We start from the raw sequence: 70,845 nt of genomic DNA, 5'->3' as shown, positions 1-70,845 counted from the left end.
AAGGTCATAGCCATTGCCACCATTTGATGTCCTGCCCAGGTGAGGTATTAAATATTCCCCATACTTGTTTCTCTCTTTATAAAACAAGGGCTTTGATAGCATTTACTTCACAAGGCTAGTGATGGGCCAAATGGATCGAAGGAAACAACCAACAATAGAGACTTTGTCCTGGAGCAAGGCAGGGTAAGTGCTTGCTTTATTGTTGCTGCGTCCTCCAGTCCTTTTGCAAGCTGCTATTTGAGGCAGGTGTCTTTAGTGGCAAACTCCTACATCAGCACTCCGTTAGGGTGTTCTTTCCTCTTGTAATGAAACCAAGCATGCCCAGAGGTGTTCCTGCCCTCCATCTTCATGATTGCAAGCGTGCCCAAACATGCTCCCACCGGCCATTTTCTTTGTGAACACAAACTCCTTGACCTTGAGTTAAGCACGCTCTACACTGTGTCCTTCAGCTATGATCTTAGCACTCACACTGTTCTGTTTGTGGTTGTTTTGGGAATAACTCTGTCCTTGGCCACTACAGCTAACAGATCTTTCTGTACTCTCTCTAAAAAAAAAAAAAAAAAAAAAAAAAAAAAAAAAAAAAAAAAAAAAAACTTTTTTTTCTGGTACCCTTTTGTTTCTTAGAGATCTATTTTTGGCTTTTCATTCAAAATGTCAATCTATTGGATTCAGTTATATCCTCTTTGGCCTTTATTACTGTGGCTAATTGTCCCCAACTCCTTTAGTCTCTCCTCGTGTTAGCTGAGCTGTCTTTTCTTCAACCACACCGCAATCTGAAAGTGGAGACTTAGAAATGCCTCACCACGCTCTGACCTTTGGAGACTCTTTCTCTCCTTCCCTCACCACGCCCTCCTCCTTTCACCTCCTTTGATCGACTCTCTTTTTCCTTTTCTCTCTCCCTCTCCCTCCGTTCCCTTCTCCAAAAAGCCTCAAAGGTGCTGTCCTTGGTTCTGACCTATATTTCTCTCCTTCAGCTGAGGGAGACAATAGTTTAGGATGGAAAGACCTGGAGTGCCAAGGGGCTCAGTGTTGAATCCAGGAACATTCTGTAAAACAAGTTCTCTGCCTTTGATGCAGCCAGGGCAGCTGCAGTACCCAACAGACAGTGGCTTGGATCAGAAATGCCAGCTGGTCACTGCCCCTCCCCCAGACTTTGATTTCAGAGCTCCAGTGTTGAGACAGTGCCTTATCTAGGTGCCTCAGGGAATGCTATGGTTTAGTGACCGTCCCATAGGGGCCAGAATGTGGAACCCAAGCAGGATACTGGGGCCGGAGATAAGGCCAAGAACAGAGTCCCTTTGGCGCTCAGGTGCTGTTCATCAGGCATCAACAGTCCCACAGCCCTGGCGATGACAGGCAGGAGAGATAACATGCCATGTGATCAGCAGCCTTAGAGGACAGACTGTCACTGGCTCCCAGAGATAAGAGAACAAAGAGCAGCCCCTCTATCTAGGGAAAGAGGAGCAGAAAAAGTTAAGATGGTCTCTGACCTCATATAGTTGCCAGGACCCCATCCCCTCTGAGATCCCCCAGAGCTGCCTCTTGCCACCCTGGGGCCCTTTGACCAAATATTCTGGTCTCTATTCTTAAGGACTAATCATGTTATCTCTAGAGCACAGGTATTAATGAGTGACAGCAGACAAGAGGTTTCCTCCCCAAACCTCTGCCCTACAGAACCTGCTCAGGAAATAGAGTAGGGTGAGCAGGATGAAGTGAGTGGTCCATCCAAGCTATGGACTCAGCCTCAACAGCTTCTCCAGGGTCACGGGCAGGCAGAGGAGTGCAAGAGAGGGGCTGCAACCAACACCCTACATCTTCCTTCCTTCCTTTTCCTCCCTTCTCCTTCCTTCCTCCTCTTTCTTCCTTCCTCTTTCTTTCTTTCTTTCTTTCTTTCTTTCTTTCTTTCTTCCTTCTTCTTTCTCCTCCCCTTCCTTCTCCCCCTCTATGATCTCATACCCTATGTCCTGGAGCTTACTATATACATCCAAGGCTGACCTCAAACTTTCAGCAACCTCTGAGTACTTCAAATTGTTTTTCCAGGTACTAAGGATTGAACCCAGGTGCCTACATATGCTAGGCAAGTGCCCTGTGCTGGCTAGTGTTGTGTAAACTTGACACAAGCTAGAGTAGTTTTAAAAGAGGGAACCTCAATTGAAAACAATAAAACAAACAAACAAAAAAAAAACGTTCTCACCAGACTGACTGTGGTGCATCTTCATGATTAATGGCTGATGTAGAAGGGATGGCTCCCCTGGACTGGTTGCCTTGGGAACTATAGGAAAGCAGGCTAAGAAAGCCACAAGAGCAAGCCATTAAACAGCACTCTTCCATGACTTCTAAATCAGCTCCTACCTCCAGGTCCCGCCCTGTTTGGGTTCCTGTCCTGATTTTCTTCAGTGATGAACTGTGAAGTGAAAGCAGAAGTGGATATGACAGAAACCTTTGCTCCCCAAGTTGTTTATGGTCATGGTGTTCTGTCACAATAGAAACTCTAACTGGGGAATACCCTGACACTCGGCCATGTCTCCAGCTCTTGCAATCTGCATTTTCTGGATTCTTCCCACCATCACTTTCTCCACTGGCAAAGCTTCTGACCCCACACTAGAGCCCTAGTTTTGAGGTGAGTTCTGTTGCCCTTCCCTACACCGATGCCCTCTCCTGATTCTGTAGTTCCAAGAGTCATGAAGCAGGGTATCAATATTCTGGTCTTCTAGTCTTTTCCTCAGCTCAAGCTTGATGAATGGTGTTTCAGTCTGGAGGGTGTGTGTTGAAACTGAAGAGAAGCTCAGGAAGAGATGGGAGAGGCAGAAAAAGCAACAGGAGCTGGTCCACACAGGCAGTCAGAGGGGAAAGAATTTAGTCACAAGCAGAAAAGACCAGGAAGTGAAGGGAATGGCAGTGACGTCAGAGGTCCATCGTGAAGCAACTTGGGAGGATGGAGTGGCAGTTACATTACAGAGGGCTGTGAGCTGGGGTGGGAGTGGCCATGAGTATAGACCATTCTTTAAAGAAGCAGGCTATGAACAAAGAGGCAGTGCAGTGGGGGAGAGAGAGAGAGCAGCCATCCCAGGAGTACATGAACGGTGCAGGACAGACCCCAGTTAGGATCCTGGCATCTCTCCCAGGTCAAGCCAAGCGGAATCTGCCTGGCAAAGGCTTGTTGTCAGTCCCAGCAGAAAACTCTAACCCAGCAAGTGCCAAGTGAGGCCTGAAGACTCAAATGTTTGCTCGGCTCTGCCCTTCTTGTTCAAACAGGGCATCTCTTTGGGGATGGAGGCTGCTGCTACTGTCAGGAAGTAAGAAATCAGTGAGGGTGGAAGCAACTGCTCTTGGGGCCACTAATGAAACCTCCAGACTCCTGAGCTCTGGAAGCCATTAGCTCAGTAAAGCAGCTAAATAATACCAGGCTCTTTTATGAGACATCTGTTCAAACAAAACCACCCTTTCCCTTACATTAGACTCTATCCACTCCTGTTCCTACTCTGCTTTGGCTGTGTTAGTGAGTAGGGCTGTGAGTTACTGCCTCTCTCTACCCTAGGCCATAAGACAGCATGCCACGAAAGAGGGTGTTGTTATGTCATGACCTTGACTATGACTGTATACTCTATAGAGGCTATATGATCAGGGTGGGTTTCTTTTTGTCAGTATGTAGGAGTCTGTGCAAGCTCCCGTGGGCTTAGCTACTGTGTGTGTGTGTGTGTGGGGGGGTGTGTACTCATGTGAAGATGCAAGAAACATTGTCCTACTATGTAAATGTATTAGTGTTAACAGGGCACCAGATCTTAGCCCAACTGACTCCATGATGGAAGTACCATTCGGGCCATAAAACTCAGCACAAAGACTGTCCTATACGCAAAAATGAAAAACAAAGACTTTACCCATCAAAGTCCACAGTTCTAGAAGTCTCTAAATATGCTGTGTTCCTTTTTCTTTTCTTCTATAGTTCCTCTTCTGGCTAGCTGTTCTTGTTAACTGAAGTATCCAATCCCGAGGACATGGTTTTTGTGCCTAAAATCTCACCTTGAGAAAGGCTTAGGGCTACACTGGGATCCTGGATACCCAGTGTAGTCGCTGGCTGTTTAACAAATGCTTTCTATTGGCTTAAACCCATGTCTGAGCAGTCTTCCCTGGTGGCTATCCCACCAGTTACAACATTGTCATGTGTAACTGTGTCATTTTAAGATCACAGGTAGAGACCCATGTACTTTTCTAACAGAATTTATTTCCATGTTGTATTAAACTGCGAACCTTTGTGTTATGTGAAACAGTGCATTGTTGGGTATGATTTGGTGGTTCACGGTGGGACACCTGTGTGTGTGTGTGTGTGTGTGTGTGTGTGTGTGTGTGTGTGTGTGTGTGTGCGCGCGCTTGAATTTCACATGCTGTGAAATGACCACTTCATTTGCAAGGCTGAGCTGTATAGTCTGGTCCTGCACAAATGCCCCCTTCCAACAATAAGATAATGCGATGCTGTGAGCTGTGCACCGTACACACTGAAATCAGGGAAAACTGTGCTCAGTTAGGAGTCCTTGCTGTCACCGCTCTTGTGAATAGAAGGACCTGAGTCTCTGTCCTTCCCAAGGTGCCAGGGACACTCTGAGGAACATCTGGTCAGATCTGCATAGGCATTAGTGGGATGATAGAACACCTCTCTTCAGCTGCTGAACCATCTCTACAAGCCTAAAACCGTCCATCCAGGGCAGAAGTGACAGCCAGGAGGTATCAGATGCAGAAACTGATGGAAAGAAAATGCCTGTAAGAACAAACAATGAGGGTTTCAATGACCACCAAGCCCAGGACAGAGTCTGGAAGCTTCAGTATGCAATGAGGTTTGACCGGCAGCTTCCATATCCTTGGAATCCCAGAGATGTTTGCTTAAGATTCCCAGGGAGCAGCTTCCTCCTCCTCCTCTTCCTCCTTCTCCTCCTCCTCTTCCTCCTTCTCCTCCTCCTCTTCCTCCTTCTCCTCCTCTTCCTCCTTCTCCTCCTCTTCCTCCTCCTCCTTCTCCCTCTCACCCAGTCTGTGCAGTGACAAAACACCAGGGAACACCTGCTCTGGGAGCGTCCCTCAGCTGATGATTCGAGTGAAGATCCAGCCCTCTATCCTATTCATCTAGCAGTCTGACTCCAGCGTATCTGCCTCCTTAAATACTTATATATGTGTATGTATATATGTATATATGTTTTGTACATATATATGTATATATATACATATATATATGGTCTTGCATAATTCATGCTAGTCTAAAACTCATTATGTGGCCAAGGCTGGCCTTGAACTCCTGGTCCTCCTGCCTCTACCTTCTGAGTGCTAGGATTACAGACAAATGCCACCATACCTGGCCTTCTTTGATACATGAAGTACCTGATCCATTTACTGTATCTATTGAGGCCTCCATTTCCAAAGCATTGCTCTGGAGGCCACAGGTCATGTGTGCAACCCATCTCACCCCACACCCTTGCATCAGCACTCCCTCCCACAGTCACCACCTTGCCAGGCCCATTCCTGAAAACCCAGGACTGGGAAGCAGCAGCAGCTCTGGCACACTCTGCTCAGACCTCAAGCAGCTGCAGCCCTGGCGGCTCCATCTGGACAGGATTCCTCTGCTCAGGCTGGGCGGGAAGCAGTGTGGACATCATCAGATTGTATTGCTCTCTGATAAGCCTACTTACCTCCCTGGAGGCAGCCCCACCATCTGCTTTGGCAGTTTCCTGCAGGAATGTATGGCGTTAAAAAAAAAAAAAAAGACCCCTCTTTGATGTGACCCAGCTGCCTGAAGGTCAGCCCTGTGATCTGAGTCCAGGCTTTGTCTCAGGGTCGGTGCTATACAGCCTCTGACAAGTGCCAGTTTGTGTCACTATACACAGCATCACCCACCATTCGAGCCTCCCCCCACCCCATTGCCCTGGGGCTCATTCATACATAGATGGAGTCAGAGAGCCTCAGACTTAATTTTGAATGTCTCCAGTGAACACATGGCTGTCTCAAGAACCACAGTGATAAGGATTTTGAAGTTGACTGTTTAGTAGTTGGTTCAGTGATGTCCTCAGGCAGACTCTTGAGGCCTCCTCAGCCTTCCCACCTCTTTCCTGATCTCAAGTCTTGGTGGACCGTTCCAGAGCCCATTGGCTAATGCCCATCTCAGGTGCCCAGTTCACACTTCTTCTCAGCCTGTGGCTTTCTCTGGTCCCGAGAGCTGGCCTAAGCCATTCATAAGAGCACCTAGAAGTGCCAAGGGGTGACATATGAGTAAAGGCCAAAGCGGGTGAGAGGCAATGCAGTGGATGCTGGAAGAGAGGATATGATAGGTGTAGGGTACAGCTAGTACCAGTTCCCGGAGCAAGAGAGAGCATGAGAAGCACACATAAGCAGGCTGGGTAAGATGAAGAAGGCAAAAGACATCAGAGGAGGCAGGAAGACTATCCAGGGCCTTGAAGTCCTCAGGAAAGTCTCTGGCCATTGCTGGAATTACAAGATGAGACGCTTGATGTGGGTAACTGAAACCAAACTCGGGTCCATTAGGCCTCTGTAACTTGAATGTAACAGTAATTCCCCTAACTCCTGACACACACACCTTGTTTTTGGTAGAAAAATCCCCCATTGGGGTCTAAGCCAAGATACATCTGTCCCTGAAGCCTGAAGGGCAGACCTTACCTAGACCACATGGTCAGAGGAGGATTAGTGTGAAGCAGAGCAGGTGATACTCCAAGAGGATAAATAGACTCTGGAATGACACAGAGGCTAAGAGTCAACAGCCCGTTTGTGAGGGGGATGTTCCAAGCCCCCGGTGGCTGCTTAAATCACCAGACAGAACTGAGCCATGCACAATGTCTTTCAGTGTGTGTACATGATACGGGACAGGTTAGTCTATAAATGAAACACAAAGAGATCAATTACAGTAGTTATCAACCCGGAAAGTTCTAATGTACATTACAGAAAATGTTAAGGGGATATGGTCTCCGCTCATAGCAGGGTCAGAACAAATAGCTGTTGTCACTGGCGCCCCTATTTCACAGAGGACAGTGGACATCCTGAGAAGGCCGGTGCCCTGCTCAAAACCACATAACCAATGTGTAGAAAAAAAATAGGACTGAGACCCAGGGATTCAGAACTTTGGTTTCAGAGTGCCTCTGTCCTTTCTAGAAGGCCTTCCTTGCCTTCTAGAAAGCTCCACGGTGTGTGGCACTCTCTGAGAAGGCAACGGAAACAATACTAGGAGATTGTTGTTGACTTTGCCCCAAGTGAACAGATGTGGCCTTAGTGCTGCCCGGGTCCCTCCCATCCTGGGCACGGATTCAGAGTGGATAGTTGTGGCCAGACACCCTTGCTCCCAGATTCAATGGCACAGACCAGGAGGGAGCTGTCCAACACCCTCCTTTCTAGACCACAGCAGGAGTCCAAATAGGCAATTAATTACTGCCGGCTGGCCGCTAGCTTCCCTTCTCCTCTGCTCAACGGAGTGTGTAATGGAAATGGGACCAGAACAGACTCCCCTGCCCAGAGGGAGCCTAGGATGCCAGCAGAGGACCAGCTTTGGGGAGAAGCAGGGAGGGGGACTGAGACGGAGAGTGAGTTTATTAAAACAATGAGCTCTCCTGGCTCTGAACCTTCCCCACCTCCTGGCAGCAAAACACAGTCTTTTCAGGGCTCTGCCCCTAAGTGACCTCTTCTCTGCAGCCTGAGAATGGCAGCATTGCTGGTAATAACCTCAGATCACATTAATAGCAGTCATTAGGCTCCATAAGCACTGTATCTTTAAATCCTTCAATGTCCCGAGAAATCTATTTTACTGATAAGGTATGCTGAGACCCAGAGAGGTAGTCCAGTCTCTAGGGGATGGCATTACACAGTGATAACAGGAGAGACTCTGGAATCAAAGAGACACATTTATGCTACTCACTGGCCATTTGGCTTAGGTATCTTACTTATTCTTTGTTCCTCGGCTTCCTCATCTATAAAGTGGGGGTGACAAGCATATCCACCTCATATGGTTGCTGAGACACTAACTTCAAGTATTAATAAATAGTGAGTGTGTGTCTAGAGGACAGGACCCATTGTAGCCTTCTTCTAAGTGGCATTCGAGGACTGGATGTGTCAGGCACTCCTGACGACACCAGAGATGGCCATCGCAAGTAATTAAGAGACTTCATTCACACAATGACAGGTCCATGGGACTTTCTCATCCTGTCCTTTGCACCCCTCCCCAGGCAGCAAGCATGGTAGGTATGGTTTTCTGTTCTGGGTATTAAAGACATAATAGAGGGCGGAAGAGACCTCTCAGCAGGTAAAAGTATTTTACTAGACAACATGATGACATAGCTCGCTCCTGGAATCCACAGAGTGGAAGGAGAGAGCCAACTGGCACCTGAACTTTATCCTCTGACCTCCACACACACAGCACAGGGAGCACATGCTGTGTACATGTATGTGTGCCCACATTAGAACAAAGTAATACAATGGATTTTTTTTTTTTGCTTATTCCCCCAGAGACACACTTAAATTCTGATAATGAATTTGCTTTCATAAAACTTAGACCTAAGGTCATGAGTTCAAGGCCAGCCTATCCTGCCTGTGCTCTGTGACATTGTCAAAAACAAAAAGAATGGGAGGAAAAATGAATTATGTTATGATGAGCTTATGCCACTTATGAGCACTGTCCAGTGCTCCAAGGTTCCCATAAGCGGACTTGGATTGTTAGGAAGACAGGCTTTGCTGCCTGGACAGAAACCATCTTTTTGTGTGCCTTTACCCCTATTCCACTGTCTGCATTTTCCCATATTAAACCCTAAGTTTCCAGTACCCTAAAAAGCTAAGTTAAAACAATCTTAAACCTGCCCTCCTATTAGAGATCCTTAGGAGTCTTCCAGACTCGCTGGTCCATTAGTGTCTCTGAGTGGGGGCAGTTGATTCCTCTGGACATATGGATGGACAGACTGACATATAACAGTTATGGCATAGAAAAGGGAAGAAAAGAGAACTCCAGTCACATTGGTGGCATACAAGACACAAGGTACAGACATGAAAGGAGGCCAGGAGTTCCCTTCCCTCAGTCACAACTTGCTAGGGATGCTGTGTCTGCTCCATTTTCTCCAAAGAAGGAAGCTGAGTAAATTCACTTCTGTAGCCCCAGCATTAAGTACAGGGACCAGTGTAGGGCAGAGCATTAGAGAATGAAGAAAGGGGGAGAAGGAGTGAGAGAGGGAGAGAAGGAGGGAGGGAGGGAGGGAAGGAGGGAGGGAGGAAGGAAGGAAGGAAGGAAGGAAGGAAGGAAGGAAGGAAAAAAATCTATTTTGGGGCTGCAGAGCACAAAGCTAATGAGAGGAAAGGAAAGAAAAAGAAAGGGAAGAAAAGAAAAAGAAAGGAAAAGGAAAGGCCACTGTTCATTCTCCACTCCTTAAAATGATGAATAAGTTCCTCATTTCTGAAAATTTTGTTTTGAAAGATTTACTATTTTTGCCAGGGTGGTGGTGGCACATGCCTTTAATCTGAGTTCCAGGACAGCCAGGGCTACGCAGAGAAACCTTGCCTCAAAAAACAACAAAACAAAAAAAAGTAAAATCAAAACAAAGCACCCCCAAGATTTATTATTTTTATTTTGTGTGCATGAGTGCTTTGCCTGTGTGTGTACGTACGAATGCCTGCTGCCACAAGGCCAGAAGAGGGCGCTGGATCCCCTGGAACTCCAATTATGGACCCTGCAGTACTGAGAACCAAACCTAGGTCCTTTCCAAGAAGAGCAAGTGTTCCAACCTCTAAGCCATCTCTCTAAACCCACCCCACCCCACCCCACCCCAATTTCTACATTTTAACTAAAGAATTCAAAAGATAATTTAAAAAAAGTAAAGTACACAAGGTTAAGAATATTCTGTTTTGCATTAAAAAAATAAATAAACGAAAGGAGCAGAACATTGGTCCCATCAATTTCCTGTCATTTATCATAAGGATCCCCTGCCCTCCATGAGGATCTACAGCAGCTAATGTCTGCTGGTGACGGGAGATTTTCTACAGTGGGGTAGCCAATGGTAAGTTGCCCTCACCCATGCCCCATTAGCAATCATAATGAAACTCTTCAGGTTAAAAAACAAAACAAAATATATCAGTGTCAAAGGAGGACAATATCAGTGGGAAGGGGACAAGAGAGGGTGACAAGGGGGAGGTGAGTAGATCAAGCTCATTATATGAATCACATTATCATGTAGAACTATATATGTCAATAAAAGCATTAAGGGCCCACAAAGATGGTTCAACAGATAAAGGCATTTGCCACCAAACTTGATGCCACTTGAGTTTGATCCTAAGGGCCCATGTAGTCAAGAGACAGCAGTGACCTTCACAAGCTGTCCTCTGACCTGTACGCTCATCATGGCATGTGTGCACCCATGCACATACATACATACATACATACATACATACATACATACATACACACACACACACACACACACACACACACACACACACACACAAAATAAAAATTTAGGAAATTGTTCTACTCTAGAAAAAGAAAAAAAGCAACACAAATATAAACAAACAAGCAAATAAATAAGGGGCAAATGGGGCATCTGTCTGTGTGGTTCACACTGTGTTCACAGGCAAATGGCGCCTCTCCAGGAAAAGCCACAAGCAGTTCGAATCAGGTGTGTAGGAAACAGTAGTTAGAGGAAAGCTCTCACCATGGACATCTCACACTGTAAACATATAGAAGTATGCATTTCTGAGTCACAGGAAATAAAGGAGAATTTAGAAAAGGAGCAAACACAGGAAGTTTCTGCTCTGGGAAAAGGCTAGGTAAGAGGTTGTGTCCCTTGCCTGCTGAGTGGGGACACTGAGTGAACACCTCTCCTCATCTGCTTCCTCAAGCACTCAAGCTAATTACGGGCTTGGTGCCTCCTCACCTATTGATCTTGGATCAGAAGCATTAGGTGGATTCCCAGGAGCTTCTGGCTTTTCAAAGTCATTTTCCTAAACTACACATCTCTGTTGTGTGCTGCCTTTGGTCCCTGGATGTGCTCCCATGGTGGCCAAGGGGCAGAGCTGGTGGTGGCTACTAGAGATGAAGACATCAAGAAAGACTTCCATGGGGAGGGCAGAGGCCTCCCTGGGAAGGAGGGTGAAGAGAAGGGGGAAGGCCTAAACAGCCAGAGGTTGGGTGGCAAAAAAGAAACCCCTTGCTTTCCTTGAATCCTACCTGCACCCACCTAGGGGAAGCAATGGAAGACCCATTGTCTTGTCAAGAGGCTCCCAGCAGTCCTGCAGGGGTCACACTCTGACATCAGGTGACTCTGAGAGTACTATTGTAATGTACAGTGCACCAGGCTCTCTTCCTGCTTGTCTTAGCAAGACAAACGAAACGCTAGCTGCTCCTGAATCCTCCATATCAAAGGTGGTCCAAGCTCTTGCAATCTGAGAGAAGCAGAGGGTGGCGCTGGTCTCAGCTTTCCTGAAGCCATGCTGCCTCTGCCCTTCCTGCAGTGCCATAAAACCTCAGGCTCCCTCCGGAATGCTCCTTTGGACTGAGTTGGTGACTGAAGTTGGGGTTACAATGAGGTGATGCAGGAGGGACATTCAGCACATTAGATGGGAAGAATTCTTGATTCATGACAACGATCTATGATAAACACTGGGAAGAGAACATAGACTAAGCCCATATGCATCTCCTGAAAGGCAGTCCATGGCAGGAGAAAGGGAGACTCCATTACTACAGACCACTGTGAGCTGGACAGTCCAGCAAGACCCCCTGGATAAGACAAGCATAGGAGGCCCAAAGGGAGAGGAATACATCCCAGCAGGGGTAAGGATAAAAAGGCAAGTCTTGCTGAAGTACCGAGTCGGGTGGCTTAGAGACTCATTCCCACCTCCTCAAGTCCAGGCTCATGTAAACTATGTTCCTAATGTGTGCCCAGTACCCCCATCTGGTCTTTGCCTGGCTGTGATCACTGTGATTTCTCCACAGATCTGTGGAATGCCTCCTCTTTGATAGGCTTCATGCTGAGCACCTGATTCAGACCTGGGCAACACACAGAGGATGGCTCTATGATGAGGACCAAACTGGACTTTGAGTAGCATTGTGTCCACAGAGGCAGGCTGCAGTGGTACAGAATGCCAGCCCACAGTCCTGGGGGTAATAAAGCCCTGGGCCACTTGCCTGGCACAGCCCCCTCTGGGGTGGGTGCTGAAGAGAAAGAGCCCAGGGACTCAGCCCCTCTTCATCTGGAGTGAGGAGCATGCTGGGATTGTCAGGCAATCCTTGAGCTGTCCTTAAATGAGCCCTAATGACTGCTGATTGCTCCTTTGTCACTGGGCTGCCTGTCAGAACCACTTCCATCTGCAGCAGCCGTGGGGAAGGAGGGGGGATGATGGGCGCTGTGTGGACCCCTGTGCACACCAGTTTCCTATTTTAAGATGAACACGTGTGGTGGGAGAACTGAGCGCTCCCCGAGCTCTGAGAAATTCAGGCACGGGATGTGCCTGGGGTGTGTAGGGGCCACTCCACGGATGGTGCCCTTCTCTGACCACTGGGACAGGAGCATCTCCCTATGGGACTGATGTAACTGATGGGTATCAGAGGTCTGATAGAAGACACCAGGACTCAGGTGAAGCTTCCTTCACCAATCCAGTCAAAGATGGTCACCAAACACTCTATGGCCAGCATGTGCTACATGCTAAATGCAAACCCAAAGCCTTGCAATCAATAACCAGCATTTGCTGAGCCTTACCATGGGTCAGGTGGTGACTCCCCCTCCTCCATAGGAAGAAAGGCCATCAATTCTCCCACCAGCACTATGAAGCCAAGTGAAGCAGGCACTAGGGCAAGTGTGAGCTAGTGTTTCTCTCTGATTTCATTTATGCTGAAAGTGAACTGACAAACAGGGAGTAGGGAGGCAGCAGGCACTGAGGTGAAATAAATGACCCACAGTAGTCGCTATGGAAGTAGTAGTCACTATAGTAGTCACTACAGGAAATCTCAGAGAGCTCACATCCTGGACAGTGAAGGACCCAGAGGAGCAGAGGAGCCTCTCAACAAACCGAGATTGTACCGAACTGGAAAAGCCCACTGAAACACCACAGAAAGCCTCCTCTCAAGTTGCTTTGGATGCTAAGGGCAACTTCCTTCACTGACATTCAACAGTGAAAACCTCTCCATCGGGGCTGGAGGAATGGCTCACTTGCTAAAGTGCTTGCTGTGTATACATGAGTACCTGAGTACAGATGTCAGTACTCATGTAAGAAGCTGTGAGTGGCATCTCATACCTGTAACCCTGTGCTGGGGAGCAGAGACAGATGGATTACAGACACTTGCTGGGCAGACATTCTAGCTGGAACAGTGACCTCTAGGTTAGTGGGATGGCTATCCTTAGTGTCAACTTGACTACATCTGGAATGAACTACAATCCAGAAATGGAGACACCCTGTGAGATACTATTTTTGCTTGGTTTGAAGTGGGTAAATCCACTTCTAATCCAGACTTTTGAGGCAGGAAGACACAGCTTTAGTCTGGGTCACGCCTTCTGCTGGAAGCCTATATAAGGATATGGAAGAAGGAAGCTTTTGCTCTTTGCCTGCTTGCTCTTTCCTTGCTAGAAAGTCCATTCCTTCAGTGGCGTTAGAGCCTACTTCTTCAGAATTCCAGCATCTGCTGAAGACCAGCTGAGACATCCAGCCTTGTGGACGGAGTGACTTCTGGATTCTTGAACCTCCCGTTCATAGCCAGCCTTTGTTGGATTAGTTGGACTGTGGCCTGTAAGTGGGTCTAATAAAGCGTGAGTGTGTGTTTGTGTGTGTGTGGTGTGTGTGTTGTGTTGTGTTGTATGTGTGGTGTGTGTGTATGAGTGTGTGTGTGTAAAGAGATTCATTCTATAAGTTTTGCTACTCAAGACCTTGTCTCAAAAAGTAATCCTAGGAAACCACTGAAGAAGGTAAGATATCCTGCTGTCACCCTCATGCCTCCACACCTCCACAGGTGAACACACACCCATGAACACCAAACAAAAACAGTGAATGCATCCTTTCCTCACTGCTGGGACACAGTTCCACGGTGCTTGCCCCATTTAACAGAAGAGAAAACTGAAGCCAAGAGACTAGGGATCACTTGCTCGGGAGAAGGGCACCAGCAGCAACCAGGCTGACTGTAGAGCTTTGCTCTCATGACCAACATGACCCTAGGGCTGTCCCTGGACCCAGAAGTCATGGGGGCAGCCAGATACCTTTTTCTATCTGATAGTTGTTGGAATAACTTCAGCCTCTCACTGTAAACAGCAAGCCCCCTCCCCCTCCTCCAGTCCATCCTCCCCTTGGCCCACTCAGAGCTCAGAGCTATTAACCAGGTCACACTGGCTTGTCCCAGTCTGATAGTTCCCTTAATTGCCTTTTTATAGCACGTCGTACAACTGTTCATTATGCTGTCATATTTCCCCTCGAAGGCAGCAGTGGGGGAGATGAATGGAGGATGGAGGCCCTTCCAGGTGGCAGGGGCAGTGGGGGGTACCAGTGTGCAGAGCTTATTTTCTACTTGGTCAGACTGAATTAAACGCATGCTTCTCACACTCAAGTAACACACAAGGCAGTTATAAGCAGGGAAAGAATCCACAGCCGCTTCCCAACAGTTGACACATCATCTTTATTATGTCACTGGATGAGGCACACACTGCAAGCTGGGTACAGACATCTTATTCTTTTAGCAGCATAAACCGGAAATGCAAATACAATACAACACTACAATACAGAGCTATGAAATCAGCAAGTTCAAAATAACACAATTAATGCAATGTGATGGATGGGGGTGATGCTGAAATTAAATTGCACTCACCCAGTGACTACAACTCCCTGTGCTGAGACCCCCTCTGTTTCTTTTGTCGTAAGACCCATGAAGGGTAAAGCAGGATTGGGTCACCCTAGAGACTCAGAATCTGCTGGTAGGTATTTTAGCTATAAAAGAATACAATAGGAAATTTGGCAATTCTCAGGATGAGCTCACACGTGCCATTCTAGGAACCAGCAAGTATCCCAGGACCTTTCATCAGGCACTCGAGTCTTAAGTTATCCTGTGGGATGAGCCCTGTGTTCTTGAAGTTGTGACCAGGACATAAGACCCAGCCACTGAGGCCAGATGTCTACAAGCTTCTCCGAGCACCATAGAGTAGTTGTCGGTAGAATGCTCAAGAGCTGATGTGTTTGGCCAGGGGGAATCATACCAGGTTACAGCCCTGGAGCCCTGTAACCAAAGCTCTTCCTAGCAGACTCTCTGGAGCACTGAGGTTATGCGAGCCATTCTGCTCTTGGGTTTCAGTCTTAGATCCACCAAAGCCTTTCTGCTAGGCACTGGGAAAGTTACTTAATCTTGTATCCCAACGCCCTCATCTGTAAAATGAACAGGGAACACATCCATACTTAAGGTGATGTGTTGTAACTCAGACTGCACATTTAGTTTTGATCTAGTAGAGAATGAACATTTACTAAATATTACCTAAAATTATTATTAGGCTGGAGAGATGGCTCAGTGGTTAAAAGCACTTGCTGCTCTTGCAGAGGACCTGGGTTCAGTTCCCAGCACCTATATGGTAGCTCACCATCTGTAACTCCAGACCCAGGATATATGATGCTTCTTCTGACCTCTGAGGACACAGGCATGTATGTGGTGCACAGACATACATTCAGGCAAAACATCCATACACATCAAATAAAATAAATCTAAAACATTTTTTTTGAGGCAGGGTTTCTCTGTGTAGCCCTGGCTGACCCAAAACTCATTCTGTAGACCAGGCTAGCTAAAAACGCTTATTAGTGGTATTGTGGGGGAGGTGTCAGAGAGAGAGAGAGAGAGAGAGAGAGAGAGAGAGAGAGAGAGAGAGAGAGAGAGAGAGAATATGCCACAGTGCATGTGTGAGGTCTGAGGCACTCAAGAGTAGAATCTCTCCTTTCACAGTGGGTTCCAGGAATTGAACTCAGGTCACCAGGCTTGCACAGCAAGCACTTTTACCCACAAAGCCATCTCATCAGCCCTAAATGTTATGTTTCATATCAACTGGCTTTTAACAGAACTAGAAGAAGTTTCTGGTAGAAGCATCTAGATTGGATCCTTGGATCACAGACTCACCAGGGTTGGGTCTGGGTAGGGAACCATATATGGACCTAACAGATGTCCCCAAAGGCTGTGATTGAGAAGAACCCTTGGTCCCTGAGCTGCCAGGGTCTGGGAGAGGCAGGTCATAGCATACATGGTTTATGCAGGTTTTATGCATGCTAGGCAAACTACAGCCTCATCATTGTTTTCTTTGGGACTTATAATAATAATAATTTTAGTATGTGTTTGTATGGTGTATGTGTGCATGCACACAAGTGTGTGCATATGCATGTGTGCACAGACACATGGAGATCAGAGGATGACCCCTGGGAGTCAGTTTTCTCCTACTTGGAGTCTGGAGATCAAATGCAGATCATCAGGTAAATTCTGTTATGTGGGAAGCTGGAGAGATGGCTCAGTGGTTAAGAACACTGGCTTTTCTTCCAGAGGACCCTGGTTCAACTTCCAGCACCCACATGGCAGGTCACAGCTATCTGTAATTCCAGTTCCAAGGGACTCAACATCAATGCACACAAAATAAAAATAATTTTTTAAAAATTCTTTTATATATTTTTACTTACTGAGCCATCTCACTGTTCCCCTCTGTTTTTAATTTTTGCAATAGAATTTCACTGTGTAGCTCAGGCTAGCCTCCAAATCCATCTCCCAATTGCCTATGCTATCAAGCCCAACTTGAGTATAGGTTTTGTCCAGCAAAGGTTGACCAAAGACGTTTCTAGCTGAAACAAGGGCCATTCTCTTAGCTTCAGTAATCCAACGCCCCCTTACCCCCATCATTTTTCCTCTCAGCCTTCCCTTTCCCCTTGTTGGTGCTACTAACCATCCGACTTCATCTCCCCATGTCCAGTTGTTCTGCTTTAAAACAACTGTGGTGGTAACGGACTCCCTCAGCAAAAGAACATGAAGAGATTGACAGTCACTGGTGTATTTGAATATGTCTTACCTTGTGACAGTAGGGGAACAATCCCCAGAGAGAGCTTTCAATAGCATCAAGCATACCCATAGCCCCTGATAAAGACTTACTCTATCCCAGCAGACCCAGGGGTGCAGGAGGTCAGACCTGCTGGAGCTCCTGGAGTCCAGGGTCATTGTCACATGGCTTGCTGGGACCAGAGTCTCTATCCTGATGTATCTCTCATTTGTTGTATGTGGTGACCTTGGGTTCCAAAAGGAACTCTCTGGATCTGATCATGGTCTCCAAGCATGTCTCAATAAAAATCATGTCTTATATGTTTGTGTATGACTAGCATTCAGCTACACAGAAGATAATATGAGCATAGAAACCACATCTACCTCAAAGAGTTACAGAAGTCAGAATTTAGGGCCAGACTTAAGCCATTAGATTATATATGGCTCCTTGATGGTTTAGAGCAACCCAAAATGAATATTTATACTGTGTACAGGAGACAGAGAGAAATAAAGATGGCATGTTTATATTCCTCCCACGCTGCCATACATACACACACACACACACACACACACACACACACACACACACACACACACACACACACACACGACAGGAGGGCTGTTTACACAAAGGAAAGCACCATTGGTCTAACCACCAATCAGGTGCAGGGCTCTTTCTTCACTTCTGAGAAGCTTCCTGTGGCTTCCCAGGGCTACCAAGGGTAAAGACTATGCCCATATGCCCCTTGCTCCCTGGGTGCTTCCCAGAACTCCCAGCACAGAAAGCATGAACTGAGAAGCCCAGAAGTCATGAAATTTAGTATCCCTGGGGTATTGTCCCTGATAGAACATTCAGCATCTGCTTGGATGTCCCCAGGAAAGGATATGCCACCACCTCACGAAAGAAAGCCTTTTAGGTTTATAGTCACTAATATACTTGAATGTGTCCTACCCCAAGCCTGCAAAAGCAGTCCTTACACCTTCTAGTTTGTCCCTCCCAAGACAGAATTTAGGATCTTTGTTCCATGTGTGTACTATCCACTTGGAGCCTTCTGCCTGGCTATCTGCCCCTCCTTTGTGCCTGTGAACATAGCATGAGGAAACCAAGTTCTACTGTTGGGCAAAACCACATGGCTCCTTTCTGCTGTGAGAAAAACCTTAGAATGCTTCAACCACAGGATGTCAGAGCCTGTCCCCTCAGCAGGCAAAGGCTCAGAGACAGAAAAGGCAAAGGAGGGCTCTGAGCCACAGTGGGGGTGGGGATAGGGGGGTCTGTCTGTGATCATTCAGCCCCGAAATGACGCTCATAATGATGCCTTTCCAGGCCATTAATTCAAGGGCTCCAGGCCCCCTCCCCCATGCCACTGCCTGCTCTGGGAGATAAGCCCAGTCCTATTTAACCCTACCTCTTCCCCCAAAGTGGCTTCCATCTCTGCTGGGCAGACATTTAACTCCCTGGATTCTGAAAAGCTTCAGTGACCGATGGTGTGCACACGTCAGGAGAGGAGACACACTTTGCCCAGCCCCCAGAATCCTGATCTGTAGTCCCTGAAGCTATAGGCTTTGATGGAGCCCTGGGAGCTCCTATCTATACTCTGCCAGGAAGTCCCGGATCCCCCAAGGCCGCAGGACCCCATGGTGGCCCTGGAACAAGGTGCCATTCCTAGACAGGACAGCTACAGCCTCAGCTCCCTCCTCACAAGCCCTACCTTCCCATTTCTTAGTCCCAGGATTTGGGGATCAGAGGGAAACTGCGGTACCTCTGCCCCTTGGGTGTCCTGCTGGCTAGTTGCTCTGCCTGGCAATCTCTTTCCCTTCGTGTTTCTTTTTGTCTTCCCGGCCCTCTCCTCCTTTGTTCTCAATTCTTTATAATCAGTGAACATGTAAAAATGAATCATGTGTCTCTCTGTGTGTTCATGTCCTCATATCTGAGAGCCTGCCTGTGTATGATTCTTCATGTTTGTATCTATCCTGTGTTGACATGTGTTTAAGCCTGTTATCTGCTTATGAGAATGACTCCTCCGTGTCTGGTTTCTTTGTATGGGGCCAGTCTTGGTACAAATCCTTGCATTGTCTATATGCTGGTCTGTCCTTAATCTGTATGTAGTTCTGTCAATTGCTCTGTCCATCTGTATGAGTCTCCCAATGTACTTAAATCTGTAGGTTGGTCCTTATTTCTCCATGTCTATGTCACTTGGTTTGTCATTGTGTGTGTGTGTGTGTGTGTGTGTGTGTGTGTGTGTGTGTGTGTGTGTTTGTGTGTGTGAGAGAGAGACAGACAGAGAGAGAGAGAGAGAGAGAGAGAGAGAGAGAGAGAGAGAAAGAAAGCTTGTATGTGTAAACGCTGTGTTTCTAAGGGTCATAGCCCATGCAGAGACCTCTCATAGTGGGGGCCCAAGAGAAGCCATGCAGAAGAATCTGGAGTTGGATGGCTTCACTGAAGCACAGCCCAGGTTCTCCACCCTCTATCTGACCACCATTCCCTTATCCCCAGACCAGCTCAGAACTGGAAGGGCAGAGACAGGTAGGGTTAAGACAAAAAGTGTTCTAGCCCAATTTGCTCAGACTTAGACCCAGTCACGGACTTTTTGTCTGTACACCTGCCCCCCCAACAGTAATAATAACTAGCAATGAGGTTCAGTAACAACATCAGTGACAATGGCTTCCACATAGATACAAAAGCAAACATTAAGTATTTTGTATTGTCTGAATAAAGATAAGAGGCTGTTCTCACACAGTAGGGATGAGAAAATGAGAATAAGAGGAATCAGGGAGGTAGTCCAACACCCTAGAGCTGGGATACCATGAAGCAGGATCACCCTGTAAGTGGCAGGCTTCTTAGGCGCTTGCCACAGCCACTTCCAGCCTGGGGAGAGGCACTTAACTGCAAGCAGCAGGGAAAGGAGGTCCTTCCCAAGCACTGCTCACAGCTCACTTTATCCAGAAGAACCAAGATCTGATTTTGGGATTTCATCTCTCTGGGCAATGAAGGATCAAAGACCAAACAAGAACTGGAGGTTTACATAGGGAAGGTTCTCTGGGGAAAATCATCTAGCTCCCTGGGCTCTAAGCTGGCTTTCTCTTGGATTCTGGATGACCTTGAGCAGGACACTTCATTGTATTGCAAGCATGAAGGTTTGCTTATCTGTAAAATTATGGATGAATACAGGTTCTGTTAGGATCTTTGAAGATGGAGGGATCAAGTACTCCCTCAAAATTAGGTCTAAAAGTTGAGAGTTGGGGTGAGGGGTGCAAGTGGGGACCACACTTGTTCTGGTAATTCCAACAGAATAGCCAGGCACAGTATGGGTGCTAAAAAGGCGCACTGAATGATGAATAAATAAATAGCCCCATTTCTCATTGATGAAAGAACTGTACAGCCCACTCTGGTCCTATAACCAAAAATCACTGCAAGGAAAATGAAAGGGGAGGCAAGTGCTTTGGACTTGCATGTCAAGGAAGGCATCCAGGGCTATCGTAAAGTGTGTGTTGAGAGGCACAAGAGGTCACTGCAAAGGCACTAGGTTCCTCTGCCTGCATAAGGTCAGGTGGACCAGAAGAAGTCCTCCAGGAAGAAGGGGCAGGGGAGGGATGGAAACTCTAGTCTGGAGGAAACTATAAGGCAAACCTCTAGGCTGGAGGGTCCCTTCAGTTCAAAGCTGTTTTTTGGAAGAGAGGATGCCTGTGCATACTACTTACCGGGAAGGAATCTCTGTCCTGTCTCTGCAGGTGACCAGAATTCACCATGCTAGGGGAAAGGACTTTGATCTTGATTTGGCAGGAGGTGGTTTTTTTTTTTTTTTCTTTTTCTTTTTTCTTTTTTTCCAGTGGTCACGTGAGGGAAGGGGCGCGAGAGGAGGGATGAAGCGCACTGGTCGGGTGAATGGAGGGCCCCTACCTGGGACGGAGATCTCTTCCAGAGACTGGAAGGTACTTGAGTTGAAGGGGGAGGGGCTAAGAGTAGCCGGTCTAGTCTGGGCAGCTCCTACTCACTGGTCAAAGCCCTCAGGCCGCCCTACTTGTGCGCTGACCTGGGCTAATTTAAAAATACTGCAGGGGAGGGAAGAGACTGGGGTTCCCACGAAGAACCAGTCTCCAGAGGGAACATGAAGGGTGGGAGTCATTATCATTTCTTTCAGTTTTCCTTGGCCCAGTGACAACGCTACTTCTTTATCTAGGCTAAGACTGCTGCGGGTCCCATCCCGCGGTTTATTGCTCAGGAGTTAGAGAAAGAACCTAGCTGAGGACATAGGCAGGGACTCGCACGAAGCAGCCTCAGCCGACAAGCATCTCATGGAGACTACAAAGGGGCTTATGCCAGTACACACGCAGGCAACTCCATTCAGGAACACCAGCTCCGCTCTGACTCCACTGCCCACAAAACAACACACGGAATACACACGGTTACCAAACCTCACGCTCAGAGTTCACACAGCGCCGACCCACAACGGTATCTGATGCGATGTCTTTGTTTCTGGATCTCTTTGGTCTTCGTGCTCGCACACATACGCAAGACACTCAACAGAAACATCCAAGCTCTCACAGTCCAGGGGGCGGTGATCTGAGCCTGGCCGAGCGCACCCGAGTATCTGCGCCCTGTTCGCAGGGCCGTAAGCCTGCCCTTCCTCCATCCTGCGTTTCTCCGCATAAGCATTCACTACCGAGAGGCATCCTCGGAGTCCTGTTCCTTCCAAGCCTCCATATGAAAAGAGAGAGAGAGAGAGAGGGAAAAAGCGAACTACCAGCCTCCACTTGGTGCGCATCTGGAGAGCAGTTGATGGCGAACTACCCGCTTCCATCGTGGCATCCCTGGACGGCAGAAACAGCTTAGGTGATCCAGTCCAGGACTGAACGTCTTTAAAAGTGATCCAAGACAGTCACTTCTGTCACCAAAATGGACTTGTGATGAGATATAAGAGCGAATAATAGATGGCAGGGAGACAGACGCCTGCCCGCCTCCGCTAAAGACCGGCAACTGGCAACTGCCCTGATGGCTATCCGGATGTCAAGCCAGAAGTTCTGGAGCCGCACAGCTTGGGCACTCTGGAAGGCTGGGCTGGGGGTGGAGGACCTCGAGAACCAGCCCAATCTTAACTCCTCCCTCCTTGAGGCCGCGGCGAGGTGGGGCGGGCCAGGATGCCCGCTTAGCACCTCCTCCAGAAATGCAGCACTTGGGGGGCCCCCCACCCAGGCCTCCGAGCGCTTCTTCCCGCAGCCTTCCCAAGGGTGCCCCTTCCAGCCCCTGTGGCACTTCTGGAACCTTCCGTGCCCCCTTTCCCTCCTCCGGTCTCCCACCTCGCGCCCCCTGGCTTGGGCAGCATCCCCTTTCCGCCCTCCGCCCACGCACCGCCTGACTCCGAGGGGTGCGAGCGCATTGGGCTGCGCCCGCGTGGGGGCGCCGCGCCAGCCTCGCGTAGCTGCTCTGACGCCGCCGTCGCCGCCGCCCTCCGCAGCCCAGCCGGCACCCGCGCCAGCTCTGCAGAGCACTCGTCGCCTCTCGGGCCGGTCCCACCGAGAGCCAGCCCATCACGCCCGGAGCTAGCCTCGAACGCCGGGCGCGAGGGTCATGAACCAGAGTGCCCCGGGGCGACGCGCCAAGAGCCAGCGGAGATAGCGGCCCTCGCTGCCTTGACACGCGCTCGCCGCGTCCCCAGACCCTTCTGTCCTTCTCTCCTGCCCTGCCGCCGCCATGGCCACCCTGCTCCGCAGCAAGCTGACCAATGTGGCCACGTCCGTGTCCAACAAGTCCCAGGCCAAGGTGAGCGGCATGTTTGCCAGGATGGGGTTTCAGGCGGCCACGGATGAGGAGGCGGTGGGCTTCGCGCACTGCGACGACCTCGACTTTGAGCATCGCCAGGGCCTGCAGATGGACATCCTGAAGTCGGAAGGCGAGCCCTGCGGAGATGAGGGCGCCGAACCGCCCGTCGAAGGAGACATCCATTACCAGCGCGGTGGCGCTCCTCTGCCACCGTCAGGCTCCAAGGACCAGGCCGTGGGAGCTGGTGGCGAGTTCGGGGGTCACGACAAGCCCAAGATCACGGCGTGGGAGGCGGGCTGGAACGTGACAAACGCCATTCAGGTGAGCGCGGGATTCCCAGCTCTGACTGTCACCACCCCCACCTGAGCTGTGATTGCAGGCTCTGCCCCCACACGAACCCTGCAGAGGTCTCGGCTTCAGTGCCCCCTCCCCCCAGGACTCGGGGAATTTATCTCCCCTTCTCCGACCTTCCTAGCTGGGTGGGGATCTACGCCCCCAGGTGGTGTCCTGTTCAGATCCACATAGCTTCCTCTTACTGTCCCTGCTGCAGGACAGCCTGGCTGAGGTTTGGGGAGAAAGACAAAAACCCAGAGACCCTGCAAAAGCTGGAGAAATGGGGAAGGGCTGGGGGGGGGGGGGGTGAGGGAGAAAGAAAACCAGGATACGAAGGGAGTTTGCCTTGGGCTCCGGAATGGAGTCACAGCTGCATTTTCCAGAGGAGAGGGGGGAAACAGCTGAGCTGGGAGTCTCCTCCTCCCGACACACGCAGAAATCGTGCACACGTACAGAGGCAGACACGCACCCTCAGCCCCTTTCCCCACGAACAAACAGGCACATGACATGCATCTATTTACAGTCCGCAGGGTTACCCCAGATGCACTTGCCTACACCCCAAAACACTCCCCAGTCTCCCCAGTAGCAGCAATACTTTTACACAGCAAGTATCCATATACTAGTTTGATCATAAGGCGTGCACTCACTCGTAAGGCAGACAGCACCCACTTGGCTCGAGCAGCCTTGTTGGAGACAAACAGGCTAGCACATAGGTACACCTATGGTCAGAGGGACTCCGCGCTACGCAGCTGCGCAGACTAGCTCCTCTCACCCAAAATCCCGGCTGCACCGCAGAAGCCCGAACGCCTCCTCCACAAGCGGCCAAGCAGCTCCAGAAGCTGAAAACTGCCCTAGGCCGCCAAATTTGCCACCTATGACATCTAGTCCCAACCCCCTACCCCAGTCCCATTCTCATCAGGGGCGCGGAACTCCTCCGTGGAAAGATTTGGATATCAAAACGACCCTGGGAGCTGGCAGGGGTTGATGGGCCCCAACTTCTGGGAGGGAGGAGGCCTCGATTCAGGGAGCTCCTGGGTTCTGTGTCTTGGCTCCCTAGCATCTCTGGAGTGTTGAGTCGTTGAGACGGAGAATGTAGGCTTCTTAGGAGTGGAAAGCTGGGTTTCCCTGGACCTTGGACTCAGAGGGACAACTAGGTGTCTCTACCCGTGGCACTTCCCACTACAGCGAAAGGAGATTGACAGAATACAGGACAGGGTCGGTGTCCATCCGCTGGATGCTTCTCCCTGGGTCTTTCAAGGTTCCGTTCTATAGCAAAGAGAAAGGTAGGCTGGAGGTGCGCAGGCCTCGGGAATCTTATATTTCGTTATCTTTTCTTCTCTGTGTAAATTATAAACGACATTACACAGCTTTGGCCCTTCCATCACAATGGGTTCTAGAAACCTACTGGCTTTGACTTCCCGCAGAGGCCGGACTTCCTGGGTTGGAAGGGTCCCTATTCTGATGCCCTCACCAGATCCCTCCTAATACCCTTCTTAGGGCTTGCCCCTGTCACAACTCCAGCCTGTCCTAGGATTTATTTCCAAGCCCGTATCCCCATCCTCCTCTGTGTTCCCTAAAGCCCTGTGCCCACCCAAAGTGTCTACGTATGTCTTCCTTTCTGGCTTCCTTCCGCTTTCAGCCCAGTCCTCTATTCGACCACCACTCCTCTGGTTTGACCCCCGAGACTCTCGTATTTCCCTCGTTAATGAGCACCCCATTCCAAGCCACCTTACATCAGGTGCCCAGCTCTCCCGAACTTTTCAAAGGGCCCTTCTGGGACCAAGCTTCTTCGAGTCCCTGCTTTCCACCCCTGCTTCTGATTGCACCCCCAGGAACCATCTGCGAGGGTCTCTATATTCCCCTCTACACCTCAGCCTCCTTCATTCTCCCCAAGCTCTGGTCTTCCTTCTGATTTAACACTCACATTCTGCATTAGGGTCCCTGTCACAAGGATTCATCCCCCACCCTCTCCTCCTGGTGGCCGAGGCGTAAGTCCTCCCCTAGCGCCCCCTAGCGATAGTTTTGGGCTGTAACCCCCGCCCCCCATGGTCCTCTTCCATGGCAGTGTCCGCTGAGCTCCTGGGTCTGGTTGCCTCTTTGCACCACAGGGCATGTTTGTGCTGGGCCTACCCTACGCCATCCTCCACGGCGGCTACCTGGGGTTGTTCCTCATCATCTTCGCCGCAGTGGTGTGTTGCTACACCGGCAAGATCCTCATCGCATGTTTGTACGAGGAGAACGAAGACGGCGAGGTGGTGCGCGTGCGGGACTCTTATGTGGCCATAGCCAACGCGTGCTGCGCTCCTCGCTTCCCCACGCTGGGTGGCCGCGTGGTTAATGTGGCGCAGATCATCGAGCTGGTGATGACGTGCATCTTGTACGTGGTGGTGAGCGGCAACCTCATGTACAATAGCTTCCCGGGGCTGCCCGTGTCTCAAAAGTCCTGGTCCATCATCGCCACGGCGGTGCTGCTGCCCTGCGCCTTCCTGAAGAACCTCAAGGCGGTGTCTAAGTTCAGTCTGCTGTGCACACTGGCCCACTTCGTCATCAACATCCTGGTCATCGCTTACTGTCTCTCTCGTGCGCGTGACTGGGCCTGGGAGAAGGTGAAGTTCTACATCGACGTCAAGAAATTCCCCATCTCCATCGGCATCATCGTGTTCAGCTACACGTCGCAGATCTTCCTGCCCTCGCTCGAAGGCAACATGCAACAGCCCAGCGAATTCCACTGCATGATGAACTGGACGCACATCGCCGCCTGCGTGCTCAAGGGCCTCTTCGCGCTCGTCGCCTACCTCACCTGGGCCGACGAGACCAAGGAGGTCATCACGGATAACCTGCCCGGCTCCATCCGCGCCGTGGTCAATCTCTTCCTGGTGGCCAAGGCGCTGCTGTCCTACCCGTTGCCCTTCTTCGCGGCTGTCGAAGTGCTGGAGAAGTCTCTCTTCCAGGAAGGCAGCCGCGCCTTCTTCCCTGCCTGCTACGGAGGCGACGGTCGCCTCAAGTCGTGGGGGCTGACGCTGCGCTGCGCGCTGGTGGTCTTCACGCTGCTCATGGCCATCTACGTGCCGCATTTCGCGCTGCTCATGGGCCTCACGGGCAGTCTCACCGGCGCCGGCCTCTGCTTCCTGCTGCCCAGCCTCTTCCACCTGCGCCTGCTCTGGCGCAAGCTGCTGTGGCACCAGGTCTTCTTCGATGTGGCCATCTTCGTCATCGGAGGCATCTGCAGCGTGTCCGGCTTCGTGCACTCCCTCGAGGGCCTCATCGAGGCCTACCGAACCAACGCAGAGGACTAGGGGACGGGCCCCCTTTCCCCAGCTCCCGCCCCGCCCCGCCCCGCCCACCTCCCTCCCCCCTCCACCATCACCACCATCCCCCAGCCCCGTGCGCTGCTGCGCAAGGGAGGCCGAGCTTTAAACACCTCTGGTTCCTAGTTGCTGATTATTCGGGGACCGGGTGGGGGAGGGAGGGGATAGACATCCAAGGTCCACTGCGTCTGCGTTTCTGTCGTCCTTTCTATTCCACAATCCCCTGGTTTGGGCGGGGAGGGAACGGAACGTATTTGTGGAGAATGTTTTCTGTCCTTCCTGGGGCTCTTCTCCCCAATTTTGGCTCCAAGTCACCGATGGGGAGAAGGGAGGGGAAAGGGGCGCACGCAGCCGCAGGCTTGGAAACTTGACCTTAGGGGGTGGGGTGGGGGGACATTTCACAGCCATCCAGTGCTTGGAATTTACAGCGTCCAGCCATTTCCACCAAGAGCGCTCCCTATGCCCTAGACATTTCAACCTTGCGGCCTGAAAGGCTGACCGGGAAATCCATTTCGGGCGGGCGACTTCCTTCTGGAGAAGCCGCGGCAGGAGCCTGTTTGCCTGCCAGTTTTCAGGAACCCAATCTCATCTTGTGCAATGTATCCGGTTGTGGAACTGTATACTGTGCGTGTGGTGTGCTCGTGGTGAATAAGATGAAATGTATATCAGAAAAAAAATCTATCTCTAATTTAGAGTGCGGTGCATAATAATTATATCCGCAAATAAAGAAGAAACAAAGGCGTTTCTGGCCTCCTGTTCACAGATGCCCAGTGCGATGGTAAGTGGGAGGCGGGTGGTGGGGGATACTCAGCTCTGGCCAAGTAGAACGGCGAGGAAAGGAGCAATTGTAATTTGGGAAAGATGAGTTGGTTAGGATGCAAGAACCAATGGGCCCCTTGCTGCTGAGATTCGCAGGATCCGTAGAGAATGTGGTAGGCTTTCAGCTTCCAACCCTAAAGCGAGTAGGCTGCAAGTTTACTGAGCAAATGATTATTAGGGTTAGGGTTAAGTTGGATAACAGAGCAAACTTACAGAGCTTACAGTAAGGGGTGGGGAGAGCATTTCAAAGAGAAGGGAAAGACAGGCAACAAACCACCAAAAGCATAAATCCCTTGTGTGTCTGCAAACTAGGAAGAGAACGATAAAGCAGTGGGTTGTGGGTTTTCCAGGTCCCCGGGACCAGGCGCCAAACCCATTGCCTTGCAGGTACCTAATACCCAAAAGAACCCTGCTTCAAGTCCCAGACGGGGTTTACACATCCACTGCAAAGGGGATTGGCCATTCACAACAAGCCATTGCAGCATCATTTTTAACTTGCGCAGCTTGGCAATCTGATTGCCTGGTTTATTTAAGGAATCGAAGTGGGGACTGGCTTGGGTGTTTTTGTTTTCTAGTGCTGCCTTGAGGGGCTTCTGCCTAGGACTGTTGGGAAAGGTTAGGGATGGAGCTGGAGGCCTGGCCTGCTCTTGGGTGCCCCTTCACTGTGGGAGGAACCATCGTCCAGGCGCAGGCTTTTAGAGTGAAGCAAATGTCTGAGCTGGGTGTCATTCTCTCTGTAGTGAGGGAAGAAGAGAAAGAGGGAGAGAGAGGAGGAGGGAAGAGGAGGAGAAGAGAGGAGAAGAGGAGGGAGACGTGTATCTATGTCTCACAAAACCCTTAGTAAATGTGTGTGGGGGGAGGGGGGCTGGGTCTATGATTCACCTGTGTCAGAGGTGGCCTCAAACCAGTGTGGTTCTGCAGCCACAGAACAGGAGTAGGAGGGAGTAGGCTGTCAAGCAGCGCTAAGAAGGTCATTTAAGATGCTTGTCCCCTTCCCTGTCTCCTTACTTTATTTCCCTTTGTCACTATTGCGGTATGCTCAGGCCCCAGCACAAACCAAAGAATTCTCTTCTCCGTTCTGATGTCTCCCAAACCCAGGGAGGAGAGCACCGAGTGTCCATCCTCTTGCCTTGTGTCTGCTTCTCGATGAACCAGGAGTGTGCTCAGACCCAGAGGCCACATTGCAGCCTTCAGAAAAAGGCTGTAAAGGAGCAGTAATCTGTTTCCACTGTGCCAGCTATGTCTGTATTGTTAGAAGGACAAATGAGATTAGCAGCAGGGACAGTAGCTGCTAGCTCTTGGGTTTGCTTGCATTCCTCTAGTGGGTTTTGGCTCCACTCTTTGCCCACGTCCCCAAGAGCAAATCCTGATGGCAGCATTGGCATAGAGCCCCCTAGAGTCACAAATGGAGCTCTGCACCCTAGTGAGTGGGCCACTAATTATCAAATTAGGATTCAGGCTCCTGGGGGAAATTAGAAGCAGATGAGATCCATCTCCACATTTCCCCACCTCTCTCCAATGACTTGAACAGAGATGGACAAGGATCCCTAACCACAGTGTACTCACCTCAGCTGTCTGTGTCCTGGGAGAGCCGACCTAGGAAAGCTCAGACTTTGAACTGAGTTGAAGATGAGGACTCTGCATCAGCATCCCCTCCCACCCAGGGCTCCCATCAGTTCTTACAGTGCATCATGACTCCATGTGTTGTTAACTCTAACAAGCTGTCCCTATCTGCAGCACAGATATGATGGCGTACCAGTCTTGTGCCCTTGAGAAACCACAAAGGCCATGTCTTTCAGCCACAGAGTCTGAAAGTGACACTGCTTCATTTCACCAGAGAGTGAGCTGCTGACCCTCAAGGAGGCTTTTTTCTTTCTGGCTTGGGTAGCTGTTTTGGAGCATGCCTTGGTGTTCTTACTGCTTCTTCCACCACCCACTGGAGTTAATTACTGCCCCCCACCATTCCACAGTGGCTTTGCTCCAGTATTGTTTTTATCAAAGGTGGGCCTTTGGTGATTCATTTTGCCCAACTGTTGATGCTCTAGTATGGGATATTTTGTTATATGATGCACCCCATCCTAGAGACTGACATGCTCCTTGCTTAAAGACCTTAGAGGGATGAAGGTAGCCACACAGGTCTAAGGGGGAACCATTAAGCAGCGGAGAAGATCCAGGCCTTGCTATTGGGAGGAGGGTCAGAGACAAGGGGCTTAGTCCTTAAAATGTGTGGGATTACTGCTGGGGCAGGCTGGACATCCAAGGCTTTCTAGGAGGGACTGGATTGACACCAGGAACTAGCCTTGAGTCATCCCCCCACCAGTGTTCTTTTCTTTTTCTCTGTTGAATATTATGTAATTTCTAAAATGCAGAAAAGATGAGTGTTTTATACTCAACAATGTTACTACCCACCATCTAGATGGAAAGATGGCCATTTCACAACACTGTCTTCCACACATCTACCCATCCAACAACACACCTTTGAAAGCAATGTCATCCAAGCTTACAGACATCAGTCTGTTTTCCTCTCTGATTCTTAAGCAGGAGGACAGTGATGTAAGACAGGAGCTAGGGACAGTACTAAGTAAGCTGTCCTAGATACTGTTGTATCCACCAGACTGTTTAGAATATCAGGGTTCATTTTGTATTGCTTTTGATTTTAAAAAATTTAAAAAGGAATAAAGAGATGGCCTGGTCAATAGAGTTCTTAGTGTGTAGGCACGAGAACTTGAGTTCTGATTTCTGTCACCTACATAGAAAGCTGGGCATGGTGGCTCACTCCTGTAATCCCAGCCCTGGGAAGGCAGAGACTTGAGGATCCCTCGGGCTTGCTGGCCAGGCAGCATAGTTAAATTGGTGGTTTTCTAAAAAGATAAAATGGGTGGGGCTGGAGTGATGGCTCAGTAGTTAAGAGCTTGGGCTGTTCTTCCAGAGGACCCGAGTCCAATTCCCATCTTGCAGAGGCTCACAACCAACCACAAAAATAAATCTAAAAAAAAAAAAATACAGGGGAAATTGATTGAGAAAGACACTTGATGTTAATGACCCCACCCCATCCCCACCCCACGACTGTTGAAAACTCAGAAGCTGTGGTGCACATCTGTAATCCTTCCACTTAGAAGGCATGGCTGAAGGTCAGCATGGCCTATAGAGCAAGACTCTACCACAAAACAAAGCAAACTGTAACACAAACAAACAAACTCAGCAGAAATATTAATGGAAATGCTTTTCATCTTGCTTCCTGCATTTTTTGACATCCTTTTCAATTTTGCACCTAAGGCAGATGTTTTACTTTGCCTCATGCTATTTATTTCCAGCCCGGGGTATAAGGTAGAGCCTGGGAAAGGGGCAAGCCTCCAGAGACCTGGCTTGGACATCTTCAAGAGTCAACAAGGGATACTACCGTGTTGCTGTGGGTACCTCTGCCCAGTGTGGGGCCCCAAAGGGGACAATAGAGCCGGGCTACTGTCCAGAGGCACCCGGGAAGATGATCAGCCAGTGCTGTAGGCCCAGCTGTATTGGATGGGGTGGAAACTGAGGATGCTATGAGGATGGCAGGTGCAGCCCCTGGTCTGGGGAGAGAAGCATGGTGGGGTTGGGGTGGGCACATACGAGAAATGGCAAGTGCTGCATAGCTCCTGCTTCAGGGGTTGCCAGGGAATTGCTTACTGACCATGGATTGCCTACTACAGTGTTATCCCTGAGGATACAGCAGTAAACCAAACAGGCATGGTTTCAGCAGCAATTGTCAATGTCACCCCTTCATCTCCTGGATGCACCTAAGTTCACCAAAAGCTGGACATCCTTAGACCTCTGCTGTCACCAAGCCACTGCCAGCACCTTCCCTGAACTCCCCTTATCTCCCGGAAGGCTTTCTAGGATACTTTGTCACACAGTTTGGAGTTGGGGAGTTATCCCCCAACACTGAGCCAATTAGTGATTCCTGTCTCTGGTCCTCTGATGGGATGGCTTGAGGCCTGTCCTATTAGGATATCCCCGGCGGGGGGGGGGGGGGGTGCTGGCTTATCAGATATACTTTATCTGACTCCCTCTGTCTTCCCTGTTTCCTCACTGCACTGCCTGGGATCTCCTAAACAAATTAAGTGCACCTGAGTCTTTGTCTCAGGGTTTGCTTTTGTGGAAATCTAAGGCAAGACATTTATTTACAGGGCTTTTAATCTAATTCAGTGTCCCTCCCCCTCCCCCATGAAGATATCTACTCAGAGACTGGCTGGGCTGGAAGAAGCAGAATCAAGTGGGAAGTACTTTAATGTCTTATTCCCTATCCTACCCATAAGTTCAGAGATAATAACAACCACTATTTCTCCCCCTCTTCCTGATGTGTCATTGACTTGGGACCACTGACATGAAGAAGACTGAGGCAATGGGTTGGTGGATGGATGGATGGATGGAGATAGGCAAGTGGGTGGGAGCTTTTAGTTAGTGAAGTGGTTGGAAATGGGCAGATAAATATGTCCATAGCAACCATCTTTTTTTTTTTTTAGATTCTATTTATTTATTATGTATACAGTCTTCTGCCTGCAGGCCAGCAGAGGGTACCAAATCTCATTTAAGGTGGTTATGAGCCACCATGTGGTTGTCGGGAATTGAACTCAGTAACTCTGGAAGAACAGTCAGTGCTCTTAAGCACTGAGCCATCTCTCCAGCCCCTGCAACCATCTTTTCTTTTTAATCAAGGTTTCACTATGTAGCCCTAGATGTTCTAGACCAGGCTGGCTTTGAATTGAAAGATATTCCACTACTTGTGCTGGAATTAAAGACATGAACCACCACACCTGACTTGTTTAGTATTTGAAACAGAAACTCACCTAGTCCAGGCTGGCTTAAACTTGTTATGTAGCCGAGGCTAGCCTTGAATTTACCCTCCCTCCACATCTTGAACACTGGGGTAACAGGTATGTGCCACCACACCCGGCTCACTGTGACAATCTTTAAGCATAGTCCATTGCCAGGACAGTTTCTCTGCTTAGCTCCTTACTGCATCTTCACTAACACAGATCTCACACACAGAATTTACCTAAATGTGTTTTATGAATTAATGGACCAATCATTCATATATTTACAGATTATCAGCACATCAATATACCAGACCTACAGAAAAACAAATATGTGGTCAGCCAGAGAAGTATGTAAAAACAAACAAACCCCTAGGCTAGGGCTCTTGGGTGATAACATTTAAAGATTAGGCAAAGGAAGAAGAGTAGAGATTGGTGAAAAGTGGTCTGAGAGGTAGAACAGGCCAATGTGCTGGAACTGAAAAACAAATGCCATCTTGGGACAGGCGTGGCGGTGTGAACATCCTTTGTCCCTGAGTCCCAGAGGTAAAGAAACACAGGAAGCTTCTCAGAAAGCAGTGGAGCAAGCACTTGCAAAGTGTTCTGATGGGGGCCTGGCTCTGAAGAGGGTGCTGAGTGGGGGAGAAGAATGCTCGGAAATGAGGGAGAGGGGGTGGAGAGAGAAGGACAGCTCAAGCGCACAGGGAGCTTGGCTGCCTGCAGTTGGGGTTTCCCTGCAACAGACCAGGACCCAGGGGTCACATTAGAAGTCTTTGAATGGGGCAGAGCATGTGGGAGCCAATACTAGGGAGAGTGATGGCACAGCAGAGAAGTGGGGGACAGAAAATGGACATTAGCTCACAGACCATCACAGGCAGATAGGCTCCTTTGCGAACTTGGAGTTCAGTTCACCGGAAGCTGCAGAAGCTCCCCAATGAGCATATTGGAGGAGCAGAGCGTGCAAATTGTCATCCTTGGGCCTCTACCAGCTGGAGGTTCTGGGAAGCTGTGGTAGTTACCCCGCACTTCCTGAAAAGCTGTTAGTCCAGGCATCCACAGTAAGGAGCCAAAGTGCTGCTGTGCTTGGTGACCCTGCCTAGCAGAACCTCCCAAGGCTCCAGTGGCATTTGTTACAGAGGTTTTGGCACAGGCCCCAGAGACTAAAATGAGAGCCAGATCATTTGGCCTCAAGCTCATGGTGTTCCCACTGGTAACTGGGAATTCAAGAAACCCCTCAGCATCAAGTAGCTTTTAGTAACACTGGCTACTCACCATGGGAGAAGCTGGGATAAGAGATCTAACAGCAACCCACAAAGCAAAGGAAATCCCTTACCTTAGAGGAGTGGGGGTGTCTCTGAGTTCAGGTTAGTGAAGGTACTAATGTATAAGGTGGTTATACAGGGGCTTGCTACATGCTAGAAGTTTAGAAGCTTTAGGGAAGGTTCTAGACTCTAGAACGAAAGGCTATAAGGCATGGCTTTGTGCCCCCTACAGGGCAGCATCTGCAGTCTAACATCACACTGTGTGAACCTTTGAAGGCTCTGCTGATCTCCCGACCCAGATGGAAGGACCCCTCTCCCAGAGCTGGAGCACACGCCCTGGGCCAGGCTTCTGGCTAAGAATCCTTGTGGTGGACTGTGACTAGCTGATTGGCATGAGGTCAAGAGGGAGCTTCCTGGCAGAGACAAGATTCTCAGGAGATAGACAGCTGGAAAGGAAGGTGTGGAGTGGGGATTCTAGAATCAACATGGCACCCGATGGTGTATTTGTTCTAGAAAACAGTGTGTGGCTGGCCCTGGGAAGAAGGGCTATTTAGAAAACACCAAGTTGTTAAGCACAAAGCTGTTAAGCCTAAGTCGCTGTCATACAGCAGATGCCAAATCAAGCTGGCTCGGGGCTCTGAACAAATATTAAAGAGGAGTGAGCATCCTCCTGTAAGGATAATTAATAGTGCTGGTACAGAACCTTGGAATTCTCCAGAAGGCAGTGGTTCTCAACCTGTGGGTCGAGACTCCTATGGGGCTGCATATCAAGTATTTACATTACAATTCGTAACAGTAGAAAAATTAGAGTTATGAGGTAGCAGTGAAATAATTTAATGATTGTGTGGACACGAGGAACTGTATGGAAGGGTTGTAGCATTAGGAAGGTTGAGAGCCACTGATGGCAAAAAGGGCCTCAAGGATTCTGGGAGAAGAGTTGTTAGCAGACACATCTGGGATGTCAACCAGGCACTTTCAGAAAAACGGGGAGCTTTTCAGCAGGAAAGAGAATGACCCTGGGAGGCTCTCAGTGAGGAAGCAGAAATAAGGGTCAAGGGAATTTGAACCAATAACATCGGTCAAACCCGCAGTCACCTATAAGTGTACAAGCAATGGGTGCTTTTCCTGGAAAGTGGGGAGCATGGGTGATGGCCCAAGAATGAAACAAGCCACAACCTGGGTTTCAGCAATACCGTGCTTAGCTTCAACGTTCTCCCTCCCTCCCTCCCTCCCTCCCTCCCTCCTCCCCTCCCTCTCTCCTCATCTCTCTCTCTCTCTCCTCTCTCTCTCTGTGTGTGTGTGTGTGTGTGTGTGTGTGTGTGTGTGTGTTTGCAAGCCATAGTGTGCATGTGGAGGTCAGATGACAACTTGTAGGAGTCAGTTCTCTTCCTCTACCCTGTGGGACCTGGGGATGGAACTTGGGTTGTCAGGGTGTCGGTGCCTTTAATTGTTCCACCATCTTTCTGGCCCTCTTTTTTACTTATCTTTCTTTTTAAAAGTGCTAAAAACATTTTTTGGCGGGGACAGGACCTCAGATTACCCAGGCTGGTTCCAACCCTGTGTAGCTCAGTCTGGCCATGAACTCTAGGATCTAGTCTAGATCCTCTTGCCTCCACATCTCAGGTGCTGGGATTACAGATATGTGCCACTCAGTGGGCTGCTACCAATTTCTTAAAATGTCATGTAACATGAAACAACCTTTAAAATGTGGAGGTAAGCTTTAAAAAAAGAAAATACAGCAATTAAGAAAACTGAAAACTAGAGTAGTCATCACATAAATACCTGCTTGAGGAAAGAGGAAAGAAACGTAAACGTAAGAAGTTTGGAGTGGTAATGAGGGTGTCCAACCCTCAAATAACAGTTCCAGAAAACAGAAACCAGAGGTGGGAGTAGCCAGCAGCCTTTGAGGGCAACCTCTTAGGATGGAGCTCTTCCTGGCAGGAATTCAGCCAAGTGTTCAATCAGGCAGTGGGATAAAATAAAAACATTTGATCCAATCTCAAAAAAGTTACCCTTCATACCCTCTATTATATTCCAGAAGCTGCTAGAGCATGCACCCCAAAACAAAGGAGTAAGCTGCTGCTACTGCTGCTGCTGCTGCTGCTGCTGCTGCTGCTGCTGCTGGTGGTGTGTGTGTATGTGGAGGTGTGAGACATCTATAACCCTAACACTCGGGAGGCTGGCTGGGAGTTTGAGGCCTGCATGAGATATATGACCTGACTAAAAACAAAATCAAAAAATGGAAAACCAATCAACCCCAAACTCCCCACAAAATGTACAAAAACCAAAGCAAACATCTGCTCCCTCAAAAAACAAACAAACAAAACCCAGTTAGGAAGCAGAGGGAGTAACTAAGAAAAATTACACATGAGACAAAGATGGGACGAACATTCAATGAACCATGACATGATGGAAAAGCAAGAATTCAGGATGACAGCTGTGCTATAGCCACAGGGGCCTCTAACCAGGCTCTGGCAGTCTGCTAGGAGACTTCTGAAGGAAGCAGAAACAATACAGTGATATATTGTGTATTAAATGTCTTTATTTATTTTTTTATTTTGAAAGGGTTATTATGTAGCCGAGGCGGGCTTTGAAGTCACTCTGGAACTCCTAACCTCTTTCCTCTGCTTCCCAAGTGCTGGGATTACAGGTGTGCATCACAACCGCAATTCACCTTAAACTGTTTTATGTGAGTGAAATAATTGAGGGATGTGTGGACAACTGGTGGAGCGTTTGGGGTTCAGTTAGCAAAAAGCACAGCTGTGAGGTCCTTAATGATGGGATCCCCTTAACTCGCAGAAAGAGGAACACAGGCAAAACGAGTGGCCTAGTAGTTTTCTCTTAAAACTGGTAATTAGTCACATCACCTCTACTCCCACACCCTGCTTGACAGAATTTGGTGACAAGGTTACATTTAATGAGATGGACACATGGGAGAGTTAAAGCAGTCAAAGAAGGGAAAGTACATTTATATGTCAATCAATAATTAACAGCCCTTTTTTTCCCTCAATATTTGAGGTCTTCCTGAGAGGACAGCCTGTGGGAAGAGTCAAAGGAGGTGATCATAAAGCTAAGGACTAGATCAGCAAGGTGAGGTAGGTGGCAGACTGACTAAGGGGCTAGGGAGGGGCGGGGTCCAGCCCGGTGGGGGAGGAGCCTTGGGCTGCAGTTAGCGTAGGAGGCGTGGCCACGCAGAGGCCCCACGGCTCAGAACTGGGGCGGAGCTCCTGGCCAGCCAGTTAGCATGAGGAGGCGTGGCCACTGGAGGACTTCGGCGGGGGATGAGCTAGACTCGCGGCGGGGACCAGCAGGGCTTAGAGGCCCCGCGTAAGGTTCTGGACCACCAGGGACAGAATCAGGTGCAGAAACCGGCGAGCCCCCGCGTAAGGAAGAGGCTTCCAGATACTTCGGGGCCCAGGACTCAAGCAGGGGGGGCGGAGCTTCGTGGCGCATGCGGCGTCGGGGCGAGGCCGGCGCTGGCCAACATGGAGGCGAATGTGTTCCGGTTTCGAGATGCCCGCGCCGCGCCGGATCCGGTGCTGGAGGCCGAGCCGGTAGCCTTCGGCTCGCAGCCGGTGCCGCTGGTGCTGGACAACGGATCTTTCCAGGCTCGCGCCGGGTGGGCGTGCCCCGGGCCAGACCCGGGCCCTGAGCCGCGCCTGCAGTTCCGCGCCGTGTGCGCCCGCGGCCGTGGCGGAGCGCGAGGCGGGCCGGGGCCGCAGGTGGGCAACGCGCTGGGCAGCCTGGAGCCGCTGCGCTGGATGCTGCGCTCCCCCTTCGACCGCAACGTGCCGGTCAACCTGGAGCTGCAGGAACTGCTGCTGGACTACAGCTTCCAGCACCTGGGCGTCTCCTCGCAGGTGAGGGCAGGCTGGGCGGGGCGGGCGGCACCCCAGGCAGTCCTTTTGCTAAACACTCCACCCGTGTCTGCCCTGGGCTAGGAGTTAAGGGTGTTAAGGGTACACCGGGGCTGGAACCACGGTGTCTTTACAGTGAGTGGACTGTCATGGAAACAAGGGACCAGTTAGACCTTTGCAACAGTCTAGTGAGAGATGAGTTGACAAGAACCAGTCCGGTCCTGGAAGTATTTTGAAGATAGAGCCCACATGATTTATTAACAGTTTGGCCAAAGCTTGACTTATAAAAAGCTTGAATTGAGCCGGAAATGGTGGCACACGCCTTTAATCCCAGCTCTCCCGAGGCAGAGGCAGGCGGATCGCTGTGAGTTCAAGGACAGTCAGGGTGGTTACACAAACACACCCATCTCAAGAAATTAACAAATAAAAACTCCCAAACAAAAAAACTTAAGTTGACCATACATTAGTGCTTTCCAAAATTGAAATGTATGCTTTATAATTGCTTTGATCACCTTTTTAAAGATTTGTTCCAAAATTGTCTGTGCGAGTGTATTTGTGTACAGTGTGTAGGTGCTTTAGGCCTTGGATCTTCTGCAGCTGGGGTCGTGTGGTTCCGAGTGGTCCTGATGAGAAGGTGCTGGGCAAACAAACTTGGGTCCAGTGCTAATCGTCTCTCCAGCCCCCCCCCCCCATTAGGTTTTTAATTAGTGATACAAAGCAATTCAGACTCTCAACAAGGATTTGGGTTTGTTTTTGCATTTCATACATATTCTGTAGTCATTCTTGTATTTGTACCTCTCTCAAAGTAGGGCTGTGTCGATCATCCCATAGTTTTGACAGAGGCCGTGTGCAACCCACTCTATTCCCGCCAAATGATGTCGGAGCTCCTGTTTGAATGCTATAGAATCCCCAAGGTTGCCTATGGGATAGATAGTCTCTTCAGCTTCTATCACAACATGCCCAAGAATGCCCTTTCCAGCGGCCTCATCATTTCATCCGGCTACCAGTGTACACACATTTTACCCGTCTTAGAAGGAAGGTGAGTTGTGCTTGTGGCATTTAAGGAGCACTGATTTAGGGCCCACTGAAACCGGAATGCCAAGGTATCTATTGGGAATGTCTAGCAAGTGCTAGATGATGGACTGAACTGGGCTTAGCTCAGACCTACATTAGTGTGTGACTTTGTAAGTTATTTTACCTGCCCTTTAGGACCTCCTGAAGGTAGTTCAAGTGGATCCCATGTCTACTTGACAGTTACATAATTTTATAATTCTGATTTATGAGGGAATAGTTAACATAGTACCTATCCATAATAGACATTTAATAAACATATTTTGAGTAAGTTATTTGAATATGTTTATTTCTTTCTTTAACCCGGCAGTAGTGGCACATGCCTTTAATCCTCACACTTGGGAGGCAGAGGCAGGTGGATCTCTGTGAGTTGAAAGCCAGCCTGGTCTACAGAGTGAGTTGCAGGACAGCCAAGGCTACATAAACTCTGTGTCAAAAAAACAAATATCTGTGAGTGTGTGTTTGTGTGTGTGTGTGTGTGTGTGTGTGTGTGTGTACCTGAGAGTGCTGGGCAGGAACATGGAAGACAGAGGACAACGTAAGCACATTGTTTCTCTCCACCACGTGGGTCCCCAGGGATTGAGCTCAGAAGCCCTCAGCCTTTACAATCAGTACCTTTACCAGCGGAGCCATCTCTGTCTCTTGAAGACATTTAATTTAGACCACCTTGGTATTCTGGAGTCATTGTTATGTTTTTTTTTTTTTTTGAGACATGGTTTCTCTGTTTACATTTGCTGTCCTGGCACTCGCTCTGTAGACCAGGCCATCCTTGAACTCACAGAGATCTGCCTGCCTCTGCCTCCTGAGTGCTGGGATTAAAAGCATTCATTAACATGCCCAGCTTCTGGAGTCATTTTTTAATTAAAAAATGCATTGTAAGATCTTTAACTATATTGTCCATACCTTTATTTTGGTTATACTGTCTAACACATACTAGGCAATTGTGGAAATTTTTAGAGTTGAATAAAAGGCAGACATAGTTGGAATCTATTCCTATCTTAGAATTTAGTTTTATTTTCTCATGTGAGATGAGGCTATCATTATGCCCCTAAAGGTTTCCCACATTGCATAAAGAGGTGTGGTTAAATGAGCCCTGGTTCCAAAGCTAGATGCTTGGCTTTGTGGCTCTGCTAAAATGAGGTTCTCGCCCCCTCACTTGGCTGTGTGCATGTGCTTACCTATCTAATTGTGGAGGGACACAGTTCTCAGGAAGCTTATGAAATGCAGACTTTTAGACCCAGAGCCAGTAGCCCTTGGACTTGGCATGCTTGACCATTTTCCTGTTGTTTCTAGGCTACTTGACTCCAGGAACCCCCAACCCCGAGAAGCATGGCTGAGCCGCATGATAGTTTTGCTTTGGAATGTGTATTTACTCTGTTGAATGGCTTTTCTTTTCTTTTCTTTTCTTTTCTTTTTTCTTGGTGTTTTTTTCTGAGACAAGGTCTCTCTCTACGTAGTCCTGGCTGTCCTGGAACTCACTTTGTAGACTAGGCTGGGATTTACAAGAGATCTGCCTGCCTCTGCCTCCAAAGTTCTAGGATTAAAGGCATGCCCACCATGAGACTCTGAGACTGACCAGACGTTAAAGGGCCACATCTGGTTGTGCATAGGAATTCTGGCCTTTGGTAAAGGTTGCAGGGGAATCTTCCTGATGTGGGGTTTTAGGTGCCCAGACTCTCTGCTAGTCTGCTGCTTTGTCTGCATTCAATCCCCGTTATCCCCAAGATGTCCCACATCTCTCATGCTGGACAGACTTTCAGTGTTTTTCTGTACTACTTTGGTGTAGGCTAGATGCCAAAAACTGCAAACGCATCAATCTCGGAGGAAGTCAGGCGGCTGGCTACCTGCAGCGGCTTCTCCAGCTCAAGTATCCAGGGCACCTGGCAGCCATCACCCTCAGCCGCATGGAGGAGATCCTACAGGAGCACAGCTACATTGCGGAGGACTATGGGGCAGGTGATGCAGGGGACTACGGGGCAGGTGATGCGGGGGACTACGGGGCAGGTGATGCGGGGACCTTGCTCCAGTTTTCAATTGTTAGCCTCCCAGGGTTCTTCACATTGTTCCCAGTGTGACCCTTGTTTGCTCAGCATCCCTCTCCCCTTTTGGTGTTCTCTTTGTGAGATGAGTCAGTTAAGTAATTGTCCTAATCAGGTTTCCTTCACATATCATAGCTTTTATAACGTGCCTCCAGGATAACTTGCAACTTGTTTTAAAAGCTAACATTTTTGAGAGAGGGAGCACAGTGTGCCAGTTTAAAAAGTTTGAGACAGCTGGGTGTGGTGGCATACACCTTTAATCCCAGTACTCAGGAGGTAGAGGCAAGTAGATCTCTGAGTTCAAAGCCAGCCTTGTCTACAGAGTGAATTCCATGACAGCCAGGGCTACACAGAAACTCAATGTCTTGACAAAACAAAAACAAAAGTCTGAGGCCAATTGAAATTGTTTTTCCTAACATCCTAAGAGTGATGTCAGAATACCTGTCAGGTTTCAACATATCTCCAACTTTTATTTTTGAGGCAGTGTCCTTATATAGCCCAGGCTGGCCACTACTTGAGTGTAGCCTCAAAACCTTGATGTTTCTGCCTTGGCCTCTAAGCACCTTGAACTTCTGATTGTACTTTACTTCTGATGTATTTTTTTGTTACTATTGCTTATTACACAGATGTAATAATGTTTTCCTTACAAATATAAATGATCCAGATAAAATCCAAGCATGTTGGTTAGTAACACTATTAAGGCAGCTCTTTCCCATAGAACATGACTGGCTTTTCTTGTGGTCATTAAAGGTACTGGCCTTCAGGCAACCACAGCTGAGCTTTGGAAAGACAATGCCTTTACTTGGTTTTTATTCTTTGACTAGAAAGCTCATTTAGTATATTCTAAGGACAGAGTGCTAAAAGGTTACAAGAGTACTGCCTGCACCCAGATGTGACATCTTTGAAAAAAACAAAAAAACCTCCTGTGAGATGGCTGATTGGGTAAATGTGCTTGCTTCAAGAACCTACAAGGTGGAAAGAGGGAACCAATTTTAGCAAGCAAGTTGACTTCTGACCTCCCATGTGTACACACATACACATATACACACAGATGTTAAAAAAAAAAAAAAAAAAAAAAAGACTGAGGCTGGGCTGTTGCTCAGTTGTAGAGTACTTGCTCTCCTAGAGTTTGTCCCTAGCTTAGAATGAAGCAGACTCATGATTCCAGCACACTTGGAGGTAGAGGTAGGAGATCAGATATGCAAGGCCATCTTTGCCTCCAGTGATTTGAGGCCAGCATAGACTATATGAGACCCTGTTTCAAAAGAAACAAACCTGGAGGGCACAGAGATGGCACAGAGCCCTTGCTGCTCTTGCAGAGGACCTGGGTTCTGTTTGGAGCACCCACACAGTGGCTCATTACCACCTCTGATTCCAGTTCCAGGGGATTTGCTGCCTTCCTGTGGCCTCCATGGACATCAGGCATGTGCAGTGTACTTAACATACAACTAGGCAAAGATAAAAAAAAAAAAAACAAGCACATGCAAGTACCCTAATTGTGGTAAAAACCATAGAACATAAAATTTGCTGCCTGCCTTCCTTCCTTCCTTCCTTCCTTCCTTCCTTCCTTCCTTCCTTCCTTTCTTTCTTTTCCTTCCTTCCTTCCTTCCTTCCTTCCTTCCTTCCTTCCTTCCTTCCTTCCCTCCTTCCTTCCTTCCCTCCTTCCTTCCTTCCATTCTTTTAACCTTTTGGTTTTGGACAGTGTCCCCATGTAGGCCCATCTTGACATCGAACTCCTGGCTCTCCTGTCACAGCTTCCCAGTTCCATGGTTCAGCTATGACTTCAGAACACCTTTGTTTTAAGCACCTGTGGCTTATGAAGCACAAAGAAGTTGGGGAGATAGACATGGAAAGAAAGTTTGTGGGTTTCCTTCCTTGATATACTTGGATTAGCCTCTTGGTTTTTTTTTTTTTTTTTTTTTTCTCTTTTGTTTATGAGACAGGGTCTCTGTAACTATGCAATGCTGGCTCACAAATGTGTCACTGCAGATCCAGGGGATCTGGTGCCCTCTTGTGGCTCCCATGAACATTTCATGCATGTGGTGCACAGACATGCAGACAAAATTATTCCTGCACATAAAGTAGCATTTAATTCTTTGAATTTCCCTTTTCAACATTGTTGCTGTATCTGCATGCCATGAATTTGATTCATTTTCATTTTTATTGAGTTTAAAAATATTTTCTGATTTCTTCAAAACTGCTTCTTAAAGTGATTGTTTAGAAGTATGTTATAAGACACCTTTCTGTGGTTTATCTTTAGTTTAATTCCATTATGATGAAAGCTTTGTTTGATGTCAGCTAAACTTGTTTATTGTATGACCTCCATGTATTCATACTTGGCAGAGGTTCCTTACACACCTGAAGAGCATTTACTGTGCTCCATAGGTAGGGCATTCAGGTGACTTCCGGTGACGGTGGTCAACTCTGCTATAGCCTTGATAGCACCTTCCTCCCACTGGCTCTGATGATAATTGGGAAGAGTGTACTGATGTCATTAGGTGTAATTGTGCGCATCCCCGTTTCTCCTTTCAGTTCTGTCAGTTGCTTTGTTGTTGCTGGGTTTTTAAACTGAGGACCAGACTTTACTATGCCAGGCAAGCACTCTATTTCTGAGCTGTGTTCCCAGCCCAGACCTGTTAGTGTGTGCTGTTGGTTATCTCACTTTGTCTTGTTAGCTATATAATTTAACATTGTTGCATCTTCTTGTCTGTTGACCTTTTGTCTTTGTATGGTGTCCTGTCTCTTCTTATTCTGGCAGTTTATTTTTCTGCTTTGAAGGCCACTTGAACATTAAGAGTCACTCCACCAGGGCGTGGTGAGACACACTTTTAATCCCAGCACTAGGGAGGCAGATGCAATGGATCTCTTGAGTTTGAGGCTAGCTTGGTTTATTAGTAAGTTCCAGGCTAGCCTGGGCTATATAGTGAGATCCTGTCTCTAAGTAATTAAATAAAACCAATTCAGCGTTCTTTCTTTCTTTTTTTTTTTTTAAAGATTTTATTTATTATGTATATAGTTATCTACATGCATGCCTACACACCAGAAGAGGGCACCAGATCTCATTACAGATGGTTGTGAGCCACTATATGGTTGCTGGGAATTGAACTCGGGTCCTCTGGAAGAGCAGCCAGTGCTCTTAATCTCTGAGCCATCTCTCCAGCCCTCAGCTTTCTTTTTAATAGGGTTTATATGGTATATCTTTCCATTTATTTATTTAGCAACAGAGTTACATGTGCCCAGGTTTCATCAAAACTCCCTGAGTATCTGAGGGTAGCTTTGAACTCTTAATCCTCCTGCCTCTGCTTCTCAAGTGCTAGGCTTAGGAGCAGGCACCACCACTCCCTGCTGGTATCCCTTTAGCTCTGTTCTTTGTCAATGTAATTCAGATGAGCTTGTAGTGGTTGCGCTATGCTAAACATCTATTACCCTTTTGTTCTACCAGGGAGGGCATTCAGGCCTTGTGCTCCGAGGCAGCAGCCTATGGATACAAAGACCATTTGCAGTTAATATATTTGCGTTTGAATTTAGGACTACTATTTTATTTTTTTCTCTTTCTCTCTGCCTTTTAGGTTATTGGATTTCTATTTTATTTTATTTTTGAGGCAGGGTCTCACTGTGCAGCTCTGCCTGGCCTGGAGCTCCTTATATGGCCCAAGCTTGCTTTGAATTGAGAGATCCTTGAACCAAAAGGTGGAATTAAAGGTGTGTGTCACCACGCTAGGCTAGACTGTATTTTTTAGGTGGTAACTCTAGAGAATAGAGCAGAGTGTAACTTTTCCTCATCTATGTAGAGTCAGTATTGATCATGTCTGGGTAGCAGTGTTAGCAGTACACTTCTTTATGCTTTATGCCAAAATGTCTTACATGCTAAACCTGTGAACTGTGGGAGCCTATCAGACCTCAATGTTTTTATTATTTTTAGTTTAAGTTATTGAACATATTTTAAGTGACTCATGAGGCACTTAGCTTCATGTGTTTAACAGATTTTCCTCATGCTGGCTGTTCCAGCTTCCTCCTTGTGTGATTTCCATCTGGAGACCCTCAGAGCAGTCTGCATAGGCCCAGGTTTTATGGCTACATTTAGTGTTTATTTGGAGTCAGAGGTTCTGAATGTGCTCGGTGTCACTTGTTCGTGGCGTCAGTTTTCTGTTTCACTGCTGACAAGGCTTTCACTCTCTGAAGTCTCCCAACCATTTCTTTGAAGAATTGCAGAAGTGGCGGTGCCCTGATTACTATGAGAACAATGTCCACAAGATGCAGCTCCCATTCTCTAACAAGCTCCTGGGTAGCACACTGACGGCTGAGGAGAAGCAGGAGCGGCGGCAGCAGCAGCTGCGACGACTTCAGGAGCTCAACGCCCGGCGGCGGGAGGAGAAGCTACAGCTGGATCAGGAGCGCCTGGAGCGGCTGCTCTATGTGCAGGTGATGCAACAGGGCCCTGGCCTGGCTCTGCAAGGTGACCCTCTCTTCCTCTCTGGTTTCCTGGACCATAATATGCATTGGCCGTCAAGTCATCTTTGGAGTTGGAGTTCAGAGACGGGAGTCATGGAGATGACCAGCATGCACAGTGGCAGGCGTCTGTACAGAGCTGTGGACTCCAGCTCTACTTGATGGGTTATTTTGTTCTTTTGAACTTTTCTATGTAAGTGCAGCATGCGTGGTACACAGGTCTTAGGGTGGGCGTCTCAGTGAGTTTCACAAAGTGATACATGCACATGTCCCAGCATTACCATTATCTCCTCTCAGTGGCTCCTTCCCACTCAGAGGTGGTTGCATCTGTGATGGCTGTCACCACAGATTAGTTTTCACTAATTACATGGTGCTGAAACCAGTATCCAGTCTGCAGAGCTAGCCAGCCCAGACAGTTGGAGAGGAGGGCAGGTATGAGCCCATGGTGGAAACTGGAGGGGTGATTCTACTGGGGACTGGCTAGGGAGCCCCAGAAACAACACACCTCACTCCCCACCCCACCCATCTCTTCTGGCTTCTGAGCTACTTTCCCCAAGTTGATGACTGCCCTGTCTCTGGGAATAGATTGTGCCTGCTCTGGTTTCAGGAGCTCCTAGAGGATGGCCAGATGGACCAGTTTCACAAAGCCCTCATAGAGCTGAACATGGACTCCCCAGAAGAACTGCAGTCCTATATCCAGAAGCTCACCTTGGCTGTGGAGCAGGCCAAGCAGAAAATTCTTCAAGCGGAAGCCAACCTCGAAGTAGATGTAGTAGACAGCAAGCCAGAGGTGACTGGGGCCTGGGGAGGGAATCTCCTCGGGTCCTTAGGCTGGGACAAGTGCTTTTACTCTCCGAGTCAATTGTACCCTTAAACTTTCTCTTTTTGAGACAGGGTTTTCGTATAGCAGCCTAGGTTGACCTTGAACCCAGTATGTGGTCACAAATGACCATGAACTTCTGGTCCTCCTACTTCTGCCTCCCCAGTGCTGGGATTATAAGTGTGTGTACTATCACTATGTCCAGTTGATATGGTGCTAGGAATCGAATCTGGGGCTGTTTCATGAGTGTTAGACAAGCACTCTGTCAATCAAGCTACCACTCCAGCCATTAAGGCAGCTTGCATTAAACCCTTTATTATTGGTGTTTTTAGAAAGGTATGGTGCTGTGGAAAAGTCAGGGTCACTGCCATTTGATGCTGGGTATAGGGTAGTTGCTCCTCAGTGACATCACAGCTGTGTTTGAGTCAGGGTGGAGCTTGCTCTTATAGCACAGGCTCCCAGATGGAACTTCACCATAGCATCAACTCTCAGCCTTGTATTCCCTGCCCACTGACTGCTCTGCTCTAGAGCGGCCTTTTAAATCCTTTTCTGCTTATGACCCTGCTGAACCCAGAGAAATTTTTACATAACCCAAGTATATAGACACAGTTTTTCCATTTACTAAATGAAAGCAAAATTGCATGCTAATAAGAAGGATGTATTTATTTCTTAAGAATTACATTCTTGCTGAGTGTTGATACTGTAGGATTTAGGGTATCTTCAGTAGTTCTGTTGATCAGTGTTTTAACTTTATAGTGGTCAATGTTGATAACACTACTTTGCATAAGTATGGGACTAGGTGGCCTGCTCTGGATACTACAATCTAGGGAAGAAGGGATCTCAGCTGCCCTCACTGTCACCAGGCACCCCAGACCAACTTCCATGGAGCCACTGGGCATTTTCATTTGCTTTTCCAGGCTTCATGCTATGTTCAGATTAGAGCTGGCTTTCTGGAACTTAAAACCGTGTTGTCTGTTATGTATTTATCCATTAACATGTTAGTAAGACATGAAAGTACCTCAGGGTCAGATGCAGGCAAGGGGTTTTAAATGCAAAGGGAATACAAGCAGCTGAAAATGGGATCCCGGGCAGTTGGGGACCTGCTTCCCTTTATTTCTTTTCCTGAAGATTTTTATAGACTGTGCTTTCAGCATTCCTCCATCTTGTCATGGTACTCCTATACCTTGTCTGTGCTCTGGGGACATACAACAGATCTTTGTAGGACCGGGGAGCTTGTTTTAGGGGCCTGGGGAGATGGCATTGGTCCTGCAAACATGAGGACTGAGTTTGGATCCCCAGTACTCAGGCTGGGTACAGTGGAGTGTGCCTGTAATCCTAGCCATAATGCGGCAAAGACAGGAGGATCCCCAGAGCTCCTGGCCAGCCAGTCTAGCCAAACCACGGAGCATCAGGTTCAGGGAAAGGCTGCCAAAAACTATGGTGAATGGCTGGAGAGATGGGTCAGCTGCTAAGAGCATGTACTGCTCTTTCAGAGGATGAGTTTAGTGTTCACTGTCTACATTGGATGACTCATAACCACCAGTATCTTCAGCTCCCGGAAATCTGATGCCTCTGTGATCCTTGGGCACCTGCACACACATGCACACAGCCTCACACATACATACATACATACATACATACATACATACATACATACATACAACATTTTCTTAAAAAGTAAGATGGAGAGCAATAGAAGAAGACATCAGACTTCACTCTCTCACTGGGCACACATGTGTACAGTGACCTGCGCACATATGCACACACACACACACACACACACACACACACACACACACACACACACACACACTGCTCTCTAGCAAATTTGATGTATAAAGTGGGTCTTTCTTTGGAATGCCAGCTCCTGAGTAATGACATGGAGACTTTTTATTATGAAAGCTTGGTCTTAGCTTAGGCTTGTCCCCAACTAGCTTTTAAAATTTAAGTTAGCCTGTTTATGTTAATCTACATTCTGCTGTGTGGCTTGTTACCTCTCAGTACCGTATGTCCAACCTCCTCCAAGTTTCGCTGGCAAATCCCTTGCCTCCCAGAGTCTTCCCAGAGTTCCTATCTGTACCTGGAAGTCCTGCCTATCCTCTTCTGCCTAGCTATTGGCTGTTTAGCTCTTTATTAAACCAATCAGAAGCTGCCCTAGGCAAATGAGGTGAAGCAGACACATCTTTATTTACAGTGTATCTTTACAGGTTATCCCACAGCAGCTGCACCAATCTGCCACCACATCTCTTAGCTGTCAGTCTGCATTGCTGGAGAGTAGCGTGAGTTACAGTTCTCCTTCTGGGGATGCGTTTGGCCATGGCATTGGCTCACCTGTTCTACCTTTTAGTATTTCCCACCAATGTAATTCAGTTATAATGAAGTGAATAGTTGTGGGCACTCCAGAATGTATATTGAAACCCAACTATGGATTAAAGGGAGGTTCAACCAGTATTCGCTAGTGTCCATTTTTCTCCTACAGATCAACCCATTGTGGTCCCTGAAATGCTGAATTATTCTCATGATAATGCTGCAAGGACTACACACACACACACACACACACATTCTCTCTCTCTTTTCTTGAGACAGGGTCTCACTCTGCAGCTATGGCTGTTTTGGAATTCACTCTGTAGACCAGGCTGACCTCAAACTTCATCTGCCTCTACCTCCCAAATGATGGGATTAACACACCTGACCTTATTTGTTTTTAAGTTGTGTGTGTGAGTGCGTGTGCTATAGCACACAAACGTGAAGGTCAGCGGACAATTTCTGAGAGTTAATTCTCTCCTTCCCCCTTATGGGTTTCGGGGATTGAACTCCGGTTGTCAGTTTTGTGGCAAGCTTGGTTAACCTCTGAGCCATTTTGCTGGGCATCTTTTAGTGTTAACTTGTGTGTGTGTGTGTGTGTGTGTGTGTGTGTGTGTGTGTGTGTGTGTGTGTGTGTGTGTGTGTGTGTGAGACCCCGTCCCTGTTCCCATGTCCATACGTCCTGTGTGAACTGCTTTGAAGGGTGTTTAGTTTTTGGACAGGTGTTTGGAACACTGGGTGAGACCCTGTCCATTTCCAGGATGGAATCAGAGCTGAGATTTGCTGACGAGCAGTTTCTCTGCTGTTTTGATTAGTGCTTTGTTCTGTCCTCAGACTCCTGACCTGGAACAACTGGAGCCCTCCCTGGAGGATGTGGAGAGTATCAATGATTTCGAGCCCTTGTTCTCAGAGGAAGCGCCTGAAGTGGAGAAGCCAGTCACCACAGTCCAGGTTTGACTACTGCTGCCAAGACCACACTTAGGTTTTAAAGCCAGTGGCATAAGGGACTGGCCGAGTTGTGCTTCTCGGAGGGTACCAGTGCTCTCATTGTCAGTCAGAGGCTTTCCCTGGTGGTTGTTTGAGGGGCCAGGGCCACCCTGAATGTGAGCGGCTGGTAACAGAGGTATCTGCCTAGTGACTGAGGTCTCCAGACTTACAGACTGGCTCTCAGTGATGTCCTTTACATTTCAGCCAATGTCATCATCCTTACTAGGGTCTGTGCATCTTGTCATGATGGTGGCAGCAAGATAAACTGGCTGGCTGTACCTGAGCCTTTGGTAGGAGGAGGTGCTAAACCAGCATGGGTAGAGACAGGATCTTCCCCCTGGGCCTCTTCACTGCTGCTCTCTAGAGTCCCCTCCTGCAACTTGGGCATGTCACAGTGTATAGGGATTTGTCATTCTGGGGTTGAGCAAAGGTAGGAGGCATTGTCTTGTAGTGAAGAGAGTTGGAGTGGTGGTGGCGGCGACATGTTTCTAACCTGGACAGGGAAGCTGGGCTAGAGGAGATGTGATTTCAGAGAACTGATAGCTGAGGGAATTGTCATTTATGGCCTAAAAACATCTTTTAAACCTTGGGTTTGAAGCCCGTGTTTAACTTGGCAGCGTATCATCAGCTGTTTGTTGGGACAGAAAGGATTCGTGCCCCGGAGATTATTTTCCAGCCGTCTCTCATAGGAGAGGAGCAGGCAGGGATTGCAGAGACTCTTCATTACGTCCTGGACAGGTGAGTGAGTGATGCCCCATCCTCACCTGAGCCTCTTCCTGGGTTTTGCATGGGAAAGGTGTCTGATGGGCGTGGGGAGGTCTGCAGTGCTCTCCGTTGCTGGCCTTGCTCAGGTAGTATGCTCTCTGACCTAGGCCTGCAGGAAGGGCAGGCGCCAGTGAGCTCATTCGTCTATGAGCTCTGCAAACTTAACCTTGGAGTCTGAGCAACAGAGGCAGTACGCCCCAGCTTCATGTGAAACTTGACATATCAGTGATGTTTTACTTATAGATTCATTGAGATAGGGTCTCCTTATGTACTCAGTGGCCTCTGAGTGTCCAGAGTAGCTGGGATCATAAGAGTGCACTACCATACCCAGTAACACTAGGGACTTTTTAATTTAATTTTTAATTATGGGGGGGTTATGTGTACATGAGTGCAGGGACCTCTTGGGTCCCCTGCAAAAGCAGTGTGTATTCTTGGAAAAATGTATGTGTGTATTTTGCCTGTATGTATGTATGTATGCATGTATGTATGTATGCATGCATGCATGCATGTATGTATGTATGTATGTAGACTGTGCATGTGTCTAATGCCTTGGAAGTTAGAAGAGGGCATTGGATCCCCTGGAACCAGAGCTACAAGGGTTGTGATCTACCATGTAGGTGCTAGGAATTGATCCCAGGTCCTCTGGAAGAACAGCCAGTGTGCATGTGATGTACTCTTAACATTTCTTCAGCCCTAAGACTAGTGGGTTTTTTTCTTTTTTCTTTTCTTTTTGTTTTGTGTTTTCAAGACAGGATTTCTCTGTGTAGCCCTGGCAGTCCTGCAACTCAATCTCAGGTTGGCCTCACACTCAGAGATCTATCTGGCCCTTCCTTCCCGATGTTGGGATTAATGATATGTGCCACCACACCCAGCAAAACTAGTGATGTTTAAATTACTCCCCAAATATGCATTGCTCTTGAAAGACCTCCCGATTCTTGTATGCATGTGCTTATAGAGAGCTTCCATATCTATCAAATGCGCCTGCCGCTCATGCAGGGTTGCCCTCAGTGAGTGCTCCTTACTCCAGTTGGGCGAGGGAGTGTTGCTTTTGATTATGATAGGATGGGTATTGTGACTCCAAGCATGGCTGCCCCATACTTGGGCTTTCTCTGTTCTCTAAAGACATGTGCCTGCTGTCTGCAGCTAACTATCTCAGGAGGCATTGTCCCGCGCCCGCTCTGTATTCCTCGCCAGCAAGAAATACACGCAGGACACTCGGATCCTTCTGCAGACAAGCTTTAATGCATTAGACTGAACAGAGACTGAGCAGAGACTGAGCAGAGACATTGAACGAAGAAAACCATCCCTATATAAAAGGCTGACCAGCCGCCTGGGACGTATTACCCTATGAATGGCTCCAGCTCCTCAGGCCAAAATGAGCCACGGGATAGGCAGAGATCAAAGGAATGGAGATTACCCAGCGCCTGTGAAGTAATTCACACCTTGGTGTCTTCAGGCAGCATTATAATGCAGGAACCGGCTTCCTACATATCACCCTTTTTTTATTAATTAATGAAAAGGCTTTATATTATTACAAGCAAATAGGTCACCCATATGTTGAGGGATAGAGGCAGGGGTTGACCTTCCCAAAATCAAACATTAAGACTGTGTACGAGAGTCACCATCAGGCTGTCAGCTTGACCCGAAGTACTCCCGACCTGTCCTCTGCCGTTTTTCTGGGAAAGGGGATTCTCAAGGCAGGTAACCCTTATGCAGGTCAACGTACCTCCCAGAGAAGCCTGTATAATAGGCAACTCTGTGCGATGCCTATGCTCAGCATCCCTCTTTTTGGGGCTGCACAAACCAGACACTCTACCCTGTGCAGTGAGCCTAGGCTCCGGGTGTGCAAGAGCTGTCTGGCCGGCGGCCTATCGCTTAGTAGCCAAAGATATAAGCGCTTGGATGATCTCTTGGTTTGAGCCCTGGAGCTTACATGCCAGTCAAAAGTAATAGTAATCCATAAGCGGCTGTATCGAACAATTACACCCACCCCTTTTCTCACAGGCCAGCCAAAAATAACAGCAATCTGTAAACGGCTGCATCGAACAATTACCCCCACCCCTTAAGTAGAGACAATCGCTCCACCAAGGGCAGGAGTTAATCTGGATAACAATAGCGGCTCTCAACTCCCGGGGGTAGAGGGTGGAGTTCCGACTTTTGGAGGTCTGAAGGGACTCTTCGGGTGAGTCTTTCTGGGATCCACAGGGGATTCTCTTCATCCTGTGAGAAAACACAATATCGCTCCCCTGGATCTTATGAGAATAGGATCCGGGCCTTTTCAAAGATCAGTTAAGATATCTTTCCATTTTACCATTTCCTTTTGGCCTTTTAGTTTTTGAGGTGAGACGCTTGGCCTCGGTATGGCCCCCAGCGTTAATGTAAATGAGGCTTTAAAGCCCCAGGCATTCCAGGCCTTTAAGAAGTGTTGAATAGCAGGCATGGCCTTTTCCCCTATCAAAGACTGGGAAAGCCATCTGTAATTTTTTCCATTCCTCTGATGGTAAGAAGGAGTCGGTTTCAAATAGTGGGGGTGCTGATGGAAGCACACCCGCTGGCATTTTTGGCCGTGCTGCTTCTTTCTCTAGCTCTGTTTCCTTGTTAGAGTCTAAAATCTTAGAGTCTGAGCTGCTCAGCTCCAAGGCTTCCAGTTTCGTTGTAGGGCAGCTTTTAAATTTACCGGGGTGTGACCGGCCATTCCCCATTCTTTCTCCCTCCTTTTTTGTCTCTCCCTCATCTAGCTGAGCTGTTTCTTTTAAAACTTTATCTCTTGAGCTTTTAGAGTTATCAGAGCTATCAAGATTTAAAGCTTTATACACTCCCTTGTCAGTAGACATTCCAGGAGGTCTTTTTTTCTTATTTGTTGTAGTTTTTTTTCTTATATACACTCCCATGTCACTAGACATCCTGGGAGGTCCTTTTTTCTTATATTTTATTGTTAGGCGCGCCCCATCTCTCACCATATTCGGTTTCTGATATGTAATTCTGTACTTCTTTAAGATTGCTACAACAGTGAGAAAAGTCAAAATAGCTCCTAGTAAAAGCATAGAAGCCTCTATATTAACCTCCCACAATAGCAACATTCCCAAGCCAAAGTCTAGAAAAATCATACCTCTCCGAATTTTTCTCATTACATTCGGTTTCTGATATGTAATTTTGGACTTCTTTAAGATTGTTACAACAGTGAGAAAAGTCAAAATAGATTAACCTCCCAAAATAGCAACATTCCCAAGCCAAAGTCCAGAAAAATCATACCTCTCCGAATTTACCACCCTGCAGTTCTGAATCCGCCTCGTTAGAGGGGTCTCTGAGGTGCTGGAGATGTTAAGCTTCCCGGGTTTCGGCACCATATGTCCCGCGCCCGCTCTGTATTCCTCGCCAGCAAGAAATACACGCAGGACACTCGGATCCTTCTGCAGACAAGCTTTAATGCATTAGACTGAACAGAGACTGAGCAGAGACTGAGCAGAGACATTGAACGAAGAAAACCATCCCTATATAAAAGGCTGACCAGCCGCCTGGGACGTATTACCCTATGAATGGCTCCAGCTCCTCAGGCCAAAATGAGCCACGGGATAGGCAGAGATCAAAGGAATGGAGATTACCCAGCGCCTGTGAAGTAATTCACACCTTGGTGTCTTCAGGCAGCATTATAATGCAGGAACCGGCTTCCTACAAGGCATGACTCTCTCCCTCTCCTCCATCTACCTTCTCCAGGAAGGAAGCTGCTGGGCTACAGCTCGCCTGCCCTGTGCGGTTTTTGTTTTTGTTTTTTTTCTTTCCAACTTTAATAAAATGATCTCAAGAATAAAAAAAATAGTGTTACAAAAGCAGAAGCATTAAGAGAAAAGTGTTACAAAGGCAAAAACAGTCTGATTTTTGGACTGCAAATTGTAGAGCTGTGAATGAAAAACAAAACACTGGTTTTGTTTATCTTTCCATTTGTCAAGTAGACACAGATAAGTTGACTGTTGTACCAAGAGCTTGCCTTTCCTGATCTGTCTACAGCGTGTTCCAGCAGCCAAGTTGGAGTATCCTTTTTCTGTCTCCTAGGTACCCAAAGGCTGTTCAGGATACCCTGGTCCAGAACGTGTTCCTCACTGGTGGGAACGTGATGTATCCGGGCATGAAGGCCAGAATGGAGAAGGAGCTGCTAGAGATGAGGCCCTTTCAGTCCTCCTTCCAGGTACTGCCTACTCTTCCTGTCCACTGTTTGTGATTAGCATCCAGGCACTGACTGATGATTAGTGGTGACTGCCTGAAGGTGTGAGTGACCAGGATTCTTCAATTCTGTCACCCACTGCAGAGGTTCAGTGGCTGGCCTTGTCTTTAAGCCACATTCAGATGATACAGGAATCCTGCTTGCATATCGCTCTGTTCTTCTATTTAACTGACAGCATTGAGCACATACAGAAGTTTAAAGAGGGTCCTCAGATAAGAGGATTCTTACCAGCTGCAGGGAGAGCAGCCATAGTTTTCCCCAGGGAAGCCTCTGTTGTCCACGGCCTGTGCCCACCCGTGCTGCTTCGTGTGGCCTGTGCTTTGTTTCCAAAAACTCCAGAGCCACCAGCCAAGTTTAGAGCTGTGGTTGGCAGAGGAATTGGGATGGGAATAAGGTAAAGACCTGTTCAAAGCAAGGGCTTTGCTGTGACTGATTGGGTCAGGCTAGTTGAGGCCTCAGGTGACTCCAGCTTTGCTCTGCCTGTGAGCATTGGCAGTTTCATAGAATGCCTGGTCACCCTGTTCTGCTGTAGTTTCTCCCAAGTTCTCTTGCTGCCATGGCCATGGCTGCCCTGCCGCGGTGACCTACAGATCACCCCTCTCCTTGTGATAGTTGTGCTTGTCAGCACCACAGAGCAGGGGCCTGGTGGCTGTTCCTCTAACCTGGAATGGCATGCCTTAGTTGGGAAGCTGGGCCTGTGAATTGGTGCTTGTGCAACTGTGCTGTTCTGGGAAGCTGTGCACGTGGCTTAGCTATGTCTGGAGAGTGCAGGGCTGTTCTGCACAGTAGAGGCACCACCCGGGGCCTTCTGTATGTGTGTGAGGATGCAGAACCTTCCTCCCTGGGCCTAGAGCTCTGGTAGGAGATACCTTTTCAGAGTGCATCTGCTTATTGTTCCAGGTTCAGCTTGCCTCAAACCCTGTGCTGGATGCCTGGTATGGCGCTCGTGACTGGGCCTTGGATCACCTAGAAGACAGTGGAGCCTGGGTCACCAGGAAGGACTATGAAGAGAAGGGGGGCGAGTACCTCAAGGAACATTGTGCCTCCAACACCTACGTCCCCATCCGCCTGCCTAAGCAGGCCTCACGTGCCTCAGAGACCCAGACTTCTGGGAGAGGATCCGGGGCCAGTGGAAGTGGAGCTGGTGAACAGGCCTAGCAGAGGGGACGGCTTCACTCATGACATCGGCAGTATTTGGGACAAAGACGGAGCCCCACGCTGCCCAGCTCCACCAGCTTTGTTTGGCTACTGACTAGATTTCTCCTGGGAGTGCAGCAGAGGACAGCAGGTGATCTGCCTCAGTGAAGGACAGAGTGGCCTCTGGCATGGAATACCACGGGCGAGCTGTGGCACTGCTTTCCTCAGCAGTGAGAGAAGACTGGTGGAGACTAGAAGTGGACAGGCACGAGGTGTTTCTCTTTGCACTTGGAAGCCTTCGTTTTCTAAAAATGCCCTGACGTTGTCGGTGTAGTGTTTATTCTTCTGCTTGTGTCTGGGTCCTGTGGCTGCCTAGGTGTTCAGATGGTGGCGGTAAAGTTGTAGACGAGGCCGTCACTGATTCTCAGGAGTAGAAAGAGCCCCCTGCCCCACCCTCACACCCGTCCTCTGCCTGGTGTGTGTCCTGAATGGACAGTGGTGCTTGTGGCCCAGCCTTTTAACTGTTTACTGGGAACTTACCCACACTGTGAGGCCTTATCAGAAATTTACTTTTTCTTCTGTTTTGTAGCTTTGTTGGTGCCATGCCCTCTGCATGCCCCTCTGCAGAACTGATGGAGGAGAGTTCATCCCAAGGACTTTCCATTTTGTTGAGTGCCACCTCCCCTGTTCCTTTACAGTATTGTCTTGAACTGTGGGTGCCGTCTTCCCTGTTTTGTTGCGTAGGACTCAGGCTCTCACTGTGCAGCTCAGACTGGTTTCAAACTCAGTCTTCCTGCCTCTGCCTTCCTGGGATGCACAACACACCCCACTAAACATCCTCTTTTATAGGTTCTTGGCAGGAATTTTCACTCTCAGACACACCCAAGAACTGAGCCGGGTAGCCCAGGCAGAGCTGCTAATGGCAGTGCGGAATCTGAATGTCTAGATCCAGGGAAGCTCAGCACGCGTCTGTGATGCACCCACCACACAACCTGTTTGCTCATTTCCCCCTGAATCTGTATCTCCAGTTCTCAGGGACTGAGAAACTGCAGACCAGAAGGGGCAGTGTGAGACTGGCAGGGGGCTTAGAAGACCCTGACAGCCAACCCATGAGTTGGCATTTCCTGTTAAGTCATTGGCTGTGCCTGGTGGGCCAAGGGCTGATGGGTTGGCAGAAAGAGTCTGGACCAACCTTCACAGCACCGTCCAGGGCAAGAGATGGGGCTAAGCAGTGGCCATCTCAGTCTTCTTCCTTCAGTCTGCAGTTTAAACAACCTGAGCAGCAGGGATAAGGTCACAAGACTGTCTTGGAGGTCGAGCGGGTGGTGAAGGGTCCTGGACAGGTGAGCGTGGCACATGGCACAGTGAAACCCAGGAAGCTGGATTGCTCAAGTTTTCGGTAGTCATGAACAAGGACAGGAGGAGGAGATCAGGAGCTGAGGGATGGGATGGGTCAAGGGACTAAGCCTCGAACTCTCCATGCCTGTGAAGCATGTCATGACCTTTTGACCTCCATATGGCCCTTAGAGAATCCTGCCCGGTCCCAGAGCTAGCCCGGAGTTTGCTACCTGTGATTTCCTAAGCCTTTCTTCACACGAGTGTTTACCATGTACTGTGGGCTTTAAGCCCTAGCTGGTCCCTTCTAAGCAGTGACATTTCCCCATATCTCATGTAGTGCAGAGGGTGGTAGGGCCTTGGTCTCCAGAGCTTCGAAAGAAGCAACATCTTGCTCTGTTCCCTTTCCCCTTGATAATTTGTTACAGCAGCTTTGGAAACAAGTACAGGAGACCAAGTGGGAAGCTGTTACGATAAATCTTTTTGCCAAATGCCGCCTGAGTCCCACCACCACTTGTGAGCTTTACATCAGCCGCCTGCCCCAGTTAGGCCCAAATGAATACACAGAAACTTGTATTAGGTTCAATGCTGCTTGGCCAATGACTAGGATTCTCATCTGCTAACTCAGTCTTTACTATCATAAACCTATATATTTTATAAGACTTATCTTATCGGACACCTTATTGGCGTCCCTCCGTGCTGAGATCACATTGTGCCGGGATCACATTGTGCCGCTGGAGCAGGAGAGGAGGGGAAAAAGGGACTCTTCCTGTTTCTCCTTGCTTAAATATGAGTCTCCTTGCTATGTCACTTCCTGCCTGGATCAGCATTTCCCTACTACATTTCCCAGAATCCTCTTTGACTCCTAGTCCTGTCTACTTGCTGTCTCATTGGCCAAACAGTATTTTATTTAACAATCAATAAGATAAACATACACAGTACATTCCCCATCAGGAAGCAGTTAAGAGGATGTAACTTAACTGTCATCCTGACTGTCCTAGGTACCCCATAAATGGAGCTTGGATCATGCGGTGTTATCTTGTAAGTGGCCTGTTTCACCTAGCATGATGCTATAATGTCCTTGGGTTCATGATGTCACAGATGACAAGGCACCCTGAGCAGCAGTTGTCTATAGTCTCTCTCTCTCTCTCTCTCTCTCTCTCTCTCTCTCTCTCTCTCTCTCTCTCTCTCTCTCTCTCTTTGTCCTCTCTCTGGAATGGTCTGTCAGTCATTGGCTGTTCCAGAACTCACTGTGTAGACTTGGATGGCTGGCCTCAATAGCTTGTGACAGTCCTGCCTCTGCTTCCAGGATGCTGGGATTATAGACGTGTGATGACATCACACCTGGCTGTAACTTGCTTTGTCCATGTGCTGGGCATCCAGGTCACCTCTGTGCTCAGCTGTTAAAAATACTCAAGGCTGCAGCCTGCCTTCCTTTGACCATGGGTGCTGGATCAGGTGGGAGCTGGACTTTTAATGTTTGAGGAACCTGTTTGCAGAACAGCAGCCATCTTTATATCCCACTAGAAGGCTGGGGTTCTGGTTCTGCTTCCTCACCAATTCTTATTTCTTAGTTTTAGTTTTGTTTTATTTTTTATAGCAGCCAAACTAGCAGTATTGATTTGTGTTTTCTTGTTGGATGATGGAGTTGACATTTTTTTCTGATGCCTATTGGTCATTTGTGTGTCTTTAGGAAATGTCCTATCTGGACTTTGCTCCTGTTGAATTGGATTGCTTGAGGCTTTCTTGTTGAGCTGTAGTCTTTGTCCTGTAGGCTACTGTCCCTGTTGACCACTTGGCAGCAGTTTTAAGCATGTGGCCTGTGCCTTTGTTGTCATATCTAAGAAATCATTGTAAAATCTGGTGTCCTAAAGGGTTTCCTTTTCCTTCCTCCCAGGAAGGAATGTGAGGTCTTCAGCCTCACATTTAGCCAGAAACCTCAGGCTTACTGGAGAGTTCTCTTCTTGGGCTGTGCCTGGTTCCCATCAGCATGGCAGGAGGGAGGGCCACAGAATGCTTCCCACAGGCCTTTACTCCACATACTCTCCCATGGTGGGATCTGCCGCTTTAGTACAAAGCAAGGAAAGAGACCAAGAATCCCTCTTGGCTCCCATATGTTCTACTTGCCACATCTCCAGAGATTCCCTGGACAGTACACACCATGTAGCCAGGTTTAATTTTGCAGAGTTCTGTTTCATCTCTACTTGGTTCTGCTTCTGTGTCCGTGGCTGGTAGGCTACTCTGCAATGACAGCCAGCATCCTTAACTTCCTACAGCCTGAATCCAGCTCATCCTATAGCACGTCACACACGTAAGGATGTGAAGCCCCTACCCCCGTCTGCTTGATGTTAACATGTTTATTGCTCTGTCTGTTCTAACCTCAGCATGAGTTAATACTTGCAGTCTCCTAGAAGAATTGAGAAAAGTGAGTCTTGCAATTTAAAGCATTAACCGACAGGAGAGTTGGGATGCTCTCATGTCCCTGGGAACATACAACAGATGTCTTCTTCCCCTCTAGCTGGTGTCTGCCTTAGAGAACCTTTTGGGATTCTTGTTTGCTTTCTTTTCCACTGCTGGGAATGAACCAAAGGCTTTGTGCCTGTAAGGCAAGTGCTCCACTGCTGAGCTGTGATATCAAGCCTGCCACCCTTGGAAGTGTTGAGGAAGTAGAGTGGCTCTTCTGGAAGCCACTTCCCCGCCTTGACCACCTAGTTCAGCAAGAGGCCTGAGTAGTCCAGCTGCCTGTGATGTTTTGGTGAACACCTGGCCAGGCTGGGGTTTTCTCTGTCAGTCACCCCAGCCTGGATGTCACCTGGCACTTGGTGGGGCTTGAGATCGGTGGACTTTTTGTAGCCTAGACAAACTCCTGGGACCAAGCGTCAGTCCTGGTGGGTAGGGGCACTTTCCCTGCTCTTCACTGCTACCTTGGATGTTACAGCAGTGATTTGCCCTGGATTCATCACAAGTGGTGTGGCATCTGTGAGGCTGGCAGCGGGATCAGTAATACACATTCCTGATGGTCACTGATAGAACGTTGCAGGCTGAGGGTACAGCTCAGTAGTGGAGCTCTTGCCTAGTGTGCAAGAGGGCTTGGCTTCAGTCCATAGTCACAGAGATGAGAAAAGAAGAGAACATCTGACTGAAGGCATCCTCAGACAGTTTGCAAAGTCTTGCTTCCTGCTCTTGACATCTTTCTCACAATCTGGCCCCCAAAGTAGGGACATTACATTACTGCTAAACAGCACTAGGACTTTAGGAGCATACCTGTCAGTCAATCCTAGCTCCTTCAGTGTGGGACTAGGCTAGTGAGCCAGCAGGTCCTCCGGTGCCACCTGGTGGCTTTCTGAGGAGACACAATGGCACGGATGCAACTGTGTAGGCTCTGAATTCAGAGCTGATTTTGGGAATGGACCAAAATTATTTGTAAAGTCATGGTGTACTCTGAAACCAAGGTGATGCTGCCTCAGACTCCAGGGGCTCTCAGGAGCTCCTACCGCATTCATCACCCACCCTATCCCTTGTTCTGTGGCAGGGTCTTGGTATGTAGCCCAGACTGGCTTCAGACCCTAGATCCTCTCACTGCAGCCTAAGTGCTGGGGTTAGTGGTGGTGGCACCACCATGCATGATTTGGAGAAGGGCTAAATTTGAAAGAGCTTCCCCAGAGTGTTGGGTGAGGAGCATGAGCACAGGTGTCTCCTGGGACAGGGAGTGTTCTGGCACTGAGCCGGAAGATTCTTCAAGGAGAACTTCAAGTAGGTGTGGTTGCTCGAGCTTGTGATCCCAGCTCTTGGGAAATGGAGGCCCAGGAAGGTAAGAGTTCAAGGACAGCCTCAACTATGGGAAGGTAAAAGACTAGAGTAAGAGGCTAGACAAGACCCTGTCAGGAGGAAGAAAGAAGTAAAAACAAGATTCTGAATGGTCAAGTTGCTGCTTTCCTTTGGCAGTCTCAGCTCCCAGCCAATCCCTTTTGCTCTGCTTCCTGTGGGAGTCTTGCATGTGGCCTCCAGAAAACAGAGCCTACTGATTGGCAAGGGAGAGATGCTCCCCTTCTCCCAGCTTGAAAAAGCAGTGCTCCTGAGAGCATCTTGAAGCTGGTTCCAAGAGCCTGGTGTGACCAAGCTGTAAGTGGAGATGGCTCACAATCCAACTTTGTCCTTAGCTCCAGGGTGAGCTCTTATATGGAAAGACATGATTTTTATCTTGTTTTGAGTATGTTTGAACTGCTATGTGAAAAAAAATCCATATAACCCACCTGGGTTTCTGTGCCAACCATGTTCTGGTTGTTGTTTTTTGAGATCTTTGGGGCTGAGGCTGTGTATATTTCAGTAGAATGCTTGCCTAGCACGCTCAAAGCCCTGTGTTTGATCACCAGTGGTGTGGTTTCATAATCCCAGCACTTGGGAGGAGGAGGCAGGAGAATCATTCATGATACATAGTTTGAGGCCAGCCTGAGACTCCTTCATAAAAGGAAAACACCCACTTAAATTGTCACTGTGGCTTGGTTATGTGCCACCCTGGTAATAACCTCCTTGTTGTGTATACCTCTGTTTTTAGAAATGTAGGTGTATGTGAATGCACTTGCAGAAGAACTCGGTGAGTTTTTGTTTTCTTCTCCTGAGGGCTGGACATGGTCTTACACACCCATATTCCCAGCTCTTGGCTGGCTGAAACAGGAGGATCACAAATTCCAGGCTATCCTGGGCTACATATTAGCAAGACTCTGTCTTAAGCAACTAAAATAAGCATTTAAAAATAAAACAGTCTGAGATCCCCTATTTCATTTTATCTTAATTTTGGTCTTTGAGATAGATGGCAGGTGGCAGAGGATGACCTTGAACTCCTGATCCCCCTGCCTTTACCTCCCAAGCACTAGGACTATAGGTGTATGCCACCATATCCAGTTTATGTCTCTTTTTAAACATATACTTTATGTGTTTGTACCATCATGAGTTTATGTGCACCTCTTATAGCCTGCAGGGGCTATAAGGGGATGTCTGATCCCCTGGAATGGTAGTTTCAGGTGGTTGTGAGCCCCATGTATATTGGGAGCCAATCTTTGGTTCTCTGCAAGAGCAGCCAGCACTTTTAACAACTGAGCTGTCTCTCCAGCTTCTTAGGTCTCATTTTAAACTAATACATTCTGGCCCTAGGTGTGACAGCACATGCCTATAATCGCACTCAGGAGACTGAAGGATCCATTGATTAAGAGGCTAGCCTAGCTACATAGCAAGATCCTGTCTTAAAAACCAAAGCAAAAAAATCCGTGTTTCAGGGTGCTAGTTTAGTTCAAGTGGCCCTTGCCCCATATATGCAAGATTTGGAGTTTCATCCCCAGCCTCAAAAACCAAACGAACCTACATATGCTTTGTGCATTTGAGTTGGAAGTCATGTGTTGTGACAAACTAACCCAAATAAGGGTACAATCCATAAGTCAAAAGAGAAGCCAGGCAGCCCAATTATGTAACTAGTGGCTTACACAGACAGACTTATTTTAAATGACTTTAAGTAGATCACTTTATTTTTAAGTGCCTTTCACAGTTGTTGAGGAAAAAATAGTTGAATGTGTATCTTTAGTGGGATGTGTTCTAAAACAGAAAGAAATGGCAAAGGAATCTTTTCATAATTATGTTAATAATAGCACAATATGGTTATTCTGAGGATCAATATATGTCTATATTCAAATAAATATTCTAATGTTAGGAGCCAAACATTTCAGCATGACAGGATGTAAAAATATAAAATCAAATGAAAGAAACTTAGGTTACTCTAAATTAGAATTGCAGATACCAATATGAATGCATGATGTATCTTCTCTTTAAAAATACCAGTTTCAGCAGCGTGGTGGTGGCACACACCTTTAATGCCAGCACTCGGGAGACAGAGGCAGGTGGATCTCTGTGAGTTGAAAGCCAGCCTGGTCCACAGAGTGAGTTCCAGGACAACCAGGGCTACACGGAGAACCCCTGTCTCAAAAAACCAAAACCAAAAAAAAAAAAAAGAAGAAGAAGAAGACGGCTCGTGGGTAAAGGTACTTATCTTGGAAGAGGCCATACAACCTGTGTTCGATCCCTCTAACCCACATAAAGGTGGGATGAGAGCACCTCAGAGTTGTCCTCTGACTTACATACGTAAGCCATGATGATCACACCCGTACACAATGATAATAAAATTTAAAAACAAAGCTGGTTTCAAGCTGGATAGTGTGGTGTGTGCTAGTAATTCCAGCACTTAGAAGGTGCACTCCGGAGGGTCAGGAGTTCAAGGTTATCCTAGGCTGTATAACTAGTTTGAGGCCAGCTTATGACACAGATCCCTAAGGCTTTATTTGGCTCACACCTTTGCAATTTTCAGTGTATGGTCTGTAGTAAAGCAGCACACAGGGACACGGGGAATGCTGCAAGGGAGACAGGGATGTCACCAGATGCCCAGGGAAAGCAAAGATAAGAGAGGAGGGGCTATGGTTTCCCTATCTCTTTTAAGGGCACTCCTCAATGACCTTTACCTTCGAAATAGGCCACACTGCCTAAAGTTTTGACCACCTCCCAGTAACATGAAGCTGGGGATCATGGCTCTTACATATCCTTTGGGGACATCTAAGGTCCAAATTAGAACCATGCTAATATTTTTGTCTATATCTTGTAAGAGTCTTCATCCATGTTGGGATGGGTGTTGCTCAGTTAAACCTGTTGAGAATGTGCTCATGAGTATGTGTGTGTGTGTGTGTGTGTGTGTGTGTGTGTGTGTCTGTCTGTCTGTCTGTCTGTCTGTCTGTCTGTCTGTATGTATGTATGTGTCTGTGTGTGAAATGTGTATATGTGTTTTTGCATGTATGTGGAGGCTAAAGGGTGACATCTACCTACAGAGGGAAAATCTCTCACTGATCTTGGCGCTCACTGGCTTGGCTAGTCCAGTTAGCTGCTTGCCCTGGGAATCCCCATCTCTGCCATCTGACCACGGAATTGCAGCTGGGCCACCTCACCTGCCCAGCTTCTTATGTGGGTTCTGGGGATGCAAACTCTGGTCCTCATGCTAGCACTTCGAGCACTCTCTACACTGAGCCATCCCCTCAGCCCATGATGATAATTTTGACTGTCACCTTGATGGGATTTAGGATCACCATGGAAACAAGTTCCGGGGAATGTCTGTGAAGGATTATCTAGAGTAGGTAAGTGAAAGCAGGAAATCTACCATGAATGTGGGTGACACCAATCCATGGGTCTTAGAGAGCAAACTAAACCCCACCCTTCCTCACTCTCTGCTTCCTGACTGTGGACACAGTGTGACCAATTGCCTCAGGTTCCCGACATCATGGCTTCCCCACCATGTCAGACTGTTCCCTCCTGGAACTGTAAGCCAAAATGAATACTTTCTTAAGTTGCTTTCCTTGGGTATTTTGTCCTAGGAATGAGACAAGGCCCTGGCACTGCCAAGACAATTGCCTGAGCTCTGGTTTGCTCGTCTTTATATTTAAATGGGTTAAAAGGGCTAGCTTTTTTTTCTTTTCTTTATTCCATCTGCTTCTGCTGTGTGGTATTTCATTGCCTGTGTGTAGCATAATTTAACCAGATGGCGTTTGTCTTAGTGTGGGGTTATGGCGGGGCTCCAACTGAATGTCTTCTCAGAGAACTAGCCAGTCAGACCAACAGTCTACTGAGCAACCCATCTCCTCTGCACTGTTGTAAGTAAGCCCTGCTTGCATTGTTTATAAAGAATTTTCATATCTAGGTCCATTTCAGACCCACTTGTCTGTTCCACTCACCAAGAACTTTCAATCTGGAATTTGACACCAGCCTGGGCTACACTAAGAAACCCCATCTTAAACAATATTTTCTCCAGACCTTTCTGTGTCTCTAATTCTTTTCCCTGCCTCCCTCCCTCCCTGCCTCCCTGCTTCCCTCTTCCCCCCCACCCCTCCCTCTTTCTCCTTCTTCTCTATTAGTACTCTCTTAGTACTATTTTTAGTTTTCTCCATTATTAGTGTGTGTGTGTGTGTGTGTGTGTGTGTGTGTGTGTGTGTGTGAGAGAGAGAGAGAGAGAGAGAGAGAGAGAGAGAGAGAGAGAGAGAGAAGGCAGGTGTGGAGGCCAGAGGCTGACATTGTGATAATCTTCCTCAAATGATTTTCTACCTTGTTTCTGAGGCAGGGACTCTCAGTGAACTTGGAGCTAGCAGACTGTCTAGACTGGGACCTGCACATCTCTGTGTCCCTCATGCTGAGATGACACATGTATGCAGCCATGCCTGGCTGTTTACGTGGGTGCTGAGGACCCTAACTCAGAACTTCTTGCTTGTGCAGCAAGCATTTTACTGACTCAGCCAGCCTCCTACCCCCTTGTTTGATTTTTATTATTGGTTTTTCCTCTGCGATGTTTTCGGAATTAATTTGTCAGGTTCCAAAATAAGCCTGTTGGCATACTTATTTGCATCTTATTATAGATTCAGAGAGAAGGCAGTATCTTTCCTTTATTGAATCTTCTGTCCTTAGTGAGATGTGTCTGTTCTTCTCAGCCAGGCCTTCAAAAGTCTCCCCTAACAGATTTTAGAGGGATTGCTTACAAGATCCCCACACAGTTCTCCTGAAGCCTCTCACTGGTTTTAGCACTTGAATTGTATCCCATGTATCCCATCATGCTTCACTTAATCATTCCACCTTTAGCTGGCATTTGAATAAATGTTTCCAAATTTACTCTATTATAAATAGTGCTGCAAAAAAAATGCCAGCACAAATATGCATCTGGGTGTGTAATTGGGAATGGTGTTACTACAAATGGGATTGCTAGACCCAAAAATTTGAATAATAAAGCCATGTATGGTTGTGCATGCTTGTAATCCCAGCACTCTAAAGGCTGAGGCTGGATGGATCACAACTTTGAGGCCAGCCTGGGGTGTGTAGTGACACCCCATTTAAAGGAAAGGAAGGACAGAAAGAAGGAAGCAAGCAAGCCGAGGGTGGTGGATACTTGTCATTCTCAACACTTAGGAGGCTGAGGCAGGAGGATTACAAATTTGAGGCTAGCCTGGGATACAGAGTGAGTTCTAGACCAGTCTGGGCTATCTAGAAAGACCTATCTTTTTGCCCTCAAACAAACAAACAACAAAAACCCAAATCAAGTAAAAAAAAAAAAAGGCTATGCTAATATGAAGAAATAAATCAGATCGGAGAAGTGACCATGTTGCCCTCATGACAATGTGGAGGCTTAGATCCACACCTTTCTCCACCTGGCTGAAGTGATTGCTTACATTGTTATATTATTAAATAAAACAGATAGTGGGGAGTCAGATATTGGGGTAAAAACCTGATTGATCAGAGAAGCAGTGGAGAAGCAACCAGTAACCTCCTGTCTCTCCTTCCTTGATCCAAAAGGGCTCCCGAAATCTTTCTAAGCCCTCCCTACTATGTTCTGTGTCTATATCCTGGGTCCTCTAAAACCTCTATGGCTGTGGGGTTTTGGTGGTACATGCCTTTAATTCCAGCACTTGGGAGGCAGAGGCAGGTGGATCTCAGTGAGTCTGAGGCCAGCCTGGTCTACAAATTGACTTGTAGAACAGCCAGGACTGTTACATAGAGAAACCCTGCCTTGAAAAAGCAAAAGCAAGCAAGCAAGCAAACAACAACAAAAACCCCTCTATGGCTAATTCTGGTCAGCTAGTTGCTAGCTCCACCCTCTGATTCAAGGTAAACTTTGTTGGCAGTCTCCGGTGTGTCAGGAGTATGATCAAAACATCCCACAGCACCCAGCAAGCCTCTGCACGGCACACAGTCAGGCTAGGGTATAGAAACCCCTGAGAGCTGTGGCTGTTCCCAGGGAACACAATGAGCAGGGGAATGAGTTTCAGCAAGATCAAGCAGAGAGCTCCAAAGACACCATAGGAGGCTCTGGCTCCAGCCTTGCCTGAAAGTGTTTCTAAGCAGAATTCTTTGAGACCCGAGCCCCAAACAAGTGCGACTGCCAGGCCCCAGGAAACGAAAGAACAGGGTGGGGTTGGCCCCTCACACACTGACCACCAGAATGCTTTTCCAGGGGACTCCTGTGGCAGCAGGGAGTCTGCTCTAGAAGCTTTGAAGGAAGGTCACCTGGGCAGATGGGGTAACAATAAGGGGTCAGTCACCTATTGCTGTGGAACAAACCACCCTATGCAGTTCCTTAAAGCAGATGATGGGGGCAGTCATGTTACAGCTGTATGGAGACATGTATGGAGACATCCGTAAACTCCATAGTGTAACAAAGAACCAGTGTGGGCATGCTACCACTGCACACTGATACTGCTTTGAGTTAATCTCTTCCCGGAATCCCTGGGGCCCATAGAGGAGCATGAGGTTGGTACCGGGCAGACACTAGCTAGACAGACAGCCTTTCAAGAAGACTCCAAGCCAGGATGTCCAGAGAATGAGGGAAGAGTTCAGGAATGATGGGAGAGGCACGGGTATTACAGGCCTCAGAAATGGCACCCCCCCACACCTGTCCAGAGGGGCAAGACCATGTTATAGAATGATTAACTACTTGGCTCCTGCTTCTCTCTGCAGAATCTGCTGGCTGGAGGTGAGTTGGAAGACTGCTTTTAGGGTGTAAGTCCACTGTCTTCTCAGATCCTGGGCTGAGTGAGCATGGTTTTGAAGTTTTAGTTCCTGTCCACTCATCAGCATCTGCAAGTGACAAGTAACCTCGAGCTCCCATGTTTCTGGTCACATAAGGACAGTGGCCTTTGTCCAGTACCTCACGGGTCTGCAATTCCTGCTGGGTCCCACTGGGAGGGTCAACTAGGCATGTCAGAGTCTCTGCTTTGTCTAAAGTCATAGGGACCTGACTGGGGCAGTTGGCCCAGGTGGTCCAGGTGGCCTTACTCAAGCCTGGAGTCTTGACTGGGGTTCCTGGGACAAAGGGACAGACTGGGTCATTCTCAGCAGTCTTCTCTCTGTAAAGCTCTGGCTCATCTCATATTTGTTATGTAGACCAGGCTAGCTTTGGACCTATGGCTACCTTGTGCTCTTTGTCTCCCTAGTGCTGATATTGCAGTCATGCACTCATCATGTCTTTTTTTTTTTTTTTTTTTTTTGGTAATTTAGTTTACTCTAGCCGGGCATGATGCACTCTGCACTCAGGAAGCAGAGACAGGTGGATCTCTGAGTTTGAGGCCAGCCTGGTCTACATAATAAGCTCTAGGCCTGTCAGAGATAAATGGTGAGACCCTATCTCAAAAAAAAAATCTACTCTAGCCTTTCCTTTCTTACATTTACAGGGTGTGTGTGTGTGTGTGTGTGTGTGTGTGTGTGTGTGTGTGTGTACATACATGCCATGGCATATGTGTGAAAGTTGTCACAGGACAACTTTCAGGAATCAATTCTCTTCTTCCGTTATGTGGAATCCAGGATTGAACTCAAGTTGTCAGGCTGGGCAGCAATAGCCTTTACTTGCTAAACCAACTTACCAGCCCTGTTCAGTAGGTATTTTTGCTTTATGTTGTTGTTGTTGGTGGTGGTGTGTCCATGCAGGTGCACATGACGGCCAGAGGTCAACTTCAGGTGTCTCCCTCAGCCACTCCCCATCTTAGTTTTTGAGACAGGGTCTCTCACTGAACCTCAAGTGCACCAGTGTAGCTGGGCTGGCTGGCCAGTGAGCCTCAGGGATCCTCCTGTCTTCTCCTTGTCAGTGCTGGGGTGACATGTACTCTTTGTGTGGGTACTGGGGATCCACACTCATGTTTGCTTGGCCAGCACTTTACTTGACTGAGCCATTTCCCCAGCCTCTCTACTCTGGCTTTATGCACAAGGTGGTACTGTTCCAAGAAAGCCAGGCCCGGTGTGAGTGCCTTTTGAGCTCCTGCCTGTATTCAGTTTGCTGATGGCTCATTGGCCAAAGCAAGTTCCATGGATGAGCGGGGCTGTGGGGAAACTTGGCCTTCTGGACATCAGGGGGTGTGGTGTGAAGAACAAGGCATTCCCTGTTCACCTTCTGTTCAGAAGCCCAGGACCTGGGTGGTGCGAGTGTCTTCAGGCAGGCCAAGGCCAAGCATGTGGGGTCAGATTCAGTGTCGACTGAGCTGCTGATGGGCTAGGTTTTAATGAGAGGACTGATGGGGAGGGGCGGTACAGAGGAAGGGGTTAGCTAATGCCAGTGCTTCCAGAGACTCAGTGGCAAGAGCTCACAAACACTGGTCCAGGAGCCAGGTAGAGCTGGGTTCAAGTCTTCCCTCTGCCTCTCACCAGCTCTGTGGTCAGGGACCTCCTCAGCCTCACTGTTGGCTTTTTTCATCTATGCAACTAACTTCGAAAGGCTCTGAGGATTAAATGAGTTAGCAAGAGCTTCTCCTGGCAGAGGGAAGCAGTCTGTAAGTGGCAGAGAGCATGGTCGGTGTAACAAGAGGGACATACAGTGGCCAGTGAAGCCTAGGACAGGCATTGGGGATACTCAGAGAGTGGGGGCTCATGATGGCTGAACAAGTGGGCATCGCTCCTGCCTGCCAGTCTCCTGCTGGGACCACCCTTTATCTAAGGGAGTAAGTTCAAAGGCGTTGGACTCAGAGTGACAATGCACTTAACCATTTGGTCCTGGATGAGAACACCAGGATGCATTGCGCTTCTCCAAGATGAAGGCGTCCCGTCCTCTGGGATTGTCCACCATGACTGTAATGCACACCCTTGTGCTCTCACTCGGTTCGTACACTGGGGCCTGGAGCTCGGCATCCCAACAACAGGGGGTTATTTTTGGATACAGGCCCCTCAAAGAGGTGATTAAATTAAAATGAGGCTGTTTCAGTGGCCTTAATCCATTCTGACTGCTGTTTTCGTGAGAGGACTTGAACACAGAGATGCCATGGCACATGCACACAGAGGACAGATAGGTCATGTGAGGACATGGCAAGGAAATGCCATCTGCAAGCCCTAGAGAGAGGCCTCAGAAGAAAATGGGCCGGAGGTTTGCTACTGTAACCTTGGATTTCTAACATCCAGAACCTGTGATAGTCAAGATGGTCACGCCAACCTTATTGAGTGGCATCATGATGGCCCAGAGAGGGGCTCTGTGCCCTCTCCCTTGGAAGTCCATGCTTTTTTGTTTTTTATTTTTAAAATTTATTATTATTATTATTATTATTATTATTATTATTATTATTATTTTGAGACAAATTCTCACTATCTATCCCTGGCTGGCCTGGAACTCACTATGTAGACTGAGCTGATCTATGACTCACAGAAATCCACCTGCCTCTGCCTCCTGAGTTCTGAGATTCAAGGTTTGCACCATGACTCTTGATTTTGAAGCTACCCTTGAGCCTAGCTGCCCTGCAGTAGGAATCTTGCATTAACCCATCTCCGTGGGCCATCCTGAAAGATCCACGGTAGGCATTTCCCTAGTAATCACCATTAATCCCCAGACACTTGGGTGAAGATGCCTCCAGGTGATCCCACCCCCAGCTATGGAGTCTTTCCAGCTGGTTCCCAGTTGTGTGGGACAATGCCAGGGTGTCCCTGATGCTCCCTTCCTAAATTTGGACCCATGGAGTTCATGAGCATAATAAAAGAGTTGCTTCATTCCACCAGGTTCACAGCAGTGTGACTCCCTCCCCAGGGCACTCCGGAAGCAGTTCCCACCAGCCTGTCTCTGTCTTATAAAACCAGATAAAAGGCCAGATACAGTGACCCCTGCCTGTAATCCCAGCATTGGGAACTGAGCAGGAGAGTAGGAGTTCAAGGCTAGCCCAGGCAGCACAACAAAACTCAGCAATCTCTGTGGAACACGCCCAGCTTTGACAGAGAGTGGATGCTGCCATCTAGTGGCCAACAGAATCTGTAAGCACTGATGTTTCCCAAAGCTTTAAATTCACTCATTAATTCCAGACTTTCACAGTCTGTCACTGTTGTGGGTTAAGTGTTGTTTTAAAAAACACATCATGGAGCTAAAGAGACGTCTCAGTGTTTAAGAACACTTGCTGCTTTTGCAGATGACTGGGGCAGTTCACAACTGTCTGTAACTCGAGTTCCAGGGCATCTGAAGCCTTCTTCTGGCCTCCATAGGCACCAGGTACGTATGCATGCAGTGCACGTTCATACATGGAGACAAGCACTCATACCCATTTTAAAAAAATATTTTAAAGATCGTCATATGTAGAACGAATAATAGACGATAGGAGACGTTGACCTGTGCCCCCTCCACACACACACACACACACACACACACACACACACACACATTCACTCACACACACAAACACACATACACACACATTCACTCTCTCTCTCTCTCTCTCACACACACACATTCACTCTCTCTCTCTCACACACACACACACACACACATTCACTCACACACACACAAACACACATACACACACATTCACTCTCTCTCTCACACACACAAACACACATACACACACATTCACTCACACACATACACACAGAAACACACACACTATCAAGTACTTACCTAACTACACATACAAAAATGAAAAAAAGTTGGAATAATGTTTTGTTTGAATACAGAAAAATAAAAAAGCATCTATAGTCAGATTCGTGATGCACACCTGTAATTCCAGCACTTGACTTGGGAAGCCTGAGGCAGGAGGATTGAGACCAGCCCAGCCTGGAGGACTGCCTGGCATAACCT

At 48.1% G+C, this 70,845-nt stretch overlaps 2 protein-coding genes across 3 annotated transcripts; both read left to right on the top strand.

The window, feature by feature from the left end:
- The first annotated feature begins 22,679 nt into the window (after window positions 1–22,679).
- On the top strand, window positions 22,680–26,377 carry Slc32a1 (solute carrier family 32 member 1). The gene is made up of 2 exons (XM_027421240.2): window positions 22,680–23,069; window positions 25,190–26,377. Exons 1-2 carry the CDS (start codon window positions 22,680–22,682, stop codon window positions 26,375–26,377), a joined length of 1,578 nt encoding a protein of 525 aa, XP_027277041.1.
- A 10,136-nt stretch (window positions 26,378–36,513) lies between these two features.
- On the top strand, window positions 36,514–55,251 carry Actr5 (actin related protein 5). 2 transcript variants are annotated; one of them, XM_027421238.2, is made up of 10 exons: window positions 36,514–37,123; window positions 37,930–38,159; window positions 39,978–40,147; window positions 44,435–44,652; window positions 45,287–45,469; window positions 47,707–47,778; window positions 48,638–48,754; window positions 49,389–49,528; window positions 53,606–53,738; window positions 54,675–55,251. In XM_027421238.2, the coding sequence occupies exons 1-10, from the start codon at window positions 36,749–36,751 to the stop codon at window positions 54,930–54,932; spliced, it is 1,896 nt and encodes a 631-aa protein (XP_027277039.1). In that variant the 5' UTR covers window positions 36,514–36,748; the 3' UTR covers window positions 54,933–55,251. The 2 variants fall into 2 exon arrangements, with proteins under 2 accessions (XP_027277039.1, XP_027277040.1); XM_027421239.2 differs by lacking the exon at window positions 47,707–47,778 and having other exon boundaries at window positions 36,515–37,123.
- The last annotated feature ends 15,594 nt before the right edge of the window (window positions 55,252–70,845 follow it).

Source organism: Cricetulus griseus, chromosome 6 (genome assembly GCF_003668045.3).
Source record: "Cricetulus griseus strain 17A/GY chromosome 6, alternate assembly CriGri-PICRH-1.0, whole genome shotgun sequence".
Taxonomy (NCBI): domain Eukaryota; kingdom Metazoa; phylum Chordata; class Mammalia; order Rodentia; family Cricetidae; genus Cricetulus; species Cricetulus griseus.
The sequence above is the reverse complement of the archived record's forward strand: the minus strand, read 5'-3'. Positions and strand labels throughout refer to the sequence as shown.

Coding starts and splice junctions, on each gene's coding strand:
- Slc32a1 (XM_027421240.2), top strand. CDS start 22,680: ATGGCCACCCTGCTCCGCAGCAAGCTGACCAATGTGGCCACGTCCGTG. Junction 23,070..25,189: donor ACGTGACAAACGCCATTCAG/GTGAGCGCGGGA, acceptor TTTGCACCACAG/GGCATGTTTGTGCTGGGCCT.
- Actr5 (XM_027421238.2), top strand. CDS start 36,749: ATGGAGGCGAATGTGTTCCGGTTTCGAGATGCCCGCGCCGCGCCGGAT. Junction 44,653..45,286: donor AGCGGCTGCTCTATGTGCAG/GTGATGCAACAG, acceptor CTCTGGTTTCAG/GAGCTCCTAGAGGATGGCCA. Junction 53,739..54,674: donor CCTTTCAGTCCTCCTTCCAG/GTACTGCCTACT, acceptor TTATTGTTCCAG/GTTCAGCTTGCCTCAAACCC.